Source organism: Podarcis tiliguerta, assembly GCF_965153285.1.
Source record: "Podarcis tiliguerta genome assembly, chromosome: 13".
NCBI classification, from domain to species: Eukaryota; Metazoa; Chordata; class Lepidosauria; order Squamata; family Lacertidae; genus Podarcis; species Podarcis tiliguerta.
The window spans coordinates 35,236,521-35,307,093 of record NC_139546.1 but is presented as its reverse complement, the minus strand read 5'-3'; the positions used below and the strand labels follow the sequence as shown (position 1 = coordinate 35,307,093).

Genomic DNA, 70,573 nt, shown 5'->3' with positions numbered 1-70,573 from the left:
TATGTACTGTGGCTTGCCGTTGTTTTATTGATTATAGTTTAGATATTATTGTAACTGTTGAGTGGATTTCTGTTTAACTTTTATATGTTGATTATTATTTTATACTATTCTAATGATTGTTGAATGTTACTTTTTTGATGGAGGTTGCCTATTTTAAAGTTATGTTTTATTATGACATCTTTGTATTGCATTAGATTGTTCTAATGTACATTTTTTGTTTCTTCAGCTTGTATACCGCCTTGAGTATTGTAAGATAGAAAAGCGGTATACAAATTAAAAATGATGATGATGATGTAGTCGCAGCCCCTCGCTCCCCTGAATGGCCTTCTGCTTCAAATGCTTCACCTTTATGGACTTTTCCAAGCTAAGGATCAGTGTATCACTCTTCCTACTAACCCTATCAGCTCTACTGACTTTTCAAGGTTGACCACTCCCTTCCCACTAGACCATGGAGACACTAGACCATGGAGTACAAAAAGATGCAGCACACTGAGTCCACAGAGAACTGAGATCTGGGGCAGGGGAGTTTTTTATATATATAAAAATTCACCGATGAACCAAGAGTAAAGATACTTTATTTAGTCAGAGCTGCACCTAGCCCCTTGCTCTTTATATAGCCTTACCTATTTGCTTCTATCAGATTTAGCAAAAAAAAATAAATCTCACCATTATCATCAATTTAGTTAGATTAATAATGTTCTGGCAGCTCCAACCCCCCCCCCCCGATGCAAACATGATGGCTACTAGCATTTCCATAGCAACCTATAAAGACTCTATCAAACTCTACCATCCTTAGCTGTGTGAAGTGTTCATTATTCATTCTGATGCAAATTGGTCTAAATATTTTCATGCAGCTACATACATTGCATTAAAAAAACAAAAAACTGGGCTGCTTGGGCCTTTTGAATTTTTGAGTGGGTACCAAACTCTCTGTTCTCTCCCCTGATTCAGCCACCCAGCCAGATCTCAAGGGTGCCATCAGGCTCATAGACAGCATTTCGGTGGCCCTTGGTGGCCATTACATATTTTATAAGTAATTGATTGTTTCATGCAGTGTGCATTTTTTCACTTGCCCGGGATATTTTGGAAATACTTCTTCTTCTTCTTCTTCTTCTTCTTCTTCTTCTTCTTCTTCTTCTTCTTCTTCTTCTTCTTCTCCTCCTCCTCCTCCTCCTCCTCCTTCCTCCTCCTCCCTCCTCCTTCCTCCTCCTCCTCCTCCTCCTCCTTCCTCCTCCTTCCTCCTCCTCCTTCTCCTCCTCCTCCTCCTCCCTCCTCCTCCTCCCTCCTCCTCCTCCTTCCTCCTCCTCCTCCTTCCTCCTCCTCCTTCCTCCTCCTCCTCCTCCTCCTCCTTTCCCTGTTAATCCAGTGAGATCCTCCTTCCTGCTCCCAAAATCTCATTGACTCCCAGTTGGAGAGTCTTGCCTAGAGGAAATGTCACCATCCTTTGTGAGGCACCCACCACCGAAGGGCTGACTTTCTACCTGAAAAAAGGTCATCAGACAATAGCCAGTCCGAGACCAGGAGACAAAGGATTGGCTCATTTCCCCATCACTAATGCGAGCTCAAAGGATGGAGGAATGTACACCTGTTTCTATGACAATTCAAGCAAGTCTAGTTCAGAATGCAGTGAACCACTGGAGTTGCTGATAACAGGTATGGTCTTGCCTCAGATTACCCCTCGGGATCTCAGAATAGCATCCTGGGGTCACTGAAACTTGGTTCATTAGCCTCGGTTAATATTTCCATCTGCTAGATGAAAGACATAATGTAGATATGGGCTAGGAAAGTTCTCATGCAGCAATAAAATATCACCAGCCTTGGAGTGGACCAGCAGTGCAGAAACACATTAGAATTTCCCCTGCACATTAGGCAGAACTAATCCTGTACACTAATTACACAAGGGAGCAACATGTGTCACCACAATGCCTGCGGAATGATGACCAGCATGGTGTAAACTCACCCAGTCCCACACACCATTCAGAAAATCCTTGAAATGGCAGATATGACTGCAAAATTCATGGAAATATCACCTCCCGCCTCAAAATCAGGAGCTGTCCCAGTGATGACACCACAGGTCAGTCACACAAGGACAACCATGCAGGGCTGACAGGCATAGCCAAGGCAACCCTGTGATGCTTTCTGCTAAAGCAGGCCCAATTCTGCTCACCTGGAAGTAGTGTGGCATTGTGGCCAGATGCCCCACCTCTTCCTGCCCCCTCCCCTTTGCCATTGCCTGAAGGAACTCTTTCCTGCCAGGCCCTCTGGCAGATAGGAGACCTCAGAAATATCCCACCATCTGTATGACGTGATCATGGCCTGCCTGCAAATTGACCAATGGCAGGTGGCTCCAGGAGTGGCCTTTCCTGGGGAGGGGAGCAGAGTGGGTCCATAGGAAGGCTTCACTCTTGTCCACTCCTCGGGAGTAAAAAGGTGCCCACCGCTTTCCCAGCACCGCAGTTCTTTCACAGTGCCTCAGCTCACATCACGAGACTGCTGGTTCAAATACAGAGAGTGAGATTCAGGGGAAAGCTGAATTCAAAAGCAAAAATGTGCAAAATCGCAGTTCCTTGCAGTGGATGACATCAAATGATTGAGAATACAAGCCGCTTCAAGTCCATATTAGACTTCACTGTGGACAAGCCCTACATTTGGACACTGCTGTGATACTTCTAAGAACCCTGTGCTTCAGTCTGAAGCATTTTGGACCTCGATCTGAACCTTGATGTCAGATGGGAAAATTTTTAAAGTGAGAGAATTGGGTAATTTACAAGCATGGTATTCCCTGCAGGGTGGGTAAAACCTGACAAAATATAGACAAATGGGTCCAGGCTTTTGTGTTGGTCACTTTCATATAACGGAGCTGCAGATCATTTAGAGCTGAATAGGCATTCATGTTCCTGTTCCTGTGTTTAAGCTGGTGTACATCTCATTATCACAGGGTTTGCCAATGCAATGCCCATGGGTGCCGGTGTCCCTGCCATTACACCCTATGGCACTCACAAGTCTTAGCAAATGTCCCCTAAAAAAGATAGCCCTGCAATGCTGTCCACTCTGCATGGTTCAGTCTTCTCTGCATTGAACACACATCCTTAAACAGGCCCACATTTCAGTTGCTGCCAGTTTGGACACCCAATCTGTTCTCAACAAAGGAGAGGTGCAAATAACTTTTCTGTGAGTGTGTCAGTAGCTGATGTGGGGACCTTTTTCCTATTGACAGGGAGGGGGTGGATCTGAGTGACCGCAGGCCTGCACTATTGTGTGGCCCTGCTTCTTTTTCAGCTCTTTTAGATGTGGCGGCCATTTTGTCTTATGCCACACTCCCACAGAAGCCATTTTGTAACTGGCACCCAGGGCACCACCTCAACATTTGAAATGTGCCTACTAGCCCCCAAAAGTTGGCAACCTCTGCACTATTGTATAGTGTGTCCACTTTCACCTTCAATCCTTCCTGTTGTGCTGCTGCTGGCCGTAACCCTGTGGTAATTGGCTACATTCGGCGGCATGAATTTTACACATTCATCCTCATTATTTTCACATTCTAAGTTGACTTCATGCTCACAGATCTCGAGCTACCGAAGCCAAATATCACCCTCTCCCCAAAGAAGCTGATTTACCTGGGAAGTAATGTGTCTATTCAGTGCTCATTCAAAGAGGCAACCCAACGTCCTATCCAGAGGTTCTATCTCCATACTGATGCAGATAAGATGAAAGCAGATTCTGTGAAACCAGATGGATACATGGCCACATTTAACATTAGAGAAGTGCAAGAGCATCATGCAGGCAAATATCGCTGCAGCTACAGAGCACCATCAGGGGATTTTATCTCCTCCAAGTCCAGCGATGATTTGGAGTTGTTTGTCATAGGTAAGGGTTCTGATTCATTGTCTCTCAGACAAATATAGTGATCCAGCTTGCTGGATGTTTGTATTCTAGCCTTAGAGTACCTGGACTATGTAGAGCAGGGTTGGAAGACCTGTACACCTCTCCCTTGATGTTGCTAGATTACAAGTCCCATCATCCTCTGACCATTGATTATACTTGCAGAGGCCAATGGGAGCTGGAGTCCAAGGACATTTGGAGGGCCACATAAGTAAAGGGGATGAAAAAGGCCTTCCTATTTCTTCTCATGTTTCCCACCAAATTCCTGGTTTACAGCATCATAGCTGCTTCCATTAGTGAACGTTCGTCTTGATTCTAGAGAGTGTTGGAGCTTGGGTAGAGTTGGGTAGATGTCTTTCCAGGCTGAAGGACACATGGAGTGTTTCCCTTTCCATTATGCACCCTTCCACCACACAAAATTGCATGGTGTAAACAAGCCACAGCAAAGATGGAGAGTCCTTCATTAACCAACTTCTCCCTTCTTACAGATCCCTACTTTCCTAGACCCGTTATCTCTCTGGGCCCCACTGAGCTGGTTGCTTTTGGGGGAAATGTCACTTTCCAATGTCAAAGCAAAAAGTTTTCCACGAGGTTCTATATCCAAAAGTCTGGAGAAGAGATGCTTCAGCCATGCTTGGGGACTGATGAGACCACAGCTCAATGCTTTGTCTCCAATCTAGACCAGGCGCATACAGGAGAATATAGCTGCAGGTACAGCGAGTCAAAACCTTTCATCATCTCAAAGACTAGTGAACTTGTGAGATTGCTAATGACAGGTAAGAGAGTGAACTTTGCATTTACATACATCTCCCATGACTCATTATTTATCTGGGGTTTAGGTGTACCATGTCTACTGAGAAATAAGCCTCCATTGAGTTCAATGAGGCTTATCCCCAGGTAAGCATGTATACGGTTGCAATCTTAATTTGTATTTTAGTACAGAATAAAATTGGGCCTGTCTTTGTTTCCCTTGCATTAGATTTTATTCAGAGGCAGAGATAGCACTAGCATTTGGCATCCTCAGGCAGCTGTCAGAGCCCCAGCAGGGACCACTACTGTGTCTACCTTCCCTGGCCACACTTCAAATCATTTTTATGAGGTTCCCATGAGAACTGTGGGGATGGATGCTGCCATTTTAAATTCCCATCATGCCCCAATGTAATGTGGGAAATTAACATGGTGGCTCTACTGGGATACAGTTGCTGCTCACTGCTGCCGCCACCAAGTAAAGCCACTGGAAGACCCATGGAAATAGGAAGAGGCCAGCCAATGGGCACTTTGCTGAGTCCTTCCCCAACCCCTGTTCCACAAACCTGGAGGTGGCCCCATTCAAAGGGAACAAACATTCACTAGTATTCATGAAGAGAGCTCAGTCATTCCCAAACTGAGTGCCATGAGAAATCTGCTACTATGGTGTGAGAGATAACTTAAATTATTGAAGGCTGCTTTGAACCTGAGATACCTCAGAAGATGGATACCCACTGCATCCCAGCTACATTTTTTAATAATGTTCTTGATTATCAGCCTGAGGAGTAATGAGTGAGAGTCTTGTTGAGAATGCAGAAGGGACCATATATTAATCAGGCCAGCAAGTATGGTGCTTTTTGGATGCTGAGGGACTCCAGGGCCTATCAGCCTCATCCAGCATAGTCAATGATCAGGGTTGATGGGAGCCGTAGTCCAGCAACATCCATGGGGGGCATTTTGCGTAGTCCTGATAAAGGCAGAATAATGGTGCCCAGAGATTATTCTTTTCAACAAGGAGAGGGATGAGAATCTCTGTCATGAGTGGGACACACAACACATGTGACGTCTTTTCCATAGTCGCACATGCTGCTGTGTCATTTAATAACTGCATTTTAAAATAAAATAATTGTTTTCAACAAGGCTGAGATTTCAAAAAAGATCAGTAATTTTATTAAAATTTCATATTTGACAATTTTGGCACAATAAAGTTCAGAAGAAGATAATGAATGTTTATATGCTAGTTTCCACTGGGAGAAAGGACACAAGACTCTGACACTATTTATTTTGTAAAATGCAGAAGACTTTTCTTTTCTGGGAGGCCTGCCCAGAAATAAAAGTCCTTGATCATTGATTATTCTGGTGATAGTATTATGATGTTTTCATGAAGCAGTGTTTTCTTTGTTTTATTGTATTTTCATTTGTACATCGCTACAATGATCCATGGGATGGGTAATTTACAAATGACCACTTACATAAAACAAAAAATGTATGTCAGCTTTTGTTTCTGACTAATCAGAAAACAAACTCCTACAGGCATCATGTTTCTCTTTGCAAAATGGCCTAGGATTCAGTCCTAAACACCACGAAACTCAACGAGACTTGCTCATCCTAAGCATGTGTACAATTACATTGTGTACAATGTGTACAAAGCATGGGTTGATGTTTTGCAATGCTACATGCACTATTTAATCTGCTTTCTGTTCATAGATCAGAACATAGCCCGACCCAATATCTCCCTGATCCCAGGCTACATTGCACAACTGGGAAGCAAAGTCACCATTCAGTGCTCAGCCCAAGGTCCGAGCAAGAGGTTCTATCTTCATAAGGCTAAAGACAAGAAGAACCTACAAATAGCAGTGACAAATGAGGACAGGAAGAACTTCAGTATCAACAAAATGGACTGGGAGGATGGAGGGAGCTTCTACTGCAGCTACACAGAGCCCTCACAGTTCTTCACCTCTTCAGAGGCCAGTGACCGTGTGGAGCTGTTTGTATTAGGTGAGGATACCAATTACCGTATTTTTCACTCTATAAGATGCACCAGACCACAAGACGCACCTAGTTTTTGGAGGAGGAAAACAAGAAAAAAAATATTCTGAATCTCAGAAGCCAGAACAGCAAGAGGGATCGCTGCGCAGTGAAAGCAGCAATCCCTCTTGCTGTTCTGGCTTCTGGGATAGCTGCGCAGCCTGCATTCGCTCCATAAGATGCACACACATTTCCCCTTACTTTTTAGGAAGGAGAAAGTGAGTCTTATACAGCAAAAAATACGGTAAGTCCCAGTATTCTTTGTGGGAAGAAACAACTGGTATAACCGTGCTTTAAATGCTTGGTACAGGTGAGGGCTCAATTTATAGCTGAAAGTCCTCATACAAACACTTTTGGCTTAACACCAGTTTTCACGAACAAGGAAATGAAAATAGGATACAAGCCACAAGGGAAGCTCAGGAAGAAAACCTTTGGGTTGGGACTGAAATGAAGGCAGAGAATGAAGGGAAGAAATTGTAACAAGTGCAGACATCTCAGTCAGTTAAAGAAAGAGAGGAAGGAAGAGAGAGAGGAAGAGAGGGAGGGAGGGAGGGAGGAAGGGAGGGAGGAAGGAATATTTTCAATAAATAAATAAGAGCAAACTGTCAAATCTTTCTATTGGGAGAAGCTTATAATTTCTATCTGTCATGGAGTTCTAAAGGACCAGGTGCTCTAACATGAAAAAAAGAAAAAGACCAACAGGTTGACTGAATATATTTTGCTTCCCTGAAGTGATGGACAAGATGGCAGGCAACAACTTCTGAAGGGCACTATCTTGGTTTGCCCTGCAGAACTCTGTTAACATTCACAGCACTGGTGATGGGGTGGTTCCTTGTTGTCTCATTTCCTCCTTTGCACAGTTCTTATGTTACCCAAGTCTATCAGTTCTCTGACCCACACTCAATGGATCACCCTCAGGGGTAAATGTCACCATCCATTGTTAGAGCAAATATTGGCTTGGAATAGCCTTTGCCGATCAATTTCTTCCTTTGCACAGATCCCAAGTTATCCAAACCCAACATCACCCTGGCTCACACTCAGTGGGTTGTCCGGGGTGGAAATGCCACCATCAATTGCCAAAGCCAACACTGGGCTGCAAAGTTCCTTTTTGAGAAGACTGGAAAACAAATGCCTCTTCAAGCCATAGAGATTAATGGGACCATGGGCACCTTCTTCATGAAAGATGCTAACTTGGAGGATGGAGGGAACTATAGCTGCAGGTACAGCGCCAAGGAGAAACCTTTTATCATCTCAGAGCCCAGTGACTTGGTGACAATCAAGATAACAGGTACGAGAACTAACTTTGCCCATATCCTACCTAGCCCCATGCCTCATTCTTAATTTTGGGTATTATTTGAATTGTAGCTACAGGATCTGTTCTATGTCTCATAGGAAAGTACAAAGGAAGCTGCATGTTCTGGATAACTGGACAGACATATCAAGGGCTGTGGCTTAGTGGTAGAACATCTGCTTCGCATGCAGAAGGTCACAAGTTTAACCCCCCAACATGTGGCTGGGAATGCCTCTGTCTGAAACTCTGGGGAACAGATGCTGATCAGAATAGACAATAGCAGCTTCCTATGCTCCTAACATGTGCCATGCTCTTTAGGATCCCGTTCCTGCCCTAGGGAACTGAGAGAAACTAAAAAGAAGACTGCCCCCCACCAACCTTCTCTACTTAGAATTCTGCATCATGTTTTGCAGTTACTAGGCTGTTTTGCATAGTTGCATAGTTGGACTCCTAACAGATTGGGGCAGTAGCAATCTCTGTAATGGGGTGGAGTCACTCTTGTAACACCAGCTTCACTGCCGTCTATCAGGATGGAGTTGGAGTGGGCAAGAGTGGTGGTGAGGCTGGGGTGTGCAGGCACATCAGCGAGAGCATGAGATTGGCTCTGTCACCCTGCTCCATCCAGCTAAGCTGCAATGGCGTCAGAATCAGGTGGGCACCTCTGCACCTACTGGCTCTGGAGTTTTGTGTGACAGGAGCGCAGAAGTGATGGACTGACAGTGACAGTCTAGGAATGGGTTGGGTGTTCAAGAACTACTTTAGAACATTTTGGCTGAGGAGGGAACCAACAATTGCCACAAGTATAACAATCTATTCTTGAGGTCCATATACACAATGGCACAACATAAGCAGGTTCAGTAAGTCTTTTTAGGAACAGATGCAATGATGTCACATGAGTGGAGAAAGAGGGAATAACCCCAGAATTCAGCTAAGAATAGTGAGTGGCCGGACTGACTGCCAAATACTAAAGATTTGCTTGAAAACAAGACTCCAAGGTGGTTGTCTCCAATGGAAGCAAAAGCACTAAAAAAACTCAATATGGAGGCCAATTGGCCAAAATATTGGGAGATTTTAGAGCAAGACAGTGATAAATTGAAACTACAGAGTTTTGATAAATTAAAAAGCAAGGTCCGAGATTGGCTTCATTATCATCAAATAATGGAGGCTTTTAAAATGGATAGAAAAATTGGCTTCCAGGTGGAAAAATCAAAATTGGAAACAGAACTGTTAGAACCCAAAACTAAGATTCTGTCAAGAATGTTTAACTTGCTGTTGAAATGGAATACACAAGATGAGGAAGTGAAATCAGTGATGGTTAAGTGGGCCCAAGACTTGGGTTATAACATAATGTTCTCTGACTGGGAAAAGTTATGGACCACTGGTATGAAATTTACGGCATCTAATGCTTTGAGAGAGAATATTATGAAAATGATATACAGGTGGTACATGACACCAGTCAAGCTTGCAAAAATCTATCACTTACCTGATAATAAATGTTGGAAATGTCAAGAGGTTGAAGGTACATTCTTTCACCTTTGGTGGACATGCCCAAGGATAAAGGCATTCTGGGAGATGATATATAATGAGTTGAAAAAAGTGTTCAAATATACATTCCCGAAGAAACCAGAATCCTTTCTCCTGGGTATGGTCAACCAACAGGTGCACAAGAAGGACAGGACATTTTTCATGTATGCTACAGCAGCAGCAAGGATACTCATCGCACAGTATTGGAAGACTCAACAGCTACCCACACTGGAAGAATGGCAGATGAAAGTTATTGACTATATGGAGTTGGCAGAAATGACCGGCAGAATCAGAGACCAGGGAGAAGAGACAGTGAAGGAAGACTGGAGAAAATTCAAGGACTATCTACAGAAACATTATAAGATAATGAACGTTTGATGACATCGGATTGAGGGCGAATGGGTATTTGGGAAAAAGTGATTAGAGAAAGATTCAATATTTTGTCAGACTTAAGGAAATGCAACTACCTATTAGACTTTAAGAGTATTAGAAAATTAAAATATGATAGAGGGACAGAATTTGCAGACAGAATATTTGATTTGGAATACAGAGAAGGAAGGTCTGGGGAAGTCGGAGAAACAAGTTAATGTAAAGAATACAAGGAGACAAAAATTGTTTTTTAAAATGTTTATTTTCTTTGTTATATTTTGCTGTTTTGTGTTTGTGTGTGGCAGTATTTATTGTTTTTGTTATTTTTTCTTTTTTGTTGTGAGGTGTCGTCTTATGCCTGTTTGTAAAATTTAATAAAAGATTATTATAAAAAAAAAATAAAAGAGGACTGGGCAAATAAAAAAAAATAATAAAAAAGAATAGTGAGTGGCAGTTTTTTTCACCCTGAAAAGAACAGCAAGTTTCTAGCACAATATTGGTGAGGATAACCTCGAAACTGCTAGCACAATGTCTGTGAAATCTCAAAAGGCAAAACAGCTTGATAAAGCACAAAGGGCATGAGTGTGGTCTGAATCTGAACATATGACAACTGTATGGACAATACAGTTAGCAAGCGGGTTAAGGATGTTTGCCAACACTGCACTGCTGCTAGCTCATCCTCTAGACATGCACATTTTAGGACTGCCCTTGTCTAGAGGATGAGCTAGCAGCAGCGTAATATTTTTGCCGGTGAAATGGTTTAGTTCCTCAGTCATGAGTAGAATAGTGATGCTATATGCATTTTTCTCTCGCAGATCCTGATCTACCCAGGCCCAGCATGTCTTTTCATCCTAGTACAATGCCACAGCTGGGGGAAAACATCACCATTCAGTGCTCTGTCAATAATTCATACAAGGCATGCTATCTTTATAAGAATGATGGTAAGAAGGAATTACAGTCAGTAGAGACAAGTAGCTCTGATGCTGTGTTCCTCATCAACAATGTGAGTGAAGCTGACGGAGGGAGCTACTACTGCAATTATAGACCCCAGTCAGGGTCCTTCATCTCGGAGGCAAGTAATACCGTGGACCTTTACCTAGTAGGTGAGGATCTTCATTCACGATATTCTAAACTAATGCATTTTGGTGCCCAATGTGGCATATTTTGGTATAACTTGCCCCATAAACAAATCAGAATGGATGCTCAGCCAAGACTGGATATGCTCTAATCTCCACATAAGCTTTGTGCAAGCAAATCAAGATAAATGGTGCCTGGAAATGGCTCTCCTGCTGGCTTCTTCAGTGGGTTCCCTTTATGGCGGCCATCGCCTGGCTGCTGCCCTGCTAGTCCTTGCTTGCATCCTCACCACTGGGGGGGGGCAGTGGGGGAGACAGCGAGGAGTGGCTGGAGGTCCTCTCAGAGGTGTCCATGGCAAACTGGAGTGCTCTGCCGGGGCTGCTGCTGTGGTGGTGCGAGGTGTTGGTGGTGGCAGCTCCTCAGGACTGCCCACCAACTGCATACAGGGTAGAGGTGGCGGCTGCCTCAAGAGCAGTAGCAAGCCCTCTCTGCCAGCCAAAGTAGCAGGAAGAGGGAAGTGGTCCACAGCCTAGCTCTGGTCCACATTCCAGACTCTGGCAGGCTGCCCAGTGAGTAGCATCAGCTACCTGGCTGACTTTCCCAGTAGAAGATACCCATGCCCACAAAGAGGCACCCTGCCAAGGAAAAGGATTTGGGGTGAGAAGGACCAGGGTATTGTTTAAGTATATTTTTCAAAATACTTTAAATCGATCTTATTGCGCTTTGTGTGCAAATTGCTTGATTCGGTCAAGTACTTTTTGTTGTGTTTTGCTTATTGTTTATGTGTCTGGTTCAGCTACATTTGTAACAGTGTGTTTTTGCCTGACTGCAATGTGCCCTTGAACTCAGACAATGCTGTTTGCTTGCCTAGGTGGAAAACAGAGATGGGTGTGTGCAGAAACTACGCTATTGTTCAAAGTTAAAGTGTGTATTCATTGTTCTGTCCACATTGGCCCCACTGACCAATGGCATGTGGCCCCCAGAATGTTGCCCAGAAGGGTATACAGCCTTTGGGCTGAAAGAGGTTCTCTACCCTTGCTCTAAGGGGATGGACCATAGCTTAGTGGTAGGGTGTCTGCTTTGCATGCCAAAGTTCCCAGCATTTCCAAGTAGGGCTGGAAGTGTCCCTTGCCTAGAACTCTGCCTGGACCACTGCCAGTCAGTGTAGAAAATGCTGAGCTAGATGGACCAATTGTCTGATTCAGTATAAGCTTCCTATCTTCCTAAGATCCTGCTTCAGTTTGCTATCCTGTACCAGAGAACAGTTTCTGTCATGTTGTGCTGTTAGTCATCTCACTTCTGCTCTTTTTCTGTGGACAGATCCTAATTTATATATACCAACAATTTCCATGAGTCCTAGCAACTTGGTTGCCTTTGGAGAACAAGTCACAATCAGGTGTGAAACTGGGAAAGAAGCCATGATGTTCTATCTCCATAAGGATGGAGACCCATCACTAAATTGGACCATGGAAAGTGAATTATATCATGGTACATTGTCCATTCACCATGTCAGCTGGGACAACAAAGGGAGCTACAGTTGCAGCTATGTAGCAGAAAAAAGGCCAAAGGCGTTATCACTACAGAGTGACCCAGTAGAACTCCTGATATCAGGTATGGTTTCTTACTTGGCTATCTAACAGCGTGCCTTACTATATTATTTGGTTTAACAGGTTCCTATCCAACTAAGTCATACTCAGAGGAGGGCCCTTGAAATCAATGGACCAAAGTGAATCTCTTGCATTTCAATGGATCTACTCTGAGTATTACTGGCTGGCTATCACCCAAATTCTTTGAACCTTATTTAGTTAATTCTGAAATTGACATGAATCATGAAAAAATGCTACTGGGTACAAACTAGATATAAACTGGTACAAACTTGGGTAAAGTGGTGCAACACCTCCAACCCAAAGCAGGTGTGATCACAGGGGACCTGTTAGAGGGATCTAGTGGGAAGTCTGCCCAGAAGCCAAGTATAAGAGCAAACAGGCCATAGAACTTCCTGTGGGATGTAAAACTGCAGTCAAGTACAACATTCCTACAGTGGACATGTTAGGGGGTGTTTTGTACCACTCAGGAGAAGACTTCCTGTTTCCTCCTGAGCTGGGACAGACTTCCACTACATGTGACTTGAAGAGGGTCTGGTCTGTTGTACTAGCATGGAGGAGCACACAGCCTCCATGTTCTGATCAGTGTGTGTTCTCCATTTTGTATGTTGCTGTCTGTTTGGAGAAGTGACTGCTTAGTCGCAGTCACTTGGGACTAACTTTTTTATGGAATAGTTCTAGTTGTTAAGTAACCAAAGTCTGCCTTCAGGGATATGTCTGTGAACCTGAATGAATCTGTGAGTAAACTACTTTTGTATTAACGTTAATCAGATTCTCAGCCAAAGCCCACCTACAACTGTAATCAATAGAAGCCAATTTTTTCAATCCCAGAACATTGTCTTGTGCAGTTTGCCACACCTAACATTGTCTAGGCCTTTTCTCCCTGGGGCAGGAGTCACTGTGAGTGGGTCTGCAACTTGATTTATTCTTTTCCTTTTCAGAGAGCGATCACACCCTGGTGAACATCATTCGCTTTGTCATAGGTGGCCTGGTCACTGTACTCCTTGGCTATATATTGACTTTGGATCGGCGCTTCCAAAGGGAGCATGTATACTAGGTGAGATAATTTGTTTTTCTCCAACTCAATATGCCTCCTCTTTAAGAAGGAAACAAGGAAACCCAAATTGAGGTTTTTTGGGGGTGCTTGGGTATTCTTGATGTTACAGAAGAGGCCACAGCTGGATGGTATTGAGGGAAATATTTCTACCTTGTCTTTCAGGCGAAGTCTTCAGAGGTGGTTTCACATGTGTGCTACATTGATCTTTGCCTGCCTGGTGCCTTCCAGACCAAACTAGTTCTCTCATCAGCCCACATGTGCTGTCTACAGCTGCTAGGAGTGGTAGTAGTTCAGCAGCACTTGGAGGACCACTGATTCTCGTCTTTTCTTTACATGTCCCCAGATGCAAACAAAAGTTTTTTAAAAAGACAAACAAACAAACATTCATTTTCAACTACATGGGGGGGGGGGGGCATATTTTATATGTGAATGAAAATAACAGTGTTCAAATGTCCCTTGTAAAATATGTTATTATTTGCAGTTATTAGTAACGTCTTCAAGTGAGAAAATCATAAAATCGTTGAAGTCAACTGTGATGTTCTGGTGTTTATGTAAATAGTATTGTATTGTATATGTAATAATATTAGCGTTATATGAGGTAAGTGTGTAGGCAAGCTTAGCTCATTTTTTTAGTTGCTGTTTTGTTAATTTTGTTACTATTGTTTCATAGATTATACATGCCATATTGATTTGTTTATTCTATAGTATGACTTGTGCTGTATTTGTGATGTTTAGCTTATTAGTGGCTGTTTCATTAACAGTCTTTTACAGATTCTAATTGTTTTATTGATTGCCAAGGGGGTGGGTCGAGGAGCCTTGCCTTCAGTGTGTCCAAGATGTGTTGCAACTAGAGTGAGATAAGACTCAGTTCTCAGGCTTGCTTTGACAGAGCCTATTCATTAGCTTTTTGAAGCCTTCTCATACTGATAGAAGAATAACATTTTGCCTTTTCAACAGCATCTTGTGAGAAAGCAGAGGAAAAACTTTAGCTGTGGATTTTTAGAAGAGAGAAAAGGAATTTTGGACAGTTTTGAGGCCTAGTGTGACTTCGGGCCTAGGTGGGGCACCTGTCCTCACCTCCTTCAGATTTATACTGTATTTGGGAAGTTCTGTTATGTTTTGTATTACGGCTGTTCTTGTTTGTAAGCCTCTTTGAGATTCTCTTGAAAGAAAAGCAGCATAGAAATACAATAAATCATGTCAAATCAATCAAATCAAGAATAATATGCAAATCATTGGCATTTGTTGTTGGGAGGTGGGTGCTTGGAATGTTGCTAGTGAATGGTGATTGGATAGAAGTTTTGAAAAAGGAGTTTGAATTCTGCTGGGAGACAGTTGATAGAGGCAGTTGAGTTTGAAGTTGAACTTGGAGTGACAGTTGGTTGTGGATGTAAAAAGAGAGTATTTGGAGGGGAGCAGGGTTGGTATGATGGAGCAGGGCCAGAATTTTTTTAAATGAGGCAAAATAACCTGATAAATAAAAAATGAAACTGAAGGAGGTGAGGACAGGTGACCCCACCTAGGCCCAAAGTCACTCCCCCTCAATAATCACCCCAGGCCTCAAAAACTGTCCAAAATTCCCTTTCTCTCTTCTAAAAATCCACAGCTAAAGCTTTCCTCTGCTTTCCTCACAAGATGCTGTGCATAGGCAAAATGTTACTTTTATCAGCATGAGAAGGCTTCAAAAAGCTAATGAATAGGCTCTGTCAGAGCAAGTCTGAGAACTGACTTTTATCTCATTCAGTTGCAACATCTTGGACATGCTGAACCGCAAGGCTCCTCGACCCCCTTGGCTTCTCACCCCCTTTCCTGGGAAGAGTCCAAAAGAGTCCCAAGACAGGAGCTTTCTGTTCATGCTCAGGTGAACTCATAGGGCAGGACTCCTGAGGGAGGAGAAAGGGGAGGGAACTGGAAGGGGAATATATGCTCTGTGCAAATGGCTGTGAACCCGTGCTTGTTTTGTGAGTTATCACACTTGCGCCTTCTACCAGTTCATGGATGGTAGAAATAAAGCTTTTTCTCCAAAACTATTCCTTCTGTGTCTGTTTTGACTCCCATCTCCCTTTCCCGGGTGCAATACTTTTTCCCACCCGAGGGCAAAGCCTCATAAGGCTACAAAACCATGTGCTTCTCTACACTGTGATGATAAAACATTTTAATATTTCTGTTTTAAATAAATGATACTGCACACACATGCCCTTGAATGGCTTCTTAAGACGTTGTTGTTGTTTAGTTGTTTAGTCGTGTCCGACTCTTCGTGACCCCATGGACCAGAGCACGCCAGGCACTTCTGTCTTCCACTGCCTCCCGCAGATTGGTGAAACTCATGCTGGTAGCTTCGAGAACACTATCCAACCATCTTGTCCTCTTTCGTCCCCTTCTCCTTGTGCCCTCAATCTTTCCCAACATTGGGGTCTTTTCCAGGGAGTCTTCTCTTCTCATGAGGTGGCCAAAGTATTGGAGCTTCAGCTTCAGGATCTGTCCTTCCAGTGAGCACTCAGGGCTGATTTCCTTCAGAATGGATAGGTTTGATCTTTTTGCAGTCCATGAGACTCTCAAGAGTCTCCTCCAGCACCATAATTCAAAAGCATCAATTCTTCGGTGACCAGCCTTCTTTATGGTCCAGCTCTCACTTCCATACATCACTACTGGGAAAACCATAGTTTTAACTATACGGACCTTTGTTGGCAAGGTGATGTCTCTACTAAGTAGGAGATATCTAATAGTCCACAGTATCCGTGTTGGCTCTGGGAAGAAAGGAAGTTTAGAAATACCTGTCAAAAATCCAGCTGTACACCTGACAAAGAGCAAGAAGCTGGCAGTAGCATCTCGATGGGGGGCGGGGGGGCTGTGCGCCCCAGGTTCCATGTCTGCGGGGGTGACAAGAAGTCACCCCGTGGGGGCTTGTGGCAGCACGAGCAGCCATCACGCCAACACAGCCGTATGTGGAGGATCCTCCATTCCCCGCTGCAGCCACAAGCAGAGGATCCTGGGGCCCGCAGCAAACCGCTAAGTACAGCACATGTATGGCATCGCACGCATGCACCATACGTAGCGCCGCCGCACATACGCTGTATAGCGGTTTGCTGCTGCCGCCGCTCCAGCACCGTATGGATGGTGCAGGGATCCTCTGCTTGCGGCTGCAGCCGTGAATGGAGGATCCTCCGTTCACGGCTGTAGCAGTGATGGAGGGATCCTGGCACCATCTGTACGGTGCTGGAGCAGCGCCCTAGGTGTCACAACGCCTTCATTCGACCCTGGAAGCTGGTACAGAAGACTTGAGGGCAGTCTGTGTTTGGTGCCAGCTGAGGGCATGGCAGCATGACAACAACAACAACCTGATATTTACAAACAAGGCAACTCTTTTTTTTTTAAAGGACATATTTCTACTCTCCAATATCAAATATCATCATCATCACCACAGGCATTGTGAATGCAGAAACTTAGATTAGTATTTTTTTTCGTTTGCGTGTGCTTAATTTTAATTTTCATGCAATTGTATGGTTCTGTTCTGTTTTCTCTTTAATTCATTGTGTCATTGAACTATATGGTTTTGGTTTTGAATGAATAAAAATAAACATGACAAAAACATCATTGGAATTGTATTTTTTAAATCTCTTTTGTAAGTTGCCTTCAATAAGTTCTCACTCAAAAAGGCAATCTATAAATATTTCAAGCGAACAATAATAACAGCAATATTTTCCATTTTTTCCTTTGGTGCTTTAATATTTACTGACCTATTTGTTTAATCACATTCATATTCTGCCTTTCCTCCTAGAAGCACAAGGCTACAAAAACAGAACCATTCCCCCTCCATTTTATCCTCCTAACCACATTTTATGCTTTGTATGCAGAAAACCTGGGTTCAGGCCCAGATTCCTCTGGACTAAGTTTAGAAATGAGAACCCTGCTTAAAACTTTGGAGAGTTATTACAGGCAATATGGAACTAGATTGCCCGAAGTCTGCCATATATTGTAATTTGTATACCACTTAATCATGGTCCTCTCTAAGTGTTCTGTAAGGCAGATCTCTGTGTTACTAACCCAGCTTGGTTAGCTAGGACTTACTGTGGGGGGAAGAAATCTGATTCAGTTCTCATATACAGGCAAACCTTCTAGATTCATGCTTTCTAAAACGATATGCAAACCAAAACACAGCCGTCTTTTGAAATTCACACTTCTCAAGATATTGCAATGCAGTGTAATGTGTACAAGAATAATTTTGCTAGGTAAAGTTTGCATAAAAATGCATATACTAATGCAAATAACATTAACACTTTTATTATATATGGAAAAAACTGCATTGCAAAAATAGGCCTTTTAAGCAAAATTGCATGCAAAGATGAAAAGGAGAAATTTGTACTAAACTGATGGATTTTCAAGAGAACCTGTTTTGAAAAAAGTTCTGGGACTGATGTGGGACTCTGGAGAGCTGTTACAGATGGAAAATGAGAAAGAGGGACTAGCTAAAGCTGACGGAGTTCCTCATTGCTAGCTAAGGCAACCTTCCTGGCTTCCTACATTGTGGGTGAACATTCTGTAAGCAGTTCTGGTCTCTTCTTGGTACAATAATCAGCATGAAAGTAAGGGGAGCTGTGGCGAAAAAATATGTGGTATCAGATCATATGTGGTATGCAGATTGAGAGGCTTACGGCAAAGGATGGAGTGGGTGATAAAATGATATTGCACATTTCCCATGCCCTGCAAAAGTAATCTGCAAACTAACTGACTTGGAGACTGACATTGGAAGCAGGACTTAAAGACTTCTGCTTTGCTTCATCATGAGACTTGTCCTCTTCATCCTCTTTTTCGGTGAGCAAAAAAGCCAAGGATTTGCCCCAACTGGGAAGGAAGTGTGTGTGTGTGTGTGTGTGTGTGTGTGTGTGTGTGTGAGTGAGAGAGAGAGAGAATGAATTTCAGCATGACAATAGTTGTCCGATCTCAAGCTTTGGCTTTCTTCCTCTTCAGGGCCTTCATCTCAAATCTAGCCAACTAACATTCCTGCACATTTCGACTTCCTCTTGAGGCCCTCTTTCCAGCAGGAGATTGGGGAAGATGCATCACCATGCATTGCAGATGCACTTTTTTTTTTAAGGGGGAGGAGAGGAGGCAGCAGTGGCAAAGCATTTACCAGTTTTCATATTGGGCCAGCTCTGCCCATGGTGCTGCTGGGCATATGGTGCTGGCAGGAACAGTTCATCCTGGCCAGTGCTGCTGAATGGAGAGGAAGAGACAGACTGAGCCACAATCACTGGAGCAGTGTAGTTGGGGAAAGGTCTGGGACTCTTTTGTTTGTGGCCAAAACAGAAGAGAGATCTGGGATTGGAGTTCCTGCTGCTGAAGTTATTTATTTAGAAAAACACTTCTCTTCACTTTGTTTCTCCAATCTAAACCTCTCTACCAGTTGCTAGATGTCCCACTCAGGAAGCTGGGCATTTGCAAGCCTGAGTGGTCCCACTCCAACTGCCTTTATCTAAAAAAATGAAATATTGTGCAATCCATTGGACCTCTTCCACCTTCTCTATTTTAGCATTAACTGAGCATGGGGGAAAGGGATTGGAGGGGAGAGGATGGTTGAAGCGTGAGATGATGCAGCAGGGGAATGTGTGTGCATGTGGTATATGCATGTAAGAAAGAGCTAGATCTCTCATTTCTTTGCATGAGCATTGAGTTCACTGTTGTGAGCTCACAATCTGAAACCTGTAGTTAGGGGACTGAGGAAACCTTTGGCCTACGGGCCATTTTCCCCAATCTCCACCCACCTACACTACACCTGATGTCATATGTGAGACAGGTACAGATATGACTACTGTAGAACAAACAGAAGCCTACAGTGAGCTCCTGCTTGTTCCCTTGTGAGCAGGGCTCCCTTAAAGTGCTAAGCAGTTGACTAGGCAGAGAGACCTACAAGAATTAACTGCACCATTTTGAAGTAGTTTGTATTGAAAGCACTTCCGAAAACAGAGCTTTTTTTTTCCTCTGCAAGAAAGAAAACCCTCCATTTCAGCAAGCAGCTCATTGCAAACCATTGTGTATATAGCTCTTAAATAAAGCACTGCCTATATGTGTTTGAGGGGCGCGGGTGGCGCTCTGGGTAAAAGCCTCAGCACCTAGGGCTTGCTGATCAAAAGGTCGGCGGTTCGAATCCCCGCGGCGGGGTGCGCTCCCGTTGTTCGGTCCCAGCGCCTGCCAACCTAGCAGTTCGAAAGCACCTCCAGGTGCAAGTAGATAAATAGGGACCGCTTACTAGCGGGAAGGTAAACGGCGTTTCCGTGTGTGGCTCTGGCTCGCCAGAGCAGCGATGTCACGCTGGCCACGTGACCCGGAAGTGTCTCCGGACAGCGCTGGCCCCCGGCCTCTTGAGTGAGATGGGCGCACAACCCTAGAGTCTGTCAAGACTGGCCCGTACGGGCAGGGGTACCTTTACCTATATGTGTTTACTACTGGGGATGGAAGGATATGGTGTGGAATCAGTTCAGTTATTTATTTCTTCTTTCCAGGCTACCCTATAACTAAAGAGGAAAACGTTCCAGAAGGTAAGGACCCGACAAAGCTGGATGGAGTGGGGAAATGACTCCAGTAGCCTCAAACCTTTTAGATATCACATGCCTCCAGCATCTTTGACTTTCATTCTTTGGGGCTCTTCCAGTCTCCAAGGTCCTGATCGAGCATTGCATGCAGATGCCTGTCATTCAGTCCTGTTGGCCACTCATGAAGTTTTGGGATTTCGATTGGGGAGGGCATGCTCTTCAAAGGCACTCTACATAGGGTATGTTGTGTGATTTCTGGAATCACATAATTGATAGCATAATCACTGTCATTTTAAACTAAAAAACGGACGAGAACACACACCATTCTAAGGTGGTTTTTAAAATATCTAAGAAGGCACTCTTGGCCACTACAGCCACATTCAGGGGCAGTGTCAGATCCAAAAGCCTATCTGAACTTCAAACTTGAGTCCTCAGGGTGAGTGCAACCCCACCTAAAACTACCATATTTATACATCTACCCCATAATCCCTAAGCATGTTCATCTTGTTTTGATATCATAATTTTCATTCAGTTCATGCCAACCCCCCACCCCAAGATACCCTCTAAGAACTTCCACTACTTCTCTAGCAGCAGATGGAAGAGTGAGAGGATGAGGTGGGTGTCCTCCACACCCTGGCAGCACTTGAGCCCAAATATCTAGACAATCTCACTCACACAGAAAGTAATAAGCACAGGAAGCAAGAAAGAACCTTGCCAATATACTCTCAGAACCACCTTCTGGGACTTGTTCTCCAGGAAGGACCAGAACCACTGCAATACATATTGTATTGTTTTTATGACGTTTTATCGCATTTATATTGCTGTACGCTGCCTTGACACTTTACATGAGATACAATTTATAAGTGCTTCTGTGTGTGTGTGTGTGTGTGTTATATGTGATGCAAGAGAACCAATAAGGACACAATTCCCAGGTAAGATCCTCCCCCTATTGTGTAGGCAAGGTGGTCCCTCCCCCTACCTGGCCTGATCACCTTGGCAACGCCTCTCCAGATGGGATTGGGCAGCTGGCTGAGGTAGGCAGAGACTTCCAGGTATTCCACACGGGGAAGGCGAAGCCAAGCCTGCGCTAATGGTGCCGCATAGGGTCCAGGGGGCTGCGTGCGACCACATTTAATGGGGGAGCGGTCATTCTCACTTCCAATGCTTGGCATAGGTTGGAACTGTTGGATTGTGTTCGCTTTCTTCATACAGCAATTTGCTTGGTTCCTAGAGATGAAATATTCCCAGAGATAGGTTCTCTCTTGCAGAATCTCTCCCCACCATCCAGCATACTGTTTCCTTTTTGTCGTCATTCCAGAGAGAATTTTCCATCCTCCCCACATCCACATGAGCCCTAGCTGGATAGTCTCGCTGGGAGGAAATGTCACCATCTCTTGCTGGGTTCATTTAGACTGCTGGCTGGATTTCTTTCTGCATAAAAATGGTGTGAAAATAAGCACCACCAGTGGTGGATATAAAAGAAAGGCACTGTTCCACATCAGTGATGTCACAAGAAAAGATGGAGGGACATACAGCTGTCACTACAGAATGCCACTGAAAACATACCGGTCAGAACACAGCAACTCCGTGGAGTTGTTTATATTAGGTAAGAGGTTCAGCAATTGGCTAAGGGTGGAGGGGGTTGTAACTTTGTGAGGGTTAAACTACACTTCCCAGAATCCTCTGAGGGAAGCCATGACTGTTAACGTGGTATAAATGTGATTTAGATGTGTGGAGTGGATGTGACCAAAGTCCTGCTCAGCCTTAAAGAAGATAATCCTGCTTTATTAGTTCTAAACCTGATTCTACAGAATAGAGTTCCTGCTTTTCTGGGGCAACCCAGTCAGATGGGCGGCATATAAATAATAAAATTATTGTTATTATTTTCTCCTACCAAGAAACCTGTGTATTTTGCCTAAGGGCATAGACAGACCAAAGTAACATCTGGATTTTGGGCCCTTCAGACTGGCAATTTATTGCAGGTGTATTTGTGACACTATAGTAATGTTAGTGGTGGTTTTATTCTCTTTTATTCTGTGGTGCATCTCAAATGCTACCACATTATTGCTGTCCAGGCTGGCTTTAGTGCCACGAAAGCAGGACAAAAGACAAAAAACAAACCCAGAACATTTATAGTGTTCTCTATGTTAACTGTGCTCAGAATGCTACCAGGGTCATAGATGAGCTTGCTTTCAAAACTGTTTGAGCCTGCGGAAGTTTTGAGACGGTCACACTGTTCTGTCCTCACAAGGGTCAGTTAAGTTGCAGAAAGACATTCTGGAGACTGATGGTGTAACACTCCTCAAGGATATCTATCACCAAAGGACATCTTACACAAATCGCCTCACCACCATTACTGCACAACCAAGATTAATAACTGACCCTTGTGGGGGAAGAACACACACTGCTTCATTTTCAAGTCAGTGCATATCCTGTAAGTGCCTGCTGAAATCCCTGATTTATTTTTGCCTCACTTTGGTTGTTCTATATCCCCTCTGGACAGAAATCATTCAGTGGAATTGGGGAATTAAAGCTGCAAAGAAACGTCAGCTTGGAGAGCCCCCCCCAAAGCAGAATTTCAGCAAGTTACAGAACGTGCACTGAGTGGAAATGAAGCAGTATGGCCACCCCAAAACTGTTGCAGCTACAAACATTATTGAAAATGGGCTCACGTATTACCAACCCAATAGCATCATGAGCACAAATGATCACGGCTATTCAGTATATTAAAAAAGAATGTCTGGAGGGGCCTAAGGAGTGAATGAACGTGAAAATCGCCTAATATTAGATCCAGGAGAAACTGACTCCTGGATTATTGGGCTCGGGGAGTAGAGAACCTGAGAAAGGTCTCTGTGTGAGATTATCAAAAATTAAAAGGTCAAAAATTATATGCCCTTCTTCCCAGAGGCCTTTGGTGGTACAAACTGAAATCTGCATAGCATATGAATGTCTTCTACTTCCTCCCATATTCTATGTGACCTAGAGCAGATTCCATCTATCAGCCAACATTTCCTCTCTGCCTCCATCTCCCTGCCATTGCTTTGGTTACCACCAAGCAGACAGATAATAAGTGCTGGGGAACCCAAAATCTTCCACACCCCTTTATGACATTTTGATTGGCCTAATAAAGATACTTGCCCAATATGGTTTCTGGTTTTTTTTAAATAATGTTTTTATTAAGGTTTTTACATAGAAAAAACAAAAAAAACAAAAAGAGAAATACAAAAATACAAAAACAACAACAAAAATAAGACAAATAAAAACAATTCCATTTTCATAATATTCCTTGCATTTACTTATTTCTCCGACTTCCCCACACCTCCCCTCACTGTATTCCAGTTCAAATATTTAATCAGCAAATCCCTTCCCTCTATCTTAACTTAATCTTTATCTTAAAATCTTAATGTATCTTATTCTTTTCTTAATATCTTGATATATTGAACTTTTAATTTTACACCTTTTAACCTTCGAATTTCCATACTCCTTCACCACTTTGTTGCTAATAACCTTTTAACCTCAATCCGATGTCATTCTAACATTCATTAATCTTATAATATTTCTGTAAGTAGCCTTTAAATTTCTTCCAATCTTCTCCCTGGTCTCTGATTCTGCCAGTCATTTTTGCCAATTCCATGTAGTCCATCACCTTCATCTGCCATTCTTCCAGAGTGGGTAGTTCTTGTGTCTTCCAATACTGCGCAATAAGTATTCTTGCTGCTGTTGTGGCATACATAAAGAAAGTTCTATCCTTCTTTGGCACCAGTTGGCTGGTTTCTGGATGTGTTTTCCCCCACCTTGTGGACCAACATATAGACCTTTCTATTTTGGCAGCCCTTGTTTGTTTGCTTCCTGGACTTCAAAACTGTGGCTATTTTAAACTAGCAGATCCTTGGGTCAGCTTGGGTGGATACTTGTGAACCTCAGGGGCATTTAAATGGCGTTGCCCTCTTTTTCACTCCAGTGACAGAAAGTGAAGAATTGGGAGGTGTGCTGCCAAATACCACAGTTCTTTCCAAGGATATCAGGACAAAAGGAATGAGGAGGTGGAAGGGGAACCAAAACAGTTTTATTAACAAATAAACAGCAGGCATACAAAGCATAAAATAAAACATACCCGACAGGGGCTACCCAATCTCCCCTTCAGCTGCCTGGAGCCCCAGGTAGAGCAGCAGGAGAAAGGCCCCAAGCATCAGGTCCTTTGCTCTGGGCAGAAGCTCACTGGGCTCCTCCCACTCATGGCTTTAATAGCCTGCCTTGATGTAATCAAGTGCACCTGGCATTACTCATGATGAATACAGGGTGGCTGAGAGTCTCCCACTACCTGCATCCGGCATCCAGCCAGCACTTGCAACACAGAGGAAACTCCCGACAGGTGTGTAAAACACAAGAATCCAACTGGGGATGTTAAAGGGAAAGGGACATGTCACCGAACTCCTCGAAATACAATTGTCTTCCGCATTTCCACCACAGGAGGGGAATGACCACAGCCCTGTCTCTTCCTTTCCACAGATCCTAGCCTACCTAAACCCACAATAAGCCCCATTGGGATGAGCGCCATTGAAAAAAATGCAACTATCCAATGCCAGTCCCAAAGTCCAATTGCAGGTTTCTATCTCCAAAAGGATGAAGACCAAATGGATCATAAGCACATGGAGACCAATGGGACTAGGGGCAGCTACACAATCAGCAACATTAGCCAGGCAGATGGAGGAGGTTACAGGTGCCGTTATAGCTCTGAATCAGAACCCTTTGTTATCTCAGAGCCTAGTGATCCTGTGGAGTTGCTGCTAGAAGGTAAGGAATCTCTCTCTCTCTCGCTCCACACCTCTCACCATATGGATCCATTTCAAAGAAAAATTTTAATGTATGCAGAATGTCTAGTAGCCAAGCACTAGGAGGCAATCCATTCAGGGCAGCTGGGAGGATAAACCAGCAGCAGCATTTCTCGAGGACCTAGTTCTTTCATCAGAAAAAGCAAGAAAGAGGTTTCTCAAAATATTTCCATTACAATGAAGTTAAAACTACTTTGGCAAAGTTCTAGGCTATACCCCGACACTCATTTGGGACTTGGTAGTTTGAGAATCATGAGAGTGGCATATGCTGGTCAAACGGATGGGAAAGGAGTGATAGCAATCAATGTGATTTATTTGGTTGGAGCTGTGGATTTGTGCAACGACAGGTGATTTGGACCAAAGTGCATCATTGGGAATGTTGCTGAAACACATTTTATTCCCCAATATTTCCAATGCAAAACCAGCATTTCAGGGTCTAGTGATGCCTCTAAGTCACCCAATTAAGATACATTAAAGCAGATGACAAGGGGTAGTTGAAACCAAGTGCTTCAGAAAAGGCAAATTTCTACCCATTACAGCAGGGATGTGAAATCTTTTGTTTTAAATGTTCTTTCTTTCTTTCTTTCTTTCTTTCTTTCTTTCTTTCTTTCTTTCTTTCTTTCTTTCTTTTTCTTTCTGCATGCCCTTGATAGTTTGGGCTAAAGTTAATATAAATTAATGATTCCTATATGTTTTCTGAGTGAAGTTATAACTGTACAACAGAGGGTAGCGCAATGTCCCAAATGTACCTCTCTGGCCTGCGATTGAGGACAGGAACCATCTTAAGATGGTTGTGATCTCATTTCTGCTTTCCTTCTTTCTGTATACAGATCCCAGTTTACCCATACCTGTCATCTCCATCTACCCCAGTTCGTTTGTTTCCCTGGGCCACTCAGCCACCATCCAGTGTAAAACTGAAGAAGAATCTGCAAAGTTTTTTCTCCATAAAGCTGGAGACCCAAAACCAAGGTTTCTCACAAGCCCAAAGTCAAATGAGGGAGAGCTTTCCCTGAACATCAGCTGGGAGGACAAAGGGAACTACAGGTGCAGCTATATACCTCAATCAAATCTTTTCTTGCACTCACGCCACAGTTCCCCCTTGCAACTTCCAGCAACAGGTTTGTAATATCTAACTTGCCCTTTTCCGGCTCCCTGTAGCTTCTCATTGTCCTTGATTTGTCCGTTAATTAATTAATTAATTAATTAATTACTTGAAGTCAGGTATAAGCAGCTGGAGGAGGAGGAGAGGATAGAGAGAGAATAAAGAGCTGTGAATGGATGGGGGCACTCTCTTCCCATCCTTTGGACCCCCCTGAGAAACTCAACAAACCTGCTGTACCTGGAACTGGGTGAAGAAAGTCCAGCTGAATGGGACACAGCTGTGGGCAGCCTGAGGAAGTACCTGCCCATAAAAAGCAAGTCTAGTGTGAGGAACTGGGATGATGCCCTCTGTTTCCAACAACTCTTCTCATTGTGAGACTTTTGTGGGTGAGCTGAGAGTTTCTTGGACCCTGGATGAGAGCCCAGAGGTGCTGAGGGAGGTTGTTTTAGAAGGAAAATGAATTGATACTGATTTATATATATTAGTAACTTAGTATTAATGTAACACTTTTATATGTACAGTAACTGTATTTTGTTTTGTTTGTCCTGGCTTCAGTTTTCCATGCACCATTTACAGATATTTTAAATGTATTAAGTGGTACAGTGGTACCTTGGGTTACATAAGCTTCAGGTTACATACGCTTCAGGTTACAGACTCCACTAACCCAGAAATATGACCTCGGGTTAAGAACTTTGCTTCAGGATGAGAACAGAAATCATGGTCTGGCAGTGCAGCGGCAGCAGGAGGCCCCATTAGCTAAAGTGGTGCTTCAGGTTAAGAACAGTTTCAGGTTAAGTACGGACCTCCAGAACGAATTAAGTACTTAACCTGAGGTACCAATGTATAGAAATTAAATGATCAATCAATCAAGATGGGTAGTGAGATCCTGTACAAGCGTTATTCTATAAACCACATTTCTGTGCTGCCAAATCCAAATTGTGCCTAGTGCAGGATGGTGAAGGAAAAACCCCACACCCAGGCACACTTGCACAGGCCAAGCCATCCTCCCCTGAGAACCCACATAATTACCTCCCACCTCATGCATTCTGCCTGATAGGCTGAGCTTATAAATGAGCATTCCAGCATACATCATTGTCCCCTTCCCCTCCTCATTCCTCTGCCTCCCCACTGAAAATGACACACATTCTGCTTGTGTACCCTGCGTGTTCATATCCAGGAAACCTGAATGAGGGAAACCCAAGCCCATCTATCTCCTTGCCCAACTCGCTCAGAGTCCAATCAAGGGTGGGCCAAAGGGACCCCAATTTAGTTCTCCCTGGCCACAAAAGAAACAGCCAGTACGGCAATGCCAAAGTGTGCTGGTCCGGGGGGGGGGTGTTACCGTACGGCATGGCCCGTGTCCGGTCCGAGGCTGAAGCGGGGTCCAAGGCAGGGAGTCGGGCATGGTCAGGAACTCTGGCAGAAAGCAGGACAGGGTGCCGGCAGGAACAGATAACCAACGATGTTGCTCCCGCAACCTGGGACTGGGCGGGCTGGCCTTTATCTCCTCTGAGGCATAGGGCGGCCCTGTTCCACAGGTGACTCGCCTCTCCTGGCCTGGAGACGAGCACTCCTCCTGCGAGAACTTAGTTCCCTTCGCCTCTCTGCCCTGAGCCTCTGCAGCTCAGGAGAGGCTGGAGGGTTACTGGACCCAGAGGCAACCTCACCTTCCCCTGACAGGGCTGGGAGAGGAGCACCTGCAGGCAATGGGTCCTCGATCACCTCCGGAGCCAGAGCGGATTCAGCTGGTGTCTGTTCCTGAGGATCCGGCACAGGTGAGGGCCCTTTAGGTTCAAGCCCCTGCCCCAGCTCAGCCGGCCCTGGAGGCGGGGACTCCAGTGCAGGCTGGGATTCCTCAGGTTCAGCCTCTGAATTAGATTCCCAGGCCATCACACAAAGACAGGTTTGGGGAATATCTCTGTCTTCAAAAGTTGTTGGACTCCAACTCACATCAACATGGTCAAAGGTCCGGGATGATGGGAAGTGCAGTCCAGTAGCACCTGAAGGGCCACAGGTCCCCAAGCTTCCACTTTAAAGCAGAGGTGTAGCATGAGGAGCTATCAGGGTGATTGTTCCAGGTGCAAATATTTTAGGGGCGCACCTCTGTAGCTGCCACTCCAACTAAAGGCTCTCCCCGTCCTGCTCACCCACTTCACCTGACCAGCACACCAAGCAGGAGCTGGGAGACGATGGGCCCTTGGTCATCCCTCAGCTGCACAGTGTCCCTGGCAGGGGAGGTCAGTGGATGGCAAGACTTACGAAGGTGGTGGTGATGGCACCACAGCCTGAGGAGGAGTGCGGGCATATCTGGCTGCTGTTCCATAGCTTTGTGCAGCAGCAGCAGAAGCAGCAGAAGCAGCAGCGCCGCATGGATGCGCTGGTTAGGGAGTGCAATACTTTCCTTTCCCTGGGTGTTGGCAACCCACGCTATGCCACTGCTTTAAAGGCTGCCTGAAGCCCATGTTATCTATCAATTCACTGCATGCCAGTGCAGAGAGGAACAGTCACCCATGGTGTCCTTGGCGAGTACATTTGTAAATGGCTGCTTAAAAGGTAAAGGTAAAGGTACCCCTGACTGTTAGGTCCAGTTGTGGACGACTCTGGGGCTGCAGAACTCATCTCACTCTATAGGCCGAGGGAGCCGGCGTTTGTCTGCAGACAGCTTCCAGGTCATGTGGCCAGCATGACTAAGCCACTTCTGGCAAACCAGAGCAGCACATGGAAACACCATTTACCTTCCCGCCAGAGTGGTACCTATTTATCTACTTACACTTTAGTGTGCTTTCAGACTGCTAGGTTGGCAGGAGCTGGGACCAAGCAACGGGAGCTCACCTTCTGATTGGCAAGCCCTAGGCTCTGCGGTTTAGACCACAGTGCCACCCATGTCCCAGATGGCTGCTTAGTTAAGGCTAAATGCACCACTGACTGCCAAAACTTCTCTCACAGTTTTAAGAGAAACTCCTCAGATGTAACACTCAATCTTTAGTGTGCCCAGAGAAGACTCTGTTGGCAATTGCTGCGGGGGCGGGGGGGAGAGACACACCAATTATCATGTAACAATGTGAATTATATCCCAGCCATTTCTCCTCCTTTGTCATCCAAGCAGATTTACGGGTAGAAGAATTGACTTTTTTTCTTGAAAGATGAGTGCACTCCTTTGTGGATCCTTGGTCAGATGGGTGGGGTATAATCTCTTCACTTAATGTTGCAGTTTAATCTTGTTTTTAAGTTGTATTCATTCAACTCGTTTTTATTATTGGTTGTTAGCCGCCCTGAGCCCGGCCTTGGCTGGGGAGGGCAGGGTATAAATAAAATGTATTATTATTATTATTATTACCTAGATCACAGCTTACCCAAACCAAGCATCAGCCTGAGCCACGATGAAGAGGTCACCCTAGGAAGTAATGTGACGATTGATTGCAGAAGTAATGCCACTGCTGTGAGGTTCTATTTCCAAAAGTATGGAGTTGCGAAGCCTGTTCAGCTCATCCAAAACAATGGAACTGTTGCCAAGTTTTCCATCAGCAACGCAAGCTGGGAGCACTCGGGATATTACAGCTGCACATACAGCACCCTGCCAGATTGCTTTGCCATCTCAGAACCCAGCGATGAGGTGGAGTTACAGCTAACAGGTAAAAAATAATCTGATTTTGCATGCATCTGCTTCCCAACCCAAAGTCCCATTCATCTTTGGTTGGTTTCTTTTTTAAAATTAATTGAATTTTAGCTGCAGCTATGACTGCTGGGTGGGAGAAGCATGCTAAGAGGAAGGCATGCTTGGCAAATCCACACCATGATCAACTCCCGCCCGGAAAACAATGTCCCCGCTGTGAAAGGACGTGTGGATCCAGAATTGGCCTCCACAGTCACTTACGGACTCATTGTTAAAACTGTGTTTATGGAAGACAATCTTACTCAGCTATGAGTGATTTCCAAAGAGGAAGAGTTAGTTGTGGCAAACTGTGACCAGGCTATTTGTACAGGGCAGCTATAGAACCATGGGAATCCTTTACTTGAGGGTATATGAGAACATTAGAAATTATTATTAATTTTATTACCACCACCACTGCTACTACTACTTTGTCACTTGTTACTTGAAGGTCCCCAGGCAACTTACAACACATCTCAAACAGTAATATAAATATAACATAAAATATAACAGGAAGTTGGAAACAGAACAGCTTGAATACCCTGAAAAGCCCGGCTGGATCAGGCCAGTGGCAGCAACCTGTTCTCATAGTTGCCACCAGATGACTGTGGAAGCCCAAAAGAAGCAGCTGAGTGCAGCAGCAGCAGCAGCAGCAGCAGCAGCAGCTCTCACCACTCGTTCTCCAAGATATACTGTCTCTAATAGTGGAGGTTCTTCAGTGGGGAAAGCATTTGGGAGCACAATGAGGTATTCATTTTAAAACAAAAAACCCTCATTGTTTACACAGACACACACACACGTAATATTGTTGTAACTTGCCCTGGATCTTAAAATGAAGGGTGGGTCAGCAATCCAAATTGTTGTTGTTGTTGTTGTTACCACTACTACTACTATTAAAAAGATTTCCAAACTCTTGAACTTGAGGCATCTTTGGCAAAAGTCTAGGCTAAGTTTCAGTGTAAGGCAAAGGTAAAGGGACCCCTGACCATTAGGTCCAGTCGTGACCTAATGCAGCGCTCATCTCGCTTGGCCGAGGAAGCCGGCTTCCAGGTCATGTGGCCAGCATGACTAAGCCACTTCTGGTGAACCAGAGCAGTGCACGGAAAAGCTGTTTACCTTCCTGCCGGAGAGGTACCTATTTATCTACTTGCACTTTGACGTGCTTTCGAACTGCTAGGTTGGCAGGAGCAGGGACCGAGCAATGGGAGCTCACCCTGTCGTGGGGATTTGAACCGCCAACCTTCTGATCGGCAAGTCCTAGGCTCTGTGGTTTAACCCACAGCACCACACAGGTAATTTGGCAGTCCTGAGGCTGGTGTATGCAAGGAAATGGGGACAAAAAAGCAATCTCAGTAGAGTTAAGGTGAATCAGATGGAAAAACTTCATATATGTTAATGGTGGATTATTTGAGATGATGTGTGAACTGTTATCTCTGCTACTTCACAAACTAACATCTGTTTGGAAAAAAGGCTAGTTGCAGCTCCAGCATCTCACTCACAACCTTTTCTCAATTGCAGATCCAGACCTAGCCAGACCCACCATCTCCCTGAGTCCTGGAGGGCCACTTCCTCTGGGGGGAAATGTGACCCTCAATTGCCAAGGCCAAGGTGCCCGATTCAAATTTTATAGGCAAAGAGATAATTTTGTACCACAGCTGTTGAAGAACAATGTGGATGGCGCTCACCTTCTCATCAGCAACCTGAGCAGAGATGATGCAGTAGGATACAGCTGCAAATACAACAGTATAGCAGAAGTCTTTTCAGTTTCTAGCGAAATAGTGAAACTGCTGATCATAGGTAACATAAAGAGTTTTCTCATGTTATGCTATCTCTGGGGGGAAGTCAACTGTACCTGGGTTTAGTTACCTGTGATAAACAGTCTACTGGGGGAGATAACCTGGAGTTCTCTTCGCATGCTCATACATTCTTTCTACATGGTTTTGGATGTGTGTGGTTTTCTGTCACGAATATTTTCTTCCCTGAGCACAGTCCTTTTAAAGAGCTTTCCTTCCTCTTCCAGGGGCTGCTATCAGCTGGAAGTGAGGGTAATGGGAAGTGAGAGAGGAGGCGGGGAAGTTGTGTGGAGGAAAAGGACAGGAGGGAAACTGAGGCTGAGGGAAGTTGGTGTGTGCCAGCACCAAGAGGCAGGAGGCAAGAAAATGAGCTGAGAGAATAGGAAAAAGGAAGGGGGAAGGGAAGTAGAAAGTGAGTTGTTCATGTTAAGCAGAAGGCATGGAGAGGGTGAGAAAGGGCTGAAACAGCAGAGAAGTACCAGCAACAACCACCTCAAAGTCTGCCAGTACAATCCCATGCACATTTACTGAGAAGTAAGTCCTTTTTTGCTGACAGGCAGGCTTCATAGGAAATAAGGACCAGGTGTGCAGCCGGGAGTCATTTTGGACTCGCAGCTGTCCATGGAGGCGCAGGTTAATTCTGAGTCCAGGGCAGCTGTCTACCAGCTCCATCTGGTACGCAAGCTGCCTACCCTACCCTACCTGCCCACGGACTGTCTTGCCAGAGTGGTGCATGCTCTAGTTATCTCTCGCTTGGACTACTGCAATGCACTCTGTGTGGGGCTACCTTTGAAGGTGACTCGGAAACTGCAATTAATCCAGAATGCGGCAGCTAGACTGGTGACTGGGAGTGGCTGCCGGGACCATATAACACCGGTCCTGAGATATCTGCATTGGCTCCCAGTACGTTTCCAAGCACAATTCAAAGTGTTGGTGCTGACCTTTAAAGCCCTGTATACCTGAAGGAGTGTCTCCACCTCCAGCGCCTACGGCCTTCTGGTGGTTCCCTTGCTGCAAGAAGTGAAGCTACAAGAAACCAGGCAGAAGGCCTTCTCGGTAGTGGTGCCCTCCCTGTGAACGCCCTCCCACCAGATGTCAAGGCAATAAGCAACTATTTTACTTTTAAAAGACATCTGAAGGTGGCCCTGTTTAGCAAAGTTTTTAATGTTTGATGCTGTATTGTTTTTAATATTCGGTTGGAAGCCACCCAGAGTGGCTGGGGAAACCCAGCCAGATGGGCGTGGTATAAATAAATTATATTATTATTATTATTATTATTATTTATTTACTAACCTTACACTGAAAAATAGTTTTGTCTGTTAAACATACCATATTTCCCTGTGTATAACACGACCCCATGTATAAGACGACCCTTATTTTTGGGAGGCCTCAACAGTTGTTGAGCTTCTTTTGTAAGTTCGCTGAGCTGTTGAGCAACTTTTCGACAATCCTCCGCTCTGGTTGACGGAACTGGTGCCATAATACACTGCATACTGGCACTCACCAAATACTCTTCCAAAGCTGGGAAGAGTGGGTAAGCAGCCTCCTTGCTGACATATCCCTGCTACCGCCTCAGCACCAGCCCTCAGTTACTTAGCATATTAACCTGTGTATAATACGACCCTCAATTTATCACAAAAGAATTCAGAAAAAAGGTCGTCTTATACATGGAAAAATACGTTATGTCTTTTCAGTGATGGTTCCAAAGGACTAGATTGTGCTGCCACTCAATGACAACTTAATCATATGAGCACATGGAGTTGTGGTCCTGTATTTTAGATTGGATTGGATGCCCAGTTGGCATTAGTGGAATCTGTGGTGTCAAACATATGGAACATATGGAATTCTCACTTCAGAATTGCTTGCCTGTGGCCCATCTTGCTGTATTTTTAGCACCAAACAAAGACCTCTTGATTCTCCCTGGCTCTTCACTTAAATCTATCCTTTGTGATGAGAACATGCTGTTGTTATATCTCTATCTATCTATCTATCTATCTATCTATCATCTATCTATCTATCTATATCATCTATCTATCTTTGTGGATTTTAAGCCAGCCCCCAAACATTTATATTGAAGCATACAAACCTATTATATGAATAAGAAGAGGACAACGTCTTCTGATGGCTGAGAACTGGTGGTTGACATCTCACTTCCTGTTTCCTTTTATGCACAGATTCCCCATTGTCCGCACCTGTCATTTCCATCCAACATGGAGGATGTGTTGCACATGGAGGGAAGGTCGAGATCAAGTGTGAATCTGATTCTGAAGATGTGAACTTCTTTCTTCATAAGACAGGAGACACAAATCCTACGCTCATGAATGGTCACTTTTATGTGGGTGAATTTACCATCAGCAATTTTACACGGGAGCATGAAGGCAACTATAGCTGCATCTATGAAAGCACAGAAGAGCCTTTTATGATTTCTGCACCCAGTGTTTCCCTGGAGATCCTGATATCAGGTATCGTATCAGGCTTTGGTTTAGGAGGTCTTTGAAGCTTAGTTGAAAATTCCTGTAAGCTTCAAAACATGCAAGTCTCAGTCACATTAGGCTTAGTATGGTGGAGAGAGGCATTCTTATGTGCCTTTAACATGAGTTAATTTAGCAGATAAAGGTTTTTCTAATAGGAAGATTGATGGTTGGGGAAAACAGCTCCTATTGGGGGATTATGCACATTGGCCAGAGAATATACAAAATTCAGTCAACATATGCAGATTCCCCAAGGTCTGTTGGAGACTTACCATACTGACCAGAGAGTGTACAAAATTCAGACACTATATGCACATTCCCCAAGGACTGTTGGATATATATTGATTGGGAAATGTGCTCAATTCCCTCTTCATGGACAGATTACATGCACATTCTTCATGAAGCCTGGTGAATATATATAATGGTTGGTTGTTATGCACATTAAACTGCTCAGCGTATATTATATTTGTTAACCAATTAGAAAGTTTGGTGGTTGTTTTTTGTGTGTTTTTTTGCAACCAAGCAGTATACAAATTATGCTAAATAAAATAAAATAACAATGTACCCTTAACATGCCACCTCATAATCCAGACCTTGATTTCTCATCTCATTCCAGATACCTCTAATTGCACCCAAGTCAACATCATCCGCTTTGCCATAGGAGTTCTGATTCTTCTTTTGCTTACATGTATCATTCTCAGTAATCAGCACTTCAGAGGGAACATGATAAATATCTCCTGATATGTTTCCTTTTCCTTTACCAACTATTGCATCCCAAAAGACAAGAGGAGTGCAGTTCAGTGGCACCGCATATGAATTGGTTGTACAATATCCTAGGTCTCCATTATCCTCAACTCCATCATTCTTTTTGTGCACAGAATATCTATTTGAAAACTCAGAATGCTACTACCAATAGCCCAGGTCCAAACAAGGCACTGAGATTCCTCAAGGGCAATGAGCTTGGTCTTCCTCAGATTTCTATTGCTTTCTCCCACAGAGTCCACTAATAGTACCAGTTCCAGGAACCAAAGTCAGCACACTTCATATTTTCAGCGGAATACATTTTGAATTACAGCAGAATTGCATCCTGATTTTGATGTGCAACATTCCTAGAGATGTTGCAGTTGTTGGCTGAGAAGCAAAGCAAACACGGCTTTGCTACTGTATGTAGCCTGACGACAAGATGATTTTTCTTAGATATGCCAGATCTTAGATATACCAGATGAGTTTCTGTGTAAGACATGCCAAGAAGTGAACTTCATCTCTCTTTGACCCTGCACACAAACCATGAAACAAAATGATTTTTCTACTTATTATGCTTTCTAGCAAAAGGATGTTGTCGAACTACTGGTTCATAATCCATTAGGTTCAAACTGACCAGCCCTGCATCTTAATGCTAAGAGCACCTTTGTGTTCTTTTCATTCAATTAAACAGTCACATTGCCAAGGCAGAAGACAGGTGTCACTGTTTATGGAAATGTGTTTATTCTGTGTTTCATGTTCTGTTGCTTTTGGCAGTTTTCTGTCATTTTAATGGGAAAATCTGCATGAAGATTATAATAAAGATAAGCTTTCCTTTTACCAGTGGGTAGTATAGTCTCTTTGTTGAATTGTGGGTTATTTTTGGTGATATAAAATGGCCACCAGTAGGGCCTTTTCCACATAATGTCCCTCAGAATGATGCTACATCATGACATAACAACATTGCAGAGCACTGTGGGGATTTCAAAATGGCGGCTGACTGGTTGGAAGCACTGTGGTGGATGTTGGTAAATTTCATGCTCCTGTCCATGAAATCCTCCCCATGTATTGCTGGAGGCAGGGGTTATTCTTAGGCTACCCTACCTCCACATTTTTAGGAAGGATGTGATCTTCCAGTTCTATCATCACATTGCGTGCCCAGGCGGAGACCCCCGACCCAAGAGCCACCCGGAAGAAATGAATGACTCATGACAACGTATTATGGGATTAAATTGGCCACAACTTTATTTAAACTTTCACATGTAGGAAGACCTTGGCTTAGCCATTGGGCGTGTATCCCTCCCAGTCCCCAGCCGGGGATTTGGGGCACATCAGGGTAATCAGGTCTGTCTGGGAAGTGGGCTGTCTCTGGAAGACATTTGTTTACGCAGAGTGCCCGCCCCCATTTCACCGCAACACTGGGGAGTGCACTGACAACCTTTCAGCGCATGGCCAGTGACTCCCCTCTGACTCAGCCCCTTTAACAGGGAACCCTGGGATCACCGCTGGGGGGGGGAGGCATCATGCCCCTCCCCCCATTTAGGGAAGATAGACTAAAGGATTCTGCCCAAGGCCTAAAACCTCCAAAGTTGTGACATTTGCTACGGGGAAGCCAAAACCTGCCAAAGCAGGGAAATTCCTTCCTGGTCCCTTAACAGCAACCATCCTAAGACCGTAGCAGCGCCCGCATACCTGTAAAAGAAGTTAACCTGTAATAAAAGAGCATTAAACAAAGGGAGGGTAGGGTGGGTGAAGCTCTGGAGCTGACTATGAGCTCTCAGGTAGGCTCCACCCCTTTTATCTACGTGAAGAGCTCTGCCCCCCACCACAGATAGGTTCATTAGAACGGAGGTTTGGCGGAAACCTCAAAGGGCTGTGACGTGGGGAGGCGGACCAGGAACGTCTCAGGGATCGGGGTACTGCGCGCGGCCACGCAAAGGGCGCCCTCCAGTTGATGGGAGAGCGGTCATTATGGAATCACAGCTGTTCCTGTTCCTTTGCACCTGCACTACCTCTGCTTCCTTCCTCTCACACTGTTCTAGGGACAGAATGTAGTACCATTACATGCTTGCGCCAGCTCTTTGACATCACCATAGATGCCATCTGCAGGGGGCCCTGTGTCAGGCGGCAGAGGAACCAAGCCCCCTGGCAGGTTGCCAGGAACAGATAGGACAAGGAAAAGTCCTCACCACCTGCTTTTTATTGAGTATTCACAGAGACAGGCTTGGGAATGCAGCCTCTTGGAAGTTGCACCAAGTGACTCTCCACCCCCTTTTCTCCCACTTCATCATTTGCCACCTTTTCACCTACAGGTGGCACTGAGGGCCCTCTGCTTCTGAGCCCTTTGCTCTACTACTTTCAATGCTCACTGGGTTCTGGGAGGCGAGGTCTGGAATGCTTTCTAAAGCCACTGTGTCCATCACCTGTTGCCCTCCTGGTGCTTCCTCTTCCTCCTCCTCTCCCATTATTTCCCGGCTTTCCCTATCATCTGCCTCTGAGCTGTGACCTCCCTCAAACCCCTGTTGTAATTCTGAACTATCTTCTTCTTCTCTGGAAGGGTTAGGTGAGGGAGGCGGTCTCCACCATTCCTTTTCTGCCCAGTCCCTGACACCCTGGGTGCCCACAAATTTTTTACCATGGGAGCCTGACCGGGCGACTCAATGCATCACACGCTTCAGTGGGGGTCTCCATTGGGCCTTCCCACTGTGTGTGACATCATACGCGCATGCTGGGCACCCACAATGTTAGGTGGAACCCGGGGCGCTTCTCATTAGATGCTTTTTAAGCACATCTGATAAATTCCAAAATAAACTAAAATGCTGTTCCAGCTTATCAACACTCAACAGCATATACCAGGAGGAATGGATGAAATTTAAAGATCACTTAGCTAAATACGTTAAGATAACTTAATTGGAAAAGCTTGCAAATATTAGATAGGCTTAGGATTTAAATATGTAAGGATAGGAATTAAGATGTTTAAAGCTAAATTAGAAAGAATGAAAGATGTTAAGTGATCAAGTTAATTTTTTGAGAAAATTGATTTTGGAAAACTGTTAAAATGATATACAATGAAATTTAACCAGGGGGGATTTGAGGAAGTCACTTAACAATGTTATTAAAATTAGTTTAATTACAACTAGGATGTATTTTTGTTTGTTTGTTTTATTTTATTTTTTTGGAAAATTAATTTTAAAAAATCGAGAAAAAAAATCAACAGCATATAGGAAATTCCCAGAGGATTTTGGAATACACTGTTAATGTTGAGACAGGCATGCATAAAGCTTCCCCGTCTTCCAAGTGTTCCCTTGCTCAGAGTCATCTCTACAGTCCCAATCCATATAGTCCCAGACATACACATTCTCTCCTCCACTGGAAGGAGGCATCTTTTGTATCCACGCCTCTTGGTTTTGCCGATCAGAAGGTTGGCGGTTCGAATCCCTGCAATGGGGCGAGCTCCCGTTGCTCTGTCCCAGCTTCTGCCAACCTAGCAGTTTGAAAGCACACCAGTGCAAGTAGATAAATAGGTACCGCTGTGGCAGGAAGGTAAATGGTGTTTCCATGCACTCTGGCTCCCATCATTGTGTTCTGTTGCTCCAGAAGTGGTTTAGTTATGCTGACCACATGACCCAGAAAAGCTGTCTGTGGACAAACACCGGCTCCCTCAGCCTGAAGCGGATGAGCACTGCACCCTATATTCACCTTTGACTGGACTTAACTGTCCAGGGGTCCTTTGCCTATACCTATACCACTTTAACAGTCACAAACTAAAATGCTGTTCCAGCTCATTTTAGTCCTAGGAGCTGTCATTTGTTAATGGTGCAGGGAATTGTAAGCTTGGGAGGACATTACCCTTAAAAAATGGCAGTTCTCGGCATTCTTTGGGGGAACTCTTGACTTGTAAAAGTATTATAAGAGTGCTTTAAATGTACAGATGTGGAAGAGACCTGCCAACATGTCTGCTCAACCCAATGGCAACACATATGTGTTCTTCATATCCTGAGCACAATCACCAGGACATGTTATCAGCTCTCCTCACCACACCATCCTGTTATGCAAGCAATGTTCCCCGAATCTGCTATCGATACCTCTTATGGCAGGAACCAAGATTACTTTCGGTGTTTTGCCATGGTAGGCTGTTTGTTTTCTATTTATAGCTGGAAAAGAATCTGCTTCTAAACATTCCCTGCAAAGCTGTTCACTTTGGCATTGAACGCTCCTCGGATTATTTCCCATGTGCCCAAATATTTACTGCCCATTAGCCATCTTTATTTATTTGATATCTAACAGAATGATATCGCAGCTACAAGAATATCCTCATACTTTATATTTGCCCGCATGAGCAGGAGATACCAACACATTCCTGAAGCATGTGACTTCCATGGTAAAATGGTCACATTTTGGATACAAAATTTCATATTCAAAACTGGAAAATCAGCCAGATTTTATTTTAAAAGTTGAAACTATACATTTGAGCTATAATGCTGATAAGGTCTTTATTATTATTATTATTATTATTATTATTATTGTTATTATTACTATTATTATGCAGAGGCCTAGAAAAGGGGTGGTTTTTTTTTTCCACCCAAAGGGCTGTTGGGATACTGCCAGGGAGACAAAGTCCATCATGACTCCACGTCGTCTCCAGACGTCCATCGATCTCCCGTAGACACGCAGTATCAGCAATTAGCGACACGAGCTCCAGAAATAGCTTGCCACATTCCAGAGCTGATGCATGCTCTGTCAGCAGATAATGCACAGCGAAAGATGCACTCAGGAGAGCATTATTTACAAGTTTATTCAGCGTTGGTCAGAACAAAGAAAACATGACTACCTGCTTCAGTGTCTCCGGCACAGAGAGAGAAACGAAAGCAAAGACACAACATAAACTTCCTGTGAACAGGAAATACGCAGACTCTGTGACTCACAAAGCCTGCTCCCTTTTAAGGTGGAACGGAAATATCCTAACAAGGGCCACATTCCCATAGTCTCCACTAGGAGAAGTAGGAAAGTTGCAAAGGATACCATGCTTCCCTGCCTCTGGAGCTGTAAACAGAAGGCGATGGGGTAAGTAGATGTGATGCCTTGTCTCCAGGGATAGGCAAATCTGTGATAGAATCATAGTTGGGGGGACGGGACCCGAAGGATCATCTTTTCCAACCCCCTGCAATGCCGGAATCACAACGAGACGATTCCTGACAGACGGTCATCCAACCTCTGTTATACAAAGATAGAGAGGGTTAACCAGATTTCCACCTTTACAAGCAGCGAATTTCAAAATAGCTTTTGCTATTTTAAAGGCTTGCAATTTAATATTGGATAGCTGTATATTCCAGGATGCCTTTTCTGAATAAACCAACCCCAGATATTTAAACGTATTTTCTCGGTTTATGATGTGTTCATCCAGGTGCCAAACATGCCTTTTAGGGTGCTTCCCAAATACAATGACCTGCGTCTTATCATAATTTATAGGTAAAGCATTCCTAGTGCAATATGAACTTAATTTCGCAAGCAGCCGTCTCAGGCCCACCTGGGTTCTAGATTACAAGTACTAGGTCATCAGCATACATTAAGACTGAGAGTTTTTGGTCAAGAATTGTGACAGGGGCAAACTGTAGGCCCTCCAGTCCTTTAACCATGTCATTAATATAAAATTTAAACAAGAAAGGTGCCAAAATGCATCCCTGTTTGACTCCAGTCATGGTCTTAATTCTAGTAATAAGATGGCCCCACCTCTGTTTAAAAGCTCCAGTGAGGAGATTCTACCACCTTCCAAGGCAGCCAGTCCAGAAATGAATTTTATTATGTATGTTTTCCATAAAAGCAATTCTATGGCCATTCAAAACCCTGCTTTGTGCAATCTGATATATGGCCGCAGGAGATTGTTCAGATTGAAGGAAACTCTGAGAAGCTCAAGGTCTAGGGTGGGGTAGCAAATGTGGCCACTGTCAGCTTCCTGCCATTTCAGATGCAATCTGGGGCCTCACAGAAAACATCGTGCTAAACAGAGCAGAGGACAGCAGCTCTGGAACAGGCTGAAAGACCCCAACATTTCTGCATCATGATACCCGCTCTCCCCATGGTGTTCTTTTGGTAAGATTTTTATATGGCAAAACAAAAACAAATTCCTCCACAGTTGTTGACGGGGGTGGAGGCAGAGGTTATCGAAATTTTTAAGGGAGGTGGCAAAAATCAGCAAAAGGTTCGTGGTAATAGGGCTCAGCCTTGCCAGTAGGCCTTTTCCCTGTTTTCAAAGCTGTGCTACTACAGGGAAGGGGCAAAGCCCATCTCAGCAGATGGTGGCGGCCACCATTTTCTTCCCCAGGACATTGGAGTAAAATTGTGATTATTTAGCATGTACTCTTCACACGGTCAGATGTATTCTCTGTGGGGTTTAAAAAAAAAAAGTTAATTGTGCGTTTGATAGGTGAAAGCCTTATAATGTGGGGCAAGGTAAAAATTAGGTATGGAATAACATAATTTCTGGTTTATTGGCACCATTGGTGGCTTCCATCTGCGAATAAATAGCAGCTTGCAGGGGGGGAAGGAAGTTGTCTTACGCCGAGTCAGAACTTTGGACCATCTAGTTTAGCATTGTTGACTCTGACTGGCCATTTCAGGCAAGAGTCTTTCCAGGGCTGGGGACTGAACGTGTGACCTTCTGAATCCAAAACAGGTGCTCTATCTCTTTTCTAAAGGAGGAAGGGGGCTAATTTGTGTTGGGGAAGGGGAGAAGAATTAAACTATCTCCATCCACTAAATGTATGGTTCTTTCCTCTTCCCAGGCTCCTTTCTGGCAGCATAAGAGGAGGTGTTCAAAGGTAAGACTACATTGAAGCTGAATGTGGCAGGAATGTAAGTTACTCCAGTAACTTTGATCTGTGGGAAGCTTTTAAATGGGCTCTCTGCATCTGTGTGTGAGAAAGTGAATGAGTGAGTGATAGAGATTCTCCTCAGGGCCAACAAGAGCTGTAGTGGTAAGAAATTGGGGTGGGGGGCTTAGGAACTGTTGCTGTTTCTGCAGCAGGGTCCTTGTCTTGGAGCCATCCAATCAGCATGAAACGGGAGCCACTGAGAAGGATACTTCACATTCTTTGTTCTAATTGGAGCCAATCAGAGAGAAAGGAGGTAAATCAGCCGATGAGGATTGGCTCTTAGGGTCACTCTGGAGAGGCACACAGGAAGAACACAAAGGCATAGCTATTCTGTATGCTCCAAAACTACGCATTCGGGAAGACTGAAAACACAAAGTGCTTCCGTTTCAAGAAAATGGTGTGCAAGTTCTGTTACAGGCAATGGAACTTCAAGGAAAATACAGCTCAAGTCATTCTTAGAGGGATGTTTCCTACTATATAAATGAGAGGGTTGCCAAAATCAGTGCAGATGAGGAGAAATTTTCTGCTGCCTTCTAAATTTTAAAATTGCTGCAGAAATGTGGAGAGTTGAATTCAGGATTGGAAGAAATGAGAAACTTAGAGAATCATAATTGAAAGATATTTCCATCCCTACCCACAATGCACCTGATGTAGGATCACTGAGGATCATTGTGGATAATTAAAATGGTGGCTATACTCACCTCCTCCATTGCTCAGAGTCCTTTGCCTGCCGCTCTCTGGTAAGCCCGAGGGGGTCCCATGACAGAGAAGGATGCCTCTGAGTCACTTTGCCTGGGGCCACCACAAACTTGAAGGCAACCATATAGGCCTCCCTTCTACTGCTACTACTACTACTATTATTATTATTATTATTATTATTATTATTATCTTTTTCTTTCCTTGTTAACCCAGTGAGATCCTTTGTGCTCCCAATATCACAGTGGAACCTAGCCTGGGAATCTTAGAGAGAGGAAATGCCACCATCAAATGCTGGAGTCCTTTGAACTTATTCATGAATTTTTCTCTGGAGAGGCACAACCACAACATAAGCCACAACATAACCATTGTCACCCAAATAGCCAGAGGAATGGCTGCATTTTACATCACTAATGTAAGCCGCGAGCATGGAGGGTTATACAGCTGTTACTATTACAGCAACCTATTTCGGTCAAATCACAGTGAACAAGTCAAGCTAATGATAATAGGTAAGACATCCACAGCAAAATCTTGCTCAGCATCCCAGCGAGGCCAGGTAAGGGAAAAGTCACATAGTTCATTGGTCCAGGCTAGATGTTTTAGTCTGCTAACATGCTTAGAATGCTCCTTCAAAGATTGACACTGAATGCTTTAAGTCCACTTTAAGCCCCGCCCCCCTTGCCCAAAATGCCTGAATGAAGACTTGGAACTTGCAATATTTAGGCTGCAATCCTAATGCTGCTAACCTCAGAGTAAGCCCATTTGAATTAAACAGAAGTTACTTCTTAGGATTGTGAAGTTAGCCATAGGAGGTGTTCCTGATTTTAATCCTAAAGAACACCCAAGAAATGTCCTTTAACTGGGAACAGTGTCCACAATGCTATGGTATCTGGCACTGGCTTCCTTTTTTTTATTTTTATTTTTTATTTATCAGATTAGATTAGATTAGATTAGATTAGATTAATTACTCACCCTTCACCAGTAGGTCCCAGGCAGGTTACAATAATTAAAATTCAGAATTAAAAAAAGGTAAAACAGATACCTTCATAAGAGTAGGTATCCTATACCCTTTTAAAATGTGGGTCTTTATTGGGGGGGGGGCGTATTATTGGTCTTATTTTGATTTTATATATTGTGATCTTTTCTGTGAACCGCCCTGAGGCCTCCGGGTATAGAGTGGTATATACATTCAATAAATGAATAATAATAATAATAATAATAATAATAATAATAATAATAATAATAATAAATAGGGTGAAAACTGTATCATGAAGAAGCCAGGTGCACCTCTGTGGGAAGGGAATGGCACAACAAATGGGCTGCCACAGAGAATACCCTTTCCCGAGCCACGGCCACCCTGAACTTCTAAGGGAGGTAGAACTGCCAAGGGGCCTCCTCTTCTGATCTCAACACCTGAGCTAGTCAGTAGGGAAGAAGGTGGTCTGTTTGGTGCCTAAGTTATTTAGGGCTTGCTCAGGGCTTTGAACACAAATGTGAGCACCTTGAATTTAGGTCTGGAAATGAACCAGCAGAAAATGCAGCTGTTTTAGAACAGGGGAAATACAATATATATATGATCTGGTCACTGCATTTTGGACCAACTAAAGTTTCTGAGTAATCTCCAAAGGCATAGAATGCATTGCAATAATTCAACTTCTGGCACTTACTGTAGACTCTTTATTTAATTCCAGCATGCATTTTCGTTGAATTCTGATTTTATAGTTATCAACACATTTTTTAAAAAAAAATATTCATTGAATTGAGCTTCTTGTATGCTGCTTAGAGACTATTCGAATTAAGCAGTATATCATACCTCTCAACCGTCCCGATTTGAGCAAGACATGCCGGAATTACAGAAGCCATTGTGGCTTCTGATTGGATCCAAGAATGTCCCGTTGTTTTGGTCCAGTGCTCTGGCGTGAATCAGCTGCTTTGTGCCAGAGTACCGGACCAAGAGAGCCTTGTACTTTGGTCTCACATTCTTGCATGAGTCAGCTGACTGGGAAACCTAGCCAGATGGGCAGGGTATAAATTATTATTATTATTATTATTATTATTATTATTATTATTATTATTATTATCTCCTGTGAGAGCTTGGGAGCCAAAGTGGTTTTGGATTCTGGGCATGTGCAGGGGATGGGGAAGCCAGGTAAGTACAAAAGCTATTCAGGAGGTGTGTTTCAAGTCAGTGTGTCCACACTGTCTTTTGCAAAGACTGAATTCCTCAAGAATCTTTGTCTTTGCACAGATCCAATGTTAGGGAAGCCTAATATCTCCTTCAGTTCCACGGATCAGATCACACTGGGAAGTAATTTCACCATCTGTTGCCAAAGCCCACATGAGGATGTGGAGTTCTATTTCCAAAATGCTGATACCCAGGTGACGCATCAGACTATGGCAAACCATTTCATTGTCAGCAAGGCAGAGCCGAGGCATGGAGGGAACTACCAGTGCAGTTACCACCGTCCTTTAGAACCCTTTATCAGCTCAGAGCCCAGCAGCTCTCTGTTGTTGCTGCTTACAGGTAAGTAGATGAGCATCTTTGCATCAAGCATTGTTCTTACAAATACTGTAACAGGTTCAGATCTGGTAAAGTACAATAACACCCTTGTAAAGTATACAGTTTTGGGGTTTTTTTCCTCCTCCCCCCTTTATTTTTCTCTTCTACACAGGTTCTCTTTCTCTTTCTTTTATTTACATCTCACAATGTCTAGTGCACATAAAATTATGTACTTTTTGAACTTTCAATAAAGATGTTTTTTTTAAAAAAGAAGAAAGCATCTTTGCATGCACGTCCCTAACCTCATCTCTCAGTCTGGATTTTTTGTTTTAGCTTAATTCTAGCTATTCCAAATGTCTAGCAGCAAAATATCAGGAGGCTGTATATACAACGAGAGATCTCTCTGGGGGGGGGGGGTCAATAGAGGTTTTTAATGTTTGATGTTTTATTGTGCTTTTAAATCTGTTGGGAGCCTTCCAGAGTGGCTGGGGAAACCCAGCCAGGTGGGCGGTGTTTAAATAAATAAATAAATAAATAAATAAATATTATTATTATTATTATTATTATTATTATTAGTGAAGGCAGCAAAGAAATACATTTAGCCATAAGCTGAGAGATGAGAGTTTCATATACAGTACCAGCAACATGTTCATTTGGGAGGCCCGAGGCCAGAGTATGCTAAGGGTTTAGGGGAAGGCAGTTGAGGAACTGCAGCAAGTCTCAGAAGATGCTACAAGACCCAGAGGTCCCTCTGAAGAGGAAATGGTTGCTAAACCACTCCGTTGAAGCGGAGGTTTAAAGGCAATCTTGTGGAAGGACGAAAGGATGTAATCAGCTCCACTTACAGGCAGCAAATGGGATATATGATCTGTGAGTTTATGGCCAAAGGCTGAAGCTCACTGAGAAAGTAGAAGGTCTCAGTTCGAATCACTGGCACCTTCAGGTAGGGCTGGAAGAGAAACCTTGGAGAACCACGACCAACCAGTGTAGACAATGGTCTGATTTTGTGTAAGGCAGTTTCCTATGTCCCTGTGTCCACACACATTGCTGTTGAATGCTAAGGTGGAGACACCTGCCTCTTCCCACTCTTTACAAGCATGCCATGGCGGGCCACCTCACATCTCTTTTTCTTCTGCATGCAGATCTCAGCTTAAGCAGACCCAACATCTTCCGAAGACCCAGTGATTCAATTGCCCTGGGGGGACGTGTGAAGATACAGTGTCAACCTAAAGATGGAGCCACCTCGTTTTATTTTTATAAGGCTGGAGGCTCAAAAGCGGAGGGGCCCATGCCTTTTCCCTCAGGTGAACTTTCCATTAGTAATGTCAGCCTGGAACACAAAGGGAATTTTAGCTGCATCTATGGACGGAAACCTTTCCTTGTCTCAAAACTGAGTACATCCCTGGAGCTTCTTGTATCAGGTATAGTATCTTATTTGGTGAGTCCTGAAATTATCACATCAAACTTGAATACAGTGGTACCTCGGGTTACAGATGCTTCAGGCTACAGACTCCACTAACCCAGAAATAGTACCTCAGGTTTGGAACTTTGCTTCAGGATGAGAATAGAAATCGTGCAGTGGCAGCAGGAGGCCCCATTAGCTAAAGTGGTACCTCAGGTTAAGAACAGTTTCAGGCTAAGAACGGACTTCCAGAACGAATTGTTCTTAACCTGAGGTACCACTGTAATTCATTGCTTTTAGCCTCTTTCCATATGAACCTACCTAGACTCTGAGATCATCTATACCCTAAAATGGGGGGGGGGGGGTTGGTGGGGGGGAGGGGGCATTGGGTTTTTGTCTTTATTTTGATGATATATTATGTGGTTTTATATTCTGGTTTTGTTTTGTGATCCGCCCTGAGACCTCCAGGTATATAAATTCAATTAATACTAATACTAATATAAGACCTGAAAGTCTCACAGGGTGATGTCCAACTAAGCTTGAGTATCAATGGCCTTTGTTTATTTTTATGTTAATATTTTATTTTAGACATACAAACAAACATAGTATTATTACAATCAAACATTCACTCATTTATCATTTATTTCTAAAGCATCCCACATTAAAACGGTGTATTTAATGTTCTATAGTACACATATAATATTGCAGGGTTTTCTAAAATTTTAAGCATTTACATTTCTATTGTGTGTGTGTGTGTGTGTGTGTATGTGTTTTACCTTTGTTTGCTTGCTGTTTTGGATACATAGACAAAAATACTGTGATAGGTTTTTTTTGTTTCATTTTGATTATTTGAGATGTTAAGGGAGAAATACAATCTGCAGCAGAATTCCTGGGCTAGCGGATGCAAAATGACCTGGCCAAGCCAGGGCCATTAAGAAACAATACAGGGCCATTGAGATCCATGAACAATGTAAGAGAACTGTCCTCCCCTTTGCCCTGAGGTGTGAACAGAGACTGGGTTTGGACCAGGGTAACTGGCTGAGGTGACAGGAAAAGAAAGGTTTTTTTGAGCAAGGGTTGCTGGGGAAAATAAGAAGGAAGAAAGTCTTGGGAAGGCTGGCAGGGAGAGATGCCCTGGACTGCAGGACTGCGCTGCTATGGGAGATCAGCCCCTCTTGAAATGACCAGGTTGTAAGATCTGGACTCCCTGCATGCAGACTGAAGGTGTAAATAGGTAAATAAACCATATTTCTTAAAGCTATGACGGTCTCCAAAGGACCACAGACCCATTGTGAGTGCCCCAAACGCCATGGGCTCTTGCAGAGAGAGGGGGAGGCACCCAACTTTTGTAACCATGCAGTCACAAAATAATAAATAATCCACAAACCAAGAAAACAATAATTTCATAAAACAGAAACAGCTACTAGCACTATTTACACAGAGGGCAGCTATAAACCTTAGCGTTCTCAATTTTAAAAACAGTTAAAATAGGCATTTTAAAACATATTTATTTAACCCAGAGGCCCATGTGTCCTCTGTAATTTTAGGGTATGCCTAAATAAATAAATATTATTGATACCCCGCCTATCTGGCTGGGTTTCCCCAGCCACTCTGGGCAGCTCCCAACAGAATATTAAAAGCACAATAAAGCGTCAAACACTTAAAACTTTCCCAAACAGGGCTGCCTTCAGATGTCTTCTAAAAGTCAGATAGTTGTTTATTTCCTTGACATCTGATGGGAGGGCGTTCCACAGGGCAGGTGCCACTACTGAGAAGGCCCTCTGCCTGGTTCATCTGGTTCACCAGCTATAGCCATTCCTGAACAGAGACAGCCTGATCACTGTAGCCCATTCATTCATAACCTCAAGGCTGGATTACTGCCACATACTGTACTCTAGGAGTGGCTGTCCTTGGTGCTGATTGGGAAGCTCCAGCTGATGAGCAGTGCAATGGCTGGGCTGCTTATGGGGGCACATAGCTGCCAACATATAACACCACTGTAAAAAAAAGCTGCACTGTCTCCCCATCTACTACTGAGCCGGGTTCAAGGTCCTTGTGTTCATCTACAAGGTCCTGGGTATCTTAAGGACCACCTGAAGCTTTATATCCAGCTTCACCATGGAGATCATCTGCATGGGCATCACTGGTCGTCCCCAAAATTGGCAAGGCTCGCCTGACAGCAATATGAAGCTGAGCTTTTAGTGCCATCAGCCCGGTCCTGTGAAATGCCAATAGAGATTCAGTGGGTGCCGGCCAAAAATTATGCAGGCAGGTAAGAGCATGTATTTCTGTAACAGCTAATTGATTATCTCTGGTTTAAAATTTTACCCAGTTCTTATTCCATATAGGTATTATTGTTGTGAGCTGCTTTGAATTCTTTTATGCCAATATTTTAAAATAAATAATTTTTTAAAAAATAAATACATTGTTTTTTAAATAAATAAATAGGCCCAATGAATTTTCTTTTGACTAAGCTGAGTTGTTGGGTGGATATCTATGATCAGAATAGGAAGTGGTTGTCACCTGCCCCTTATTCATTGATATGGCAGAGAAAAGTTCAGTACAGTGGTACCTCGGGTTAAGTGCTTAATTTGTTCCGGAGGTCTGTTCTTAACCTGAAACTGTTCTTAACCCGAAGAACCACTTTAGCTAATGGGGCCTCCTGCTGCCGCTGCGCCGCCACTGCACGGTTTCTGTTCTCATCCTGAAGCAAAGTTCTTAACCCGAGGTACTATTTCTGGGTTAGCGGAGTCTGTAACCTGAAGCGTATGTAACCCGAGGTACCACTGTATGTATCTTAACAGGACTTGGCAACTGGGGAGGGATTTCCCTCCCCTTATATTTTCTTTTGCACAGATCCCAAATTATCCAGACCCAGGATCTTCCTGACACCCGCTGAGCCTGTTTACCCAGGAACAAAAGTCACTATCCATTGCCAAAGCCAAGACATTGCAGCAGCATTCTATTTTAAAAAGGATACAGACCAAATGGTCCCTACGGCCATCAGTAACAACGGGGCCATGGCAATTTTCGATATCAGAAATATAAAGCCGGCACATGCTGGGAACTATATCTGCACTTATCGTCCCAAACTAGAACTTTTTGTCACCTCACCATCCAGTGATCCTGTGGAGCTGCTTTTCAGAGGTATGTTCTGAGTGTTTAGGTGGAACCAGAAATAATTTCAAGAGTGAAGTTAAGTAAGCTGACAGTAGAATAAGGGTAAGCCCTGATTCCTGGAGTCTGATGGGACCCCTTAGACTCTTAAGTTTGCATGGGTAGGCAAACTAAGGCCCGGGGCCGGATCCGGCCCAATCGCCTTCTAAATCTGGCCCGTGGGCAGTCCGGGAATCAGTGTGTTTTTACATGAGTAGAATGTGTTCTTTTAATTAAAATACATCTCTGGGTTATTTTTGAGGCATAGGAATATATAGTCCGGCCCCCCACAAGGTCTGAGGGACAGTGGACCGGCCCACGGCTGAAAAGTTTGCTGACCCCTGCCTTAGAGTTTGATTGATAATATCACATGATATCCCACGCCATAACTCCCACCATGTAAGTCCACCATGACATGTATTTCAGGATCATGCGCCCCCTCTACAATGAAGGCAGGCCTTCATGGACTAATAGGCAGAGTTTTTAAAACCCCTAGCCAATTTGACTTGAGTCACAATAGGGTATCTGATTGGCTTGACTGGGCTATGTGACCCCTCTACAATGATGTCACATCACTGTGGACTAATCAGAGGTTTTAAACCCCCAACCAATCTGCTACTTAATCTGCTGGAACTTTTAGAAGTGTTGGGGCTGCCTCAGTGTGTTGACTCCTAAGAATGTGTCTGGGCATGTAAAGAGGCCATCCTACAGCAAGCCCAAGTTCCGCTTTCCCTGATTGCATGAGGTTGAATACCTCTGCCTATTGGCCCACAATAACCTGCTGTCATTGTGGAGAGGTCACATGACCTCTCCTAAGGCATGGCATGGTGGTCTTAAAGGGTGGTATTTCTGAGTCGGGGCTGCCGGGGTGGCATATCATGTGATCATCAATCAAGCTGGGGAAGGAAGACAACTAGGGGGTGAGGCTTAAGCATTTGACAGGCAGTAGGACCTTTATACTACTGCTGACAACCATAAATAGCTGTGGATACCGGTATATGAGTGGGAAATTATTCTGTCTGATATTTACACTGGTCACCTCCATTATTGTTTTGCTAAATATCCGTGCTAGGAAAGTTCATGATGACCTCATTCACACATCCCAAAACCATGTGAGAACCAAAACAGAGCCCTCCAGTGAAATCCACAATTTTATTAATTTTGCTGTGCAGTTATGCAATCACAATGTGCACAAAAATGCACATATTAGGGTAAAACGTGTCTTAAAGTGCATATATTATTGAAAACAACATACAAAATACATTATTGTAGGGGAAATCGCTTTGCAAAAATGTGCATATTAGGTAAGATTTGTGTTCAGTGCTGATAATTTTTCATGACGGTTTTTTTTAAAAAAAACCCCACAGCAAACTGATACAAAAAATGTAATGCATTGAATTGAAAATGAGAAAAAGAAAAGCCAAAATTGACAAATTCACCCATCCCCAGACACGCCCCAATCACATGGTGACAGTCAGCATCTAAATTCTTTTTTCCTTCTGTGCACAGATGACAGCTTAATAAAACCTTCAATCTCCATCAACCCCAGTGAGTTAGTTGCCCTTGGAGGACAAGTCAATATTGTGTGCACAATTGCATATGGATCTGCACAGTTTTATCTCCATAAGACTGGAGATCCAACACCAAAGTATTCCAGGATGGGTAATTCGAGCACCCACACTTTTTCCATTACCAATATCAGCTTGGAGGACAAAGGGCATTATACTTGCAGCTACATATGTTCAGGAAATTCCTTTTTCATCTCAAAACACAGTGTCCCCCTGGAGCTTCTGGTAACAGGTAAGGCTAGTCCTCCAGCAATCTGCAATATTTGTTTTAGAATGGCCTTTAAAGCTTATTCATTCATTTATCTAGCACTTCTGGTTGTTTATGTCATAAATGTTTAAATGGGAATTTGCTCAGGTGAGTTTGAGAGGTAGCAGTGTTCTCCTGCTCCTGTGTTTTTTGCATCACCATGATATGAGGGAAATTAAGCAAAGTGAATCTTTCTCCTAGCTATGGGATAACACAATGACGAGGGACGGAACAAACTACAACTGCTTATTTTCCAGGCTGCTGTTCAGGTCATTGGGTTGGAACCAGTAAGAATAGTTGGCAACTCAACAGAAATGCAGGATTCTTCCCCCGTGCCCTTCTAGAATATTTGGCTAAACTGGATTTGCCTGGGATAAGTTCATCACAAAGAGGTCTAAATGTTCTTTCATGTTGAAGACATGTTAGACTTAGGCCCGTTTAAACAGTATCAAACCACTTTCAACAACCATGTCTTCCAGCAAAGACTCAAAAGGAAGTGTAGTTTGTTAAGGGGGCTGACAGTTGCTAGGAGACCCTTATTCCCATGACGTAGGTACAATTTCCAGAGTGGTTTAACAACCAGTGCCTTAGAAATCAATGTATCTTCACAGAGAACTCTGGGAATTGTAGTTCCGTTAGGAGAATTGGTGTCTCCTAACAACTCTCAGGATCCTTAACAAACTATACTTCCTGGGATTCCCAAGCTGTAATCGTTTAAAGTGGTGCAATACTCCTTTAAACGTATAGTCTGCACAAAAAATTTCAGCAAGGCATACCTGGTCGAAGAAGCAATGGATGCCCTTTCACTGGAAATAATATAAACCAGCAGTTATAATCAGATCTCTCCGTAGTGCTGAAGGGACAACAAGAGATCAAGAAAAAAGCAGGGCGATGATAAATGGAGTGGGACTCCTCACCATCCAATCTCTCCCTTTCCACAGATCCCAATTTACCCAGACCCAGTCTTTCCTTGAGTTCTGTCATTGTCAATGTGGGAGAAACTGTCTCCCTCCAGTGCCACAGCCAAGACAGGGCCGTGACATTCTATCTTCAAAAGTCTGGAGAAATGAAGCCTCTGCAGCGCCTTGTGACCAGCAGGAACACAGCCACCTTCACCATCATTGCAGAGCAGGAGCACAATCGAAGCTTTGCCTGTAGTTACCGCCCTTCGTCAGATCTTTTTGTCATCTCAGAGCCCAGTAAGCCTGTGGAGTTTCTAGTTATAGGTAAGGGAGTCGTCATTGCAAGCACCTTCCCCACCCCCTTGCTTCAGCTTTCATTTCTGGTTTGAGCTTGAGCATCAAGCTGGGTGTTTACTAGCACAAGGCACTAGAAGGTATCTGGAGAGGGCACATAACATGGATTAAACCAGGGATCGGCAAGGTTTACCTCGCCTGGGCCGGTTCACCCTCTTTGGGCTGGATCCCTCGGTGGGCTGGATCGCACACTCACACACACACCCCCGCCGCCGCAATTTCCAGCATCTGTGCAGACGTGATTTCCAGCGTCTGCATCTGCACAGGCACAATTTCCGGTGTCTGCGTCTGCGCAGACATGATTTCCGGCATCTGCGCATGTGCAGACCTAATTTCCAGCACCGCAGAGGCAAGTCCCCGTGCTGTGCTGCGCCGCGCCGTGCTGGTTTAGTGCAGCGTGAGGGGACTCATGGAGCAGATGGCTCGGTTCAGGGGCTCGGGGGCAAGTTAAACGACCCCCATGGGCTACTTGTGACCCATGGGCCTTAGGTTGCTGACCCCTGGATTAAACAGAGGTTTATTTAATGAGTCCCACTTCCTCGGTGGGAAGATGTAGCGTTTAAAAAACAATAATTCCCCTGCCTGTTCCATATCAGACTTTCCTGGAAAACATCTGGGCTGACTTTGTTAAAGCAAGTTTTGCATACTTGGTGACCCCTGTTGGGAATCTGTGTACGTGCAGCTACTCACACAAAGTCAGTTAAGGTTTGGCAGACAGTCAGAAGGCAATCTGAAGGAGTAAATCTGCCTGGTGATAACAGAGACATGGAGACCGCTCCCTGATTGGTCAAGCTCTCTCAAAGGAGTGATAATTAATGGCCTACTAACTGTTAGTTCAGTATTTCAGGTTCAGAGTTCTTCGTGTCAGAGAGAGCTAGCAAAAGATCTGTGTTCTGTTCCTGTAAATAGTCCACTGTATATAATAAACACCTAACTGCAAGTTCCTGGTTCCTGCTTCATTTATCCTGTCTGCAGCCAAGTCGCCAATTGCTTCCGTGGATTCTGCGTTTACTCTGCTAGGTCTGGCTAAGGTCCTGCAACTAGTCAGAAAGTTGCGAAACACCAAATAGGTTTTGAAAGGGCTGTAAGTTATCTGCTTTTCTGTGCTTCATGCTTTATATGCTCATCTAACAAATACAACTTGTTAAAGTTCATTCTGAGTGTTCCTTTTACTGCCAGCCTGAATCCAAAAGAATATCTGATAAGACAGCCATTCACTTATTCCACCAGCAAGTGAAAGTTTATCTGTTTTGACAAGTATTTGGCTGGCTTTCTCTTTTTATGACTTATTTCATTTTACTTTTTTTTAAAAAAGTATTCTCTGCTTTGTCTTAAGCTAGTTTTGATCTGCTGTTGTTTAGCTTGTTTTACTTCCTTGTGTGCTTGTTTTGAAATATAGAATCATAGAATCATAGAGTTGGAAGAGACCACAAGGGCCATCGAGTCCAACCCCCTGCCAAGCAGGAAACATCTTATGGCTTCCATTAAAGAGAAAAGCATAATCCCTAATGTAGCTTCCTATCCTGTGGCTGAAGACAGAGCCCCGGCTTATGGTTGTCAACATCTCAATTCCGGTTTCCTTCTGTGCACAGATCGCAGGTTACACACACCAACCATCTCCATTGTTACCAGTCAGCTGATTGCCCCTGGAGCACAAGTCAACATCACGTGCACAACGAATGGTGGACCTGCAAAATTCTATCTCCACAAGGCTGGAGATCCAACACCAAAACAGTTGGTGAAGGCTCACAATCATGTGGGTATTTTTTCCATTGGCAATATCAGCATGAAGGATGAAGGGAACTACAGCTGTAGCTATGCATGTTTAGATCGCCCGCTGTTAGTCTCACAACCAAGTAACTTCCTGGAGCTTCTTATAGCAGGTATGTTGTTGTTGTTAAAAGCGGGGTGGGGCGACGACAATCAGTGCAGAATACATAAAATGCTCATCCAACAACATTTTTTGAAGTCTGACTCAATCCATTAGAACAGTGGTTCCCAATTAGGGGTCCGGGGACCCCTGGAGATCCATGGAACACACCCAGGGGGTCCATAGCACCACCCCCTGCCAGGGGCTCACTTATCTTGTTAAATGCACAGTGAACTCTGTCTCTATGTTTCCTTGATCCTTCAGCTCTGTGACTTACCATACTTTTTAGTTTTGGAGGTTATTTAACTTAAATTACCGTATTTTTCACCCTATAGGACGCACCGGCCCATAGGACGCACCTAGATTTTTGGGGGGGAAATAAAGGGAATTTTTACATGATAAACCTATTTTTAGCCATCTCACCCCTTGCTTTTCCCTTAAGACCAACTGCAGTCGTTAACAGTCGTCAACAGGTTTCCACACCTATCAGCCAATGACCCATTCCCACCACCCTTCTGAGTAATACCCCTCCCCACCCTCTCACTATATATAAGTGTCTGGTGACTTCAGTTTCAGTGTATCTGAAGAAGAGTGCATGCACATGAAAGCTCCAACCAGTAACAAACTTAGTTGGTCTCTAAGGTGCTACTGAAGGAATTCTTTTATTTTGTATAGTCCCAGTTAACGTATTTCCGAGGACAGTCAGGAAGTCTGGGATGCATAGATATAAAAGCTATTGCACAACTAACTCTGTATGCAGATGTACTTGCCTCTGCTTTCACATCCAGAGCAATGCATCTTGCACATTGTGGTCTGTTGGAATAGACAGTTGGTGGGATCAGTGGATTAAAGTCTCCCTGTTCATTTGCTTATGTGCACAGGTCCTCACACCTCCAATCCGGGGACTTCTGAGCCTCCAGATTATACCCTGATCAACATAATTAGATTTGCCATAGGAAGTCTGATCCTCTTCCTCCTCACATATGTCATAATCAGAGACCAGCAGCTCCAAAGGAAACATGGCCTTAAAGTGAGATGACTCTCCTCCTGGAGGAAACATGGATTTAAGGTGAGATTACCGTATGTTCCAGCGTACAAGATGCCTTTTTCTCCCTGGAAAATCACCCCAAAAGTCAGGGGTCGTCTTATACGCCGGGTATACACGTTGGGAAGGAGGAGAGGGAGCTGGTGAGCAGAGTCTGCCATTGCTCCTCCTCCCTCTCCACAGAAGGGGACGCAGAAAGTCCTTCCGAACGCGATGCTCACCCGCCCGCCTGCCAAATGCCTCGCCTTGGGCTGCTGCGATGGCAGAGGCAGCAGAGGGGTGTGCGCTCTGCCCCGGCGGTGCTCAAACTCTAAAACTCTAAAATTAAACAGCAAAAGTTGGGGGTCGTCTTATACGCCCAGTCGCCTAATACGCCGGAATCTATGGTACTCTTCCACTTCCTGGTTCCACACTGGTTCCTTTGATTTTCCAAACTAGGTCTGAACCTAATCTCAGACCCTCCAAGTGTCCCTATTTTCCAGAGACAGTCATGTATTTACAGAAACCATCTAGGTTTCTAATTTGATCCTGGAATATCCTGCTTTACCTTAGGGTGTCCCTATTTTCATCGGGGAAATGTTGGAGGGTATAGAATTAGGCAACCCCTGAGTCAAGGAGATAAGTAACTATACAACCTTTAGAAGACATCTGAAGGCAGCTCTGTATAAGGAAGTTTTCTTTAATGTTTAATGTTTTATTATGTTTTTATCTGTTGAAAGTCACTCAGAGTAGCTGGGGCAACCCAGTAAGGTGGGCGGGGTATAAATAATAAAATTTTTATTATTTTGGAATAGGGCGTTCCTATTTTCATCAGAGAAATGTTGCAGGGTATGTAATCTTCAAGGGACTTTTTGCATTTGCCCACTGTTCATATACTTTTCATTTTGAAAGAAAGGTCCAGGTTTAGTCACATCCCTTAGCTTCTCTGCTGAAATGATCACTGGTGAAAAGCTCCAGGATGCAAGTCAGATAAGACAGTTGAGAAGAGGGAGGTAGATTAAAGGTCTGATACAGTAGAAGGCTGGTCCTTATTTTGCTTGGTATACATTCAAAGAAACATACAAATAATTTCATGCATTCAAGGGAGCTGTGGCTAGCTTGTGTTTCTCTTATCACATCGGCCACCACTCCTTTCCACGACTATGGGACAATCACCCTCCAAAGCCAAAGGACTTTCAAACACAATTTTTGATATTACATGGGTATCACATGTTCAAAGAAAGAAAACACCAACCGGTTGACTTCCAGAAGCCCATGGACACTACTTACAAGCCTCTTTGTATCCCATCTATTATCCGTATCCAACCTTGTGCCTCTATCCCTTTCTGTGCTCAGGAAGTCCCCAGGAATGGATGGAGTAGGGATAACAATGACACCATCCGCCCAGTGTTGATTTTAGGCAAACGTCCCAATGAATGGCAGCTTAGCCCCCTCTTGTCCCCCCTCAAGTTATGCACACAGCTCAGCCTCTAATGCCAGTGTCTAGTTAATCCGGGTTGGGGAAAAAACCCTCTATTGTTATTATTGGAACGTGGGTGGTACTGTGGTCTGAAACACTGAGCCTCTTGGGCTTGCCGATCAGAAGGTCAGCGGTTCAAATCTGCGCAACGGGGTGACCTCCTGTTGCTCGGTCCCAGCTCCTGCCAACCTAGCAGTTCAAAAGCACACCAGTGAAAGTAGATAAATAGGTACCGCTGCATTGGAAAGGTAAATGGCATTTCCGTGCGCTCTGGTTTCTGTCATGGTGTTCCATTGTGCCAGGAGCGGTTTAGTCATGCTGGCCACATGACCCAGAAAGAGCTGTCTGTCTGTCACTCGGCCTGAAAGCAAGATGAGCGCTGCAACCCCATAGTCGCCTTTGACAGGACTTAACCGTCCAGGGGTCCTTTACCTGTTGTTATCTCATGCCTTTTCCACTATATTTACAGGATATTTATATTGCCCTTAGATTTTGATGTGCAAAAGTACAAGAGATGTTGAAATCACTGGCCAAGAAGCCAAGCAAAGATAGCTCCACAAGTCCACCATGATGACAAGATATTTTCTCAAGACATACAACGACAATATGAGATTATTCTTTTTTCAACACTCAGGCATATCAGATGCACCACCGCATGAAGCAGGCTGATAAGCAAGCTTCTTCTTCTTGTCACTGGCTACAACCTATGAATTGGAGGGTTTCTCCCAATTCATCAGTCTTCAGTCGATCTATTACAAAAAGCACTTTTTAATTATTGGGGCTGCTCTTCAAGGCACTGTGTGTTTATTCTCTTTGGTTTAATTTATATTTTGTAATGGTGTTTATTTTACCGGTATTTGATGTCATTGTGTTTTAGATTTGTTACTCTTAAACTGTATTTTAAAAATAATAATAAAGATGGGGTTTTCTTCTCAGTTTGTGTTATTTCGTCCATTACATTGTATAATACTTTACACTGCTTCATAATCTCAAAAAAGTAGATAGTCTGAGAAACTGTGGCTTCGGGACTGTTGTAGGCCTTAGTTTTGTCATATATATGGCCGGAATCTTTTGATTTCTTTGTTGCTGCCTGCATGCCCTATACAGGGCAGCGAATATTTCAGTTTACAAGGCTCCATGTCCTTTTGATTTTAATTTTAATTTTTTATTGGAATTTTATTTACAACATAACACAACCCCCCACCCCCATTACACAAATCCACCCTCATAAAATGTGAACATAACATACAGTGAGCATAACATACAATACAAGCAACCAAATAAAAAACTTCCTTTATCATGCCCTTTTGAATCAAGCTAGAATGAATAAGACACTGAGGAGCTCACTTGGTTAGAGTCTCACATAATCCTCTAGCACCACTCTTTATATCTTTCTATGGGTGAGAGCTACCTATAGAAAATAACTGAGAAATACCTGGCTGGGGAACAGGTATTCACGCCACACACACCCCACCAAGCAGGACAACAGCAGGATCTTGAGATAATACTCTTCGTAACTCAGTTTTTACTTCACGTGATAAATGTTGATTTTTTAGAAAAACGTTTCTATACATTTAACAGCATGAAGCATTCATAGGGAGTCCAAGCCATCTGCATGTCACCGAGTGCTGCATTTAGACTGGAAGCGGCAATTTAAGCAGCCTAAGGTAAAGGTAAAGGGATCCCTGACCATTAGGTCCAGTCGTGGCCGACTCTGGGGTTGCGGCGCTCATCTCGCTTTATTGGCCGAGGGAGCTGGTGTACAGCTTCTGGGTCATGTGGCCAGCATGACTAAGCCACTTCTGGCGAACCAGAGCAGCACATGGAAATGCCGTTTACCTTCCCGCTGGAGCGGTACCTATTTATCTACTTGCACTTTGACATGCTTTCGAACTGCTAGGTTGGCAGGAAGAAGAAGGAGAGGAGTTTGGATTTGATATCCCGCCTTTCACTCCCCTTCAGGAGTCTCAAAGCGGCTAACATTCTCCTTTCCCTTCCTCCCCCACAACAAACACTCTGTGAGGTGAGTAGGGCTGAGAGACTTCCAAGAAGTGTGACTGGCCCAAGGTTACCCAGTAGCTGGATGTGGAGGAGCGGAGACGTGAACCCGGTTCCCGAGATTACGAGACTACCGCTCTTAACCACTACACTACACTGGCTGGGTGGAGCAGGGACCGAGCAACGGGAGCTCACCCCATCGCGGGGATTCGAACCACCGACCTTCTGACTGGCAAGTCCTAGGCTCTGTGGTTTAACTCACAGCGCCACCCACGTCCCTTAAGCAGCCTAGACTTTCCTATAACATGGGAGGTGTTTCAGTGCTTTACAATCACAGTGTCCAGGGCTCCTGCCCTCAAGTGAAGCTGCCACAGTTTGAAAGGGTAAACAAACCAACCCCTATAATTGTAATTGTTTGTGGCCATTGTGTTGCTTTTGATTTTGTGGACAGTTTGAAAGGGCACAGTGCTCTGATTTGGATTTCATCATAACCTTGGGCACACGAGAATGGCCTCAAGTCATTCCCACTTTTTGCTAGGGACCTATGCAAGATTTGACAAGTATAAGGGATTTCTGTGTTAATTCAGACAACTCGCCCAAAAGATCTGGTGCTACTGGGTTTAGAGACTAGTAGTTCCTGCTCAGAGAACTTTGTGGGAAGTTTGAATTGCAATTATATGCTCGGATCCAGGGGATGTGAGACTACTTCTTCATAATAAAACTAATTAAAACAGGATTTTAATATAATTTTAATAGGCCTCACATAACTTCCCAGGGAATTCTTCAGTATTTGCCTACAGTATTTAGCCAAATGCCTGAACCCACCTTGAAGCAAAAACTTAACATGAAAGTTCAAACACAAGGAAATAAACAACTATCTGACTTTCAGAAGACATCTGAAGGCAGCCCTGTTCAGGGAAGTTTTTAACGTTTGATGTTTCATTGCGTTTTTAATATTCTGTTGGAAGCTGCCCAGAGTGGCTGGGGAGGCCTGGCCAGATGGGTGGCGTATAAGTAAATAAATAAATTATTATTATTATTATTATTATTATTATTATTATTTCTCAGTGCAATCACTCAATGCAAGTATCTAATTAGACATGAATTAGCAAAAATCTGCTCACGCTTCTGGCTTCTGGACTTATGTTATGTGGAAATTGATCAATAAAAAATATTTAAAAAAGAAAAAAGAGAAGGTTTCTTGGATAGCAGAGGGGACAGGTCTGCTGGAATCCCAATCCATTCAGGTAAAAACAGTGTTGAGAGATTGAAGGCCTTAAGGTAGTGAGAGTCTGGGAGGGTGTAGTTGGCCAAGTAGACGGTCTCCCCACCAGCCAGGTAGCCAGCCCAGCGGCCAAAAGTGCCAATTGTCATTATTGTGTGGTTGCAATGAGCAAGAAGAGCAAAATCCCTCGCTGGAGAGGATTCTCGTCCATCCCCAGAAAAATAAACATCCCCCCTGGAGGCATTGATGTTTTCCTTGCACCACTCCATCCCATTGCTGGTCACCACAAAGATAGGACTGGGGTACTTCTCTCTGAAATAGTTCATGGCTTTCTCCAAATAGCCTCTGTCAGCCACCACACCTTTCCAGGTGGGCATCACACGGACATAATCCCCTCTGCGGACATGCACGCCAACATATGTCACCTCCCGGCGCTGCCCCCGTAGCTCCTGGAGATATTGATTGGCTTCTTCCTTGATGTGGTCATGGAAGGAGAACTGCTGAAGTATCTCTTGGCGGATATGGTGATAAAAGGTGTAAGACCATGGGTAGCCCGTCAGCCGGACGTACTTGCCTTTGATGTGTTTATAATCCTCTGACATCCAACTTCGCAGAGGGAAGTCCTTCCAATGGATCTTTTTATCCACCTCAGCATTGATCACTGGTAAAGTGATTCGGAACATTGGTGAGAGGTACTTGTACATGGCAGGATAAATACAAGCTTGATGTCCATTCATCTTGGCTAAGGCATAGAGGGTGGCATATTCCCCCATCTGGTTTCCCAAACGGCCATCAGATCTCACTGTCCATACGCCACTATCTGTTATCTTACAGGATAATGCATTTGGGAAATTGGATGCATTCTTGAAGCTGATGTTCCACCACTGATATGGCATCTTGTCATATAGATGAAAGAATGCAGAGAGGGACAGGAAACCGAAAATGTAGAGGAAGAATAAGAGGGCAAGTTGACTGAAGGAACATCTTTGTGGGAGATGCATAGCTGCACAATAGGAACACCTAAAGGAAGTGCAAAGTAGAGTGAAAAGACAGGTGGTATCTACACACAGATCACAACCACTGATATATGTCAGTGGTGACTTGGACTGTGTTGCCACACTTCATATGATACATGTTTATGTGGAAGCAAATCCTGTTGACTTCAATGAAACTTACATCTTTGTTCTATTTGAAGTCAAAGCTTCTTTTGGCAACTACACCATTTTACTGATCTGACCCTCTCTGTTAGAGGCAGGACAGGGGCGCTGACTTGTCCCCCCTCATTGAGAGGTTCCCCATCCCCTGCCGCCCCCAGGCAAGTGCTGGCATGTTGTTGTTGTTGTTTTTAAAATAATATTTATTGGAAATTTAAAGTTACAAGAAAAGAAGAAGAAAGAAAAACAAGAAAAGCGACAAAACAGAATTAACAATACAAATCAATAAAAAGAGAATAAAAAAATACCAAATATACAATACACCAAAATCAAAAACAAGAACAAAAGAATAAATTTAAAAACAAATCCAATATTTCCATATCCTTATCTTCATTAACTTATTTCCTCGACCTCCTCACATCTCCCTCTTTTGTATTCTAATTATTAATTATCTCAGCAAATCCTTTCCATCTTTCACTATATTCTGTCATTTAATTGTCTTAATTTATTTTGGCCTTATCTTACCATAAAAAGAAAAAATCATAGAACTTAAAAAAATTATTTATACATAACTCCTTATAACATTTCTACTAAAGCCTAATAGTTTCATTCCAAGATTTTTCTAACAGTCATTAATTTTACAATACTTCTCTAGATGAATTTTTAAAATTTCTGCCAAACTTCATCCACCGTCACTTCTTCCTGGTCCCGAGTTCTGTCAGTCCTTTCTGTCTGTTCCATCTAGTCCATCAACCAGGTGATCTTATGTCCGAGGCTCTTAACTCTTTTCCATGTCCCTTCTGCAGATCTTCTTCATAATTGTACCTACACTTTACTTTGTCTTCTGCTGGTCTTATTCTTAATTTCCTTCCTTTGTCTCTGAGGGGTAGATCTCGGGGAAGCAACCTAAGAATGTCTTTACCCCTTCTCGACCGGTCAGCCCGTTCTCCATGGTTAGCACTAAAATCCAAAAAATATTCCAGAGCATACTTCAATGCCCCTCCAAAATTGAGGGCCTCGACCACTCCAATCTCCTCCTGGCCCAAAACCATGTCCCAAAGGTCAAAACATCCCTGTATAGGAGGATCTGACCAACTTGCCATCTCCAGTCCTGACCGGACTCCGTCACTCCAAGTCTGACTCACTCCAGATTCAGTCATCAGAGACGACAGCTTGTGTTCTTGCAGGACCGCATCTCTCTCGACTTGTATTACTTGAGGTTCAACAATAACCTCCTCCTTTATCTTCTCCACAGCTTGCCCTGTCAGGGCAGATTCCTGGGTCAATTCTTGCGCAGGTTCTATGTAAATGTTCACTATTTGACCAAAATTAACAGTTGCAGTAGTCATCAAATCCATCTTCGCATGAAGCTGCTCCAACAATGCACTTGTCCTGCACAAAGCAGACACTAAGACTTCCTGTGTCAACATTCTCAAGGTCAAAGCTTGTTTCTCACGATCTCTTATCTCTACAGCTGTAGAGTTCCCCAAGTCCACTCCGAACAACAGTTCAAAAGCTCCCTCTAGAGGAAACAATTTCGGCAACAAAATTGCTTTCGTTTTCCAAGTCTTTGTTCCTTTTTAGTGCAAAAGGAAACATTGGAGTCAATATGTTTCTCTTATTTAACTATCTGCAACATACATTATTGTTCACAGTCAATGAACTTTCCCAAAACGTCTATCTTTGACAGCTCGTTCCCAGGTTCAAGACGATAGAAATTTATCTTTCTTTACTCCCTCTGCTGCAGGCTTGAACAGTTTTAAAATTTCCCCCCTCTTCTCCTGCTTCCAAGGGGGGGTTTGTAACTTTAATCGATGGAAATTTAGTACTTTACAAATAACTTTCCAGACTTTAGCTTGTAATATCTTTGCTTCAAACTATTTACAAAAGCGGAAAGGCGGACTTCCTGTTTAGACCTTCCCGCTCTGGTGCCAAATTACGAAATTTAATAATCCAATTTTCCGTTCTACTCACGGGTACTTGTTTAGAGTCCAATTTGTTCACAGGAAAAAAGTTAATGCTCTCCGACAACAGCAATGCGGCTTCACTCCGTGAAAAGAGCAATCGATTTGAAGCACCGCGCCGCTCACCCCACGTCGCTCCGGATCCCCAAAATCGGGTTTCCCCACGAGTAGGGGAGGCGCAAAAGCTGCCAGCCGAATCCCAGGTCCACAGGCTTCTCCCGCCTGTGGTTTTGATGGGTCTCCGCCTCGCCGTGGCGGTCCAGACCCTAATTTTCACGGAGCGGGTTCCTCCAGATCAGAGGAAGCCCGCCATTGCCGGTGGCGCTAACCCGGAAGTCCAAGTGCTGGCATGTTGGATGGGGGTGGGACTGTGCTCAGCCCGGGGGTAACATGTGAAGCGTGGTCCAGGAGCGGTCCAGAATCTGAAGGTTCCGCTAGGCATCAATCCGACAGGGCCAAGGCAGGACACGAGGCAGGAAACCAGACAGGTACAGCATCTCAGGCAGGATCTGGCATATTGCAATGTTGCTCCCGCAACCTGGGGCGGGGTCCAACAGCCTTTTATCTTTGTCGGAGTAACGGCCAGTCCTGATCCCCCGGCGACTCACCTCCCTGTTTTGCCCAAAGGTGAGCACTCCTCCTGCGAGTACTCAGGTATCTCCTTCTCTCAGACCTTAGTCTCTGCAGCTCGGGAGATGTCGGTGGGTTACTAGACCCAGGGGCTGCCTCAGCCTCCTCTGACCCAACCGGTAGTGGAGCAGCTTTAAGTGATGGCCTAGCTGAAGGCAATGAGGTAATCCCCGCATCTGGAGCCAGGACAGGCTCAGGCCCCTGACTTGGCCCAGCTGGTGTTTGTTGCAGGGGAACTTGTGCAGATTGGAACTCTTCAGGGTCAGGCCCCAGACTTGATTCAGATGATGCCTGAGGCAAAGGATACGGTGCAGACTGAGACTCCCCTGGCTCCGAATCCGAGCCCGAGTCCCAGGCCATCACAGGGACATGCAGAGGGCGATTTTCATCCTCTGTGCTGCCCATTGCTGATGGGTGAACACTGGCCCATTGGGTGGGAGGCCCCCCATCACCACAGGGGGAGCGTTGACATGCCAGGCGGGGCCAGGATGGGTCATGTGATGCCAGGCCCTCTCAATGCGGGGGGTAAGTCAATGCCCCTGTCTTACAGAGGGTCTAATTCGTAAAATGGTGTAGTCATCATGGCATGCATGTACCAGAAAACAACAAGAAGTAAAATAATTTAGACTGAGATCTGCACGTTCCCTCTTTCTTCCGACTCATTTAGCCATCCTACTTACAGGGCATTATGAATTCATATCTACAGTGGAACCTCGACTTATGTAAAGCTCTACTTATGTACGATTCCAGTTACGACCTTCAGTCGGTGCTTCGACTTATGAACGTTCCTCTAGATACGAGCAGAGGCCTTGCCAACAGCCCAGAGCTCCCCCGGCTGGCTGCGGAGCAGCGCTGAGGCCTCTGCTGCCGGGGAGAGGGCCCCCATCCCACCCACAAAGCTTTGGAAGAGGTGCTGCCTGCAAGGGGCACAGCAGGGCGCACTGCAGCACCAAACCCCACTGAGGAACTAACCTGAGGAAGTCCAGAGAAGAACCTGGCCTGGCAAGAAAAAAAGTGACCCTGGCCAAAGTGAATCAGCCCTTTACTGACCCTTGCCCCACCCCCAACTGCCGTTTTAGGGGGTGTTTTACATCGTCTAGAACGGATCAATTCACTTTTCCATTACTTTCTATGGAAAAGTGCGCCTCTACCTATGTACGATTCTAGTTATGACCTGACCTCCGGAACAGATTATGGTTGTAAGTAGATGTTCCACTATAGTTAATATGTAACCCCCTAGAACGTTACGTATTTAGAATTCCAGCCTTACAGTCTAGGAGGAACAACTGCAATGGCTGGTCTTTGGGGGTGCAATTTATTGGATGGAGATGTGATGTCTCTGTTTCTCAGCTTAACCTGCCAAACAACACTCCATTCTCTCCATTGTTCAACTTCTCTCGCACCTAGACTTTCCTTCCTTTTGGTCTTCTCTCTCTCTCTCTCTCTCTCTCTCTCTCTCTCTCACACACACACACACACAGCAAAGAGATCACTCAGCACTATCCCTCAGCTGCTGATAATTGAAGGATTAAATTGGAGAACTAACCTGCAGTGACTCTCCAAAGGTGGTCTATCTGGTCAGAATTCAGGAAAAGTCAAGCTTTGTTTTCTCTGCCTGTATGGGGGATTGGGAGTCGCGCTCCCTGGCTACTGCAATCGTATAAGGAAGGGCCGTGAGTAACTGCTTTACACTGACTGCTGTTAACATAATTTTTACAAGTGAGTTTGACTTCTGTACAGACTCATCATGAAACCCATGCAGGTCATAATGTGCGATTGGACTTCAGAATTCCTCATGACTTCCTGCTCGGGTGTTTTCTGTATGCAAATTAAGCAAAAAAAGAGAAAGAAGTCCATATATTCACTCATCTATTTATACATACACACAAACACACACCTACACCATCCTGCTTCAATGGACCGCAGGACAGTTTAAAGCATAGAACATAATAAACCAGGGGTCCTCAAACTTTTTGAATAGGGGGCCAGTTCACTGTCCCTGTACATTGTTGGGGGCCGGACTATAGTTTTAAAAAGATGTGAACGAATATTTAACTCACCCACTTTTGAAGGTTTGTGGCTGTGGTGTTTGCCTATTCTTGGGGATACGTTTGTATTGGGAGAGAGAAAGGGTTAATAGGTTGACCAATAAGAAGGCCCAGAGGTGGAGCCTACCTGATTTTGAGGCTCAGCCAGAGGTTTTAACAGTTTGGTTGGTTCTTTGTGTGTGGGGGGGGGGGGGGTTGAGAGATCTAGAGGAGTTAGAGTGAGTTAGAGACAGGGACAAGCCTGAGAGGGAACAGCTTGACAGCGTTTCAAATATATTTTAAAACTTGTTTGTGTTTGAAATAAACTTTAATCTTCATTGTTAACTCTACCTGACTGAGACTCAATACCTCAACAGGGAACCCTGGGTTTCCCCCCACAAAATTGGTGGCAGCGGAAGAATAAAGTACAGTGGTACCTCAGGTTACATTCATTTCAGGTTACATACGCTTCAGGTTACAGACTCCGCTAACCCAGAAATAGTGCTTCAGGTTAAGAACTTTGCTTCAGGATAAGAACAGAAATCGGGCTCTGGCGGCGCAGCGGCAGCAGGAGGCCCCATTAGCTAAAGTGGTGCTTCAGGTTAAGAACAGTTTCAGGTTAAGTACGGACCTCCGGAACGAATTAAGTACTTAACCCGAGGTACCACTGTAGTGGTGTACAGGTCAATAGTCTGAGAAATGACTGGGGGCTCTGTATGAACACCACAGTGGCCTTCCCATTCCCCATTCTGTGGCAAGAGTGGTTGTGTGTTGCATTCTGGCGGGTGAGCGGATTTCAGCAGTCCCCGCCCCCCAACAATCAAGCAGCCAATGTCGAAAATCGCTCACCCGCTGTAACGAAGCGCGAACCTGAGATTGTAAGCGGTGATTGGCTGCTTGATTGTTGGGGGGCGGGGAATGCTGAAAATCGCTCACCCGCCGTAACGCAGCACACAACCACTGGTGCCCTCTTGGTCAGCGCTGAAGCCCATCATATTCATTGCAGCGCTTGAATTGGCCCTTTCCGCGTTAGACAGCGGCGGGTTCTGCATTGGCCGGGTGGGCTGGGTTCAGGACCTTGGAGGGCCAGATCTCTGTCTCTCACTCAAGGTCCTTCCACCAACCAAGTGTGTCTAAGCCTTGGACCCCAATAATGACCCAGAGAAGAGGACACCAATGGGGGGGAAGAAAGAAAGGCAGGGCGGAGGACAATGAAAAAGAGAAGAAAAGAGGATTTCTGATTTTCCGACTGTCAGTTACATAAAAGAAATTATTCAAAACATTCCTGCTAGGGTGATATCCAACTGTTCTGCTTTCTGTTAAGTAATGCTTTCCCAATCTTCAGACACAAATGTCTCAAATTCATTCCTTTTCCTTTTCACACAAACAGTCCAAGAGGGGTTCTCTAATTAGAATAATTCATAATAAATGTCAGCCATGAAGTAATACCTCTGGTTTATGTTTCAGAAGATTATCTTGTTTTCTCCACGACACAGCTGAAGATTTCAGGGATATAGTTATCACATTGTAATTTTCTGTTTGTTTCAGCAAGTCTGTGCAGAAATGATTTAGTGAATCGGTTAAAGGTAGAAGAGGAAATTGAAGGGTGAAGCAGCTATTCCTGCTCCTGTATCTCCCAAATCTGTTGCCATTGCTTAGCAGCCTTCTCAGGGCACTAGCTAGCTGATCATAAAACAATGTTTGCACACTAACAGCTGGGAGAGCCTGCCTGGTCAAATGGGAAATTTGAACTTTACAATGCAGTAAAATCCAACTGCTTTTCACTAGGGGATGGGCAAATCTGGAAATTTTGGGTTCTCACATTTCCAGTCTTAGTTTGGTTCTCCAAATTTCTGTATGTGGTTTTTTAAAAAGGCAACAGGCAGATGGCTTGTGATACGAAGGACTGTTCAAGATGGTGAGATGAGAGTAAGTGGCAACGGAAAAAAGGCTGAGAAAGCGGAAGGAGGAAGTCAGGATGGAGGACAAAAGAACTGCAGGAAGGGAGTTGGAGAAAAAAGCACCAGCAGGTGACAAAGATAGAAAGCAGGTGCTGAAAGTTATGGAAAGTGAGAAAATGACAGAAAGGATTTTTTAGATAAGCAAATGCAAAGCTAATGGTGATGGTCACTTACACTCACAAGAAAAATGGTCCCAGAAATCAAAGAGAGACTGCAACCACTGAAAGGCTTCAAAAGTTTAACTAATAATACATGAAAGGTTGATTCACTTGTACTGGGGGGGGGGGGGGAATCATGACAATATCCCTGTGTGTGATATGTGGTATATCCTAGTGCTATTAATTTTAAATTAAAAGTGAAAATGTAGAAGTGAATCCCTTGTTCTGGGTCTGGACTGGTTGAAGACCACTGTTCTAGAGACTATTGTCTCTTTGACAACCCCTCAAGTAGAGTTGTGTGCCTGGTTGTTGTTGTTGTATTTTTATTTTACAACTTGCTGCTACTTCTTTGTAATAAGACTCCTAATTAAAATATAATTTTAATATGATTTTAACAGGGCTTGCATAACTTCCCAGGAAACTCTTCAGCAGGGCTGGATTTACGTTTGATGAGGCCCTAAGCTAGTGAAGGTAATGGGGCCCATTATATGTCCAGCTGTCCTTTGTCAACAACAAATTGCCGCTGTTTTTTTGTGTTCAATGTATGCTATATGGATTTTATGGACCTAATAGGTATCTAAAGCAATCTGCACATAACAAAGAGGAGCCTACACAACACAATACACTGTTGCTGTATGTAGGTTTTATTTTATTTGTTTTTTATTCTATATTTTGGAAATGTACATCCAGGTGTTGTTTTTTTTCATTTAATTTTTTGGGGGCCCGCAAGAGATTGTAGCACTAAGCTATAGCTTGTTTAGTTTATACGTAAATCCAGCACTGCTCTTCAGTATTCGCCTACAGTATTTAGCCAAATGCCTGAACACAGAGTATCTAATTAGATATGAATCAGCAGTCATCTGCTCAAGCTTCTGGCTTCTGGACTTGAGAAGGTTTCTTGGACAGCAGAGGGGAGAGGTCAGCTGGAATCCCAATCCATTCAGGTAAAAACATTGCTGAGAAATTGAAGGCCTTAAGATAGCGAGAGTCTGGGAGGGTGTAGTTGGCCAAGTAGATGGTCTCCCCACCAGCCAGATAGCCGGCCCAGCGGCCAAAAGTGCCAATTGTCATTATTGTGTGGTTGCAATGAGCAAGGAGAGCAAAATCCCTCCCTGGAGAAGATTCTCGCCCATCCCCAGAAAAATACACATCCCCCCTGGAGGCATTGATGTTTTCTTTGCACCACTCCATCCCATTGCTGGTCACCACAAAGATGGGATTGGGGTACTTCTCTCTGAAATAGTTCATGGCTTTCTCCAAATAGCCTCTGTCAGCCACCACACCTTTCCAGCTGGGCATCACACGGACATAATCCCCTCTGCGGACATGCACTCCAACATATGTCACCTCCCGGCGCTGCCCCCGTAGCTCCTGGAGATATTGATTGGCTTCTTCCTTGATGTGGTCATGGAAGGAGAACTGCTGAAGTATCTCTTGGCGGATATGGTGATAAAAGGTGTAAGACCATGGGTAGCCCGTCAGCCGGACGTACTTGCCTTTGATGTGTTTATAACTCTCTGACATCCAACTTCGCAGAGGGAAGTCCTTCCAGCGGATCTTTTTATCTACTTCAGCATGGAGCACAGGCAAAGTGATCCGGAATATTGGTGACAGATACTGGTGCATGGCGGGATAGATGTAGGCTTGATGTCCATTCATCTTGGCTAAGGCATAGAGGGTGGCATATTCCCCTATCTGGTTTCCCAAACGGCCATCAGATTTCACTGTCCATATGCCACTATCTATGATCTTAGAGGATGACCTGGAAGAATTACACGCGGTGCTGATGGTAATGAGGGAAGCAGGTTGTCCCCTCCCTGGGAAATTGGATGCATTCTTGACGCTGATCCTCCACCGCTGATATGGCATCTTGTCATACAGATGCAATAATGTAGAGAGGGACAGGAGGCCAAAGAAGTAGAGGATGAATAAGAGGGCAGGTTGGCTGAAGGAACATCTTTGTGGGAGATGCATAGCTGCACAATAGGAACACCTAAAGGAAGAGCAGAGTAGAGTGAAAAGCAGTGGCGTAGCGTGGGTTGTCAGCACCCGGGGCAAGGCAAGTAATTTGCTCCCCCTAACCCATGGATTTCCCCCCCCCTAATCCTAACCCCCAGATGTTGCGCCCGGTGCGGCTGCCCCCCCGCCCCCCACGCTACGCCACTGGTGAAAAGACAGGTGGTATCTACACGCAGATCACAACCACCCATATATGTCAGTGGTGACTTGGACTGTGTTGCCACACTTCAAATAATACATCTCTATGTAGAAGCAAATTCTATTGACTTCAGTGAAACTTACATCTTGGTTCTATTTGAAGTCAAAATTTGTTTTTGGAGAAAGTGATAACAATACCTTTTTTTGGCAACCACACTATTTTACTGATCTGACCCTCTCTGCTTCTGTTAGAGGCAGGACATGAGTGGTGATGTGTCCCCCCCCCCCATGATGGGGCCGCCATCCCCTGCCGCCCCCGAGCGAGTGCTGGCATCTTGGGTGGGGGAGGGACATGCTTAGGGTGATTTTCATCCTCTGGGCTCCCCATTGCTTATGAGCGAGTGCTGGCCCACTGGGCAGGAGGCTTGGAGGGTGAAGATCACCCCCCACCTTCACCAGCCCTCAACCACCACAGGGGGAGCATTGGCATGCCTGGCCCCCTCAATATGGGGGATAACTTGGTGCCCCTGACTT

The 70,573-nt window shown here is 44.2% G+C and overlaps 4 protein-coding genes across 10 annotated transcripts in view; 2 read left to right on the top strand and 2 right to left on the bottom strand.

Annotated features, from left to right (window-relative positions):
• LOC310662324 (leukocyte immunoglobulin-like receptor subfamily A member 2) overlaps positions 1–35,534 on the top strand; it is a 36,927-nt gene extending 1,393 nt beyond the window's left edge. Inside the window, exons 3-12 of one of the 4 annotated variants that reach the window (XM_083409120.1) lie at positions 1,367–1,653; positions 3,562–3,864; positions 4,368–4,655; positions 6,334–6,624; positions 24,616–24,900; positions 25,769–26,056; positions 29,382–29,672; positions 31,208–31,486; positions 33,657–33,944; positions 34,570–35,534. In XM_083409120.1, the coding sequence (XP_083265246.1) occupies positions 1,367–1,653; positions 3,562–3,864; positions 4,368–4,655; positions 6,334–6,624; positions 24,616–24,900; positions 25,769–26,056; positions 29,382–29,672; positions 31,208–31,486; positions 33,657–33,944; positions 34,570–34,694 (2,725 nt within the window). In that variant the 3' untranslated portion in view covers positions 34,695–35,534. Of the gene's footprint in view, positions 1–1,366; positions 1,654–3,561; positions 3,865–4,367; positions 4,656–6,333; positions 6,625–7,651; positions 7,943–10,653; positions 10,942–12,235; positions 12,527–13,460; positions 13,577–13,738; positions 13,973–24,615; positions 24,901–25,768; positions 26,057–29,381; positions 29,673–31,207; positions 31,487–33,656; positions 33,945–34,569 lie in introns of those variants that run through there. The other 3 variants (XM_083409121.1, XM_083409122.1, XM_083409123.1) reach the window with 3 other exon arrangements.
• A 5,948-nt stretch (positions 35,535–41,482) lies between these two features.
• Positions 41,483–57,733, top strand: LOC310663583 (leukocyte immunoglobulin-like receptor subfamily A member 2). Of its 4 annotated transcripts, none has more exons than XM_083411594.1 (10): positions 41,483–41,512; positions 42,479–42,771; positions 44,511–44,786; positions 45,905–46,183; positions 49,021–49,311; positions 50,830–51,120; positions 52,077–52,361; positions 53,984–54,274; positions 55,143–55,330; positions 57,235–57,729. In XM_083411594.1, exons 2-9 carry the CDS (start codon positions 42,579–42,581, stop codon positions 55,298–55,300), a joined length of 2,064 nt encoding a protein of 687 aa, XP_083267720.1. In that variant the 5' UTR covers positions 41,483–41,512; positions 42,479–42,578; the 3' UTR covers positions 55,301–55,330; positions 57,235–57,729. The 4 variants fall into 4 exon arrangements, with proteins under 4 accessions (XP_083267720.1, XP_083267721.1, XP_083267723.1 ...); XM_083411595.1 differs by having other exon boundaries at positions 57,255–57,727; XM_083411596.1 differs by lacking the exon at positions 41,483–41,512 and adding an exon at positions 41,528–41,546.
• Positions 57,734–59,873: 2,140 nt separating this feature from the next.
• LOC310663605 (galactoside alpha-(1,2)-fucosyltransferase 2-like) lies at positions 59,874–64,784 on the bottom strand. Its single transcript, XM_083411648.1, has 2 exons — positions 64,709–64,784; positions 59,874–61,008 (listed from the first exon to the last, which is right to left on the bottom strand). Exon 2 carries the CDS (start codon positions 60,987–60,989, stop codon positions 59,925–59,927), a length of 1,065 nt encoding a protein of 354 aa, XP_083267774.1. The 5' UTR covers positions 60,990–61,008; positions 64,709–64,784; the 3' UTR covers positions 59,874–59,924.
• A 3,962-nt stretch (positions 64,785–68,746) lies between these two features.
• LOC310662216 (galactoside alpha-(1,2)-fucosyltransferase 2-like) lies at positions 68,747–69,751 on the bottom strand (the record flags this gene model as incomplete). The annotated part of the gene is made up of 1 exon (XM_083408990.1): positions 68,747–69,751. One exon carries the CDS (start codon positions 69,749–69,751, stop codon positions 68,747–68,749), a length of 1,005 nt encoding a protein of 334 aa, XP_083265116.1.
• Positions 69,752–70,573: the final 822 nt, after the last annotated feature.

Excerpts from the sequence above, each read along its gene's own strand:
- LOC310663583 (XM_083411594.1), top strand. The coding sequence starts at position 42,579 with ATGAATTTTTCTCTGGAGAGGCACAACCACAACATAAGCCACAACATA. Across the intron at positions 51,121-52,076 it reads CCTGGAGCTTCTGGTAACAG|ATCCCAATTTACCCAGACCC; the intron begins GTAAGGCTAGTC and ends CCCTTTCCACAG. Across the intron at positions 54,275-55,142 it reads CCTGGAGCTTCTTATAGCAG|GTCCTCACACCTCCAATCCG; the intron begins GTATGTTGTTGT and ends TTATGTGCACAG.
- LOC310663605 (XM_083411648.1), bottom strand. The coding sequence starts at position 60,989 with ATGCATCTCCCACAAAGATGTTCCTTCAGTCAACTTGCCCTCTTATTC.